At 40.4% G+C, this 72,089-nt stretch overlaps 3 protein-coding genes across 4 annotated transcripts in view; 1 reads left to right on the forward strand and 2 right to left on the reverse strand.

The window, feature by feature from the left end:
- Positions 1-1,271, reverse strand: part of FAM168B (family with sequence similarity 168 member B) — a 28,209-nt gene extending 26,938 nt beyond the window's left edge. The window contains exon 1 of the mRNA XM_049768287.1: positions 1,223-1,271. The gene's annotated coding sequence lies outside the window, so the exon portion shown is untranslated. The remainder of the gene's footprint in view (positions 1-1,222) is intronic.
- A 15,335-nt stretch (positions 1,272-16,606) lies between these two features.
- Positions 16,607-30,515, reverse strand: LOC126001615 (Y-box-binding protein 2-like). The gene is given in 4 exon segments (XM_049768895.1): positions 16,607-16,938; positions 16,941-17,159; positions 30,346-30,362; positions 30,481-30,515. Coding segments are annotated over 4 exon segments (603 nt in total).
- An 83-nt stretch (positions 30,516-30,598) lies between these two features.
- On the forward strand, positions 30,599-58,614 carry PLEKHB2 (pleckstrin homology domain containing B2). Of its 2 annotated transcripts, none has more exons than XM_049769335.1 (8): positions 30,599-30,635; positions 44,294-44,338; positions 49,203-49,355; positions 51,320-51,422; positions 53,213-53,252; positions 55,538-55,627; positions 56,758-56,866; positions 57,892-58,614. In XM_049769335.1, the coding sequence occupies exons 2-8, from the start codon at positions 44,302-44,304 to the stop codon at positions 58,026-58,028; spliced, it is 669 nt and encodes a 222-aa protein (XP_049625292.1). In that variant the 5' UTR covers positions 30,599-30,635; positions 44,294-44,301; the 3' UTR covers positions 58,029-58,614. The 2 variants fall into 2 exon arrangements, with proteins under 2 accessions (XP_049625292.1, XP_049625293.1); XM_049769336.1 differs by having other exon boundaries at positions 56,761-56,866.
- Positions 58,615-72,089: the final 13,475 nt, after the last annotated feature.

Below are 72,089 nucleotides of genomic sequence, written 5' to 3' on the forward strand. Positions count from 1 at the left end.
TCTGAGCAGACAGCCAGGAGTAACCCCTGAGCACCGCCGGGGGTAGCCCAAAAACCAAAAAAAGAAATCTTTTCTCTTAGAAAGCTCAAGTACTTGCACAGCTACAACCATAGTCTTTACCTACAAAGTACTCCAGAAGCTCCTTTAAACTTTAAGAACCAGATTCTGGAAGTTTAATTAGAGACTAGTTAATGTTCCTCATCTGGTAAATCACTCAGCAAAACATTAAATAAAATTTGGAAATAAAGTACAGAATAGGTGTTTGTAAACTCTAGTTTCTGCTTAATTTTATAGTAAAGCTAAACTGCTGTCTAAAAGTCCTTATTATACCCAATGACACTGAGTAAGTGTGACAATGATGTGTTTATACACACACACACACACACACACACACACACAATGGAGTACTATGTAGCTGCAAAAAAGATTAAATCATGAAATTCTCTGTAACTTGGATGGAACTGGAAATCATCACATTGAATGAAGTCAGCCAGAATAAGGACAAACATCAATGACTTCCCTTATCAATGGTATATAGAAGTATCTCGGGAGGAAGGAATACATGGTTGCACAGAAACAAGGGTGGTGGTGGTGAGTTAAGAAGAGAAAAACAAGGGTAGCAAGGGGCTTTAAGCTCATCGGTGTAGACATACTTATGGAATAAGCCTTTACATATACACATCTGGCACATGTATACATATAAATATATAAACTACAAAGCCAACAATAAGGCAAACATGATATTTAAACTGTAACACTGACACTTGCAAATGTGACAGCCAAGAAGACTGACTGGGGGGGTGGTGGTGGAAAGGAAACTTGGGACAATGGTGAAAGAAAGCTGTCACTGGTAGTGGGATTGATGTTGGAACATAGTATTCCTGAAACTCAACTATGAATAACTATGTCAATCACTCAGCTTTAATATTTACAAAAATAAAAATGGCATAGCCTACTTTAAAAATAAAAATTCACTAAAATGTAAAAGATGTTCCTTTTGTGTTCACCTCTTCCACATTACCCCCCAAAAAAGTCATGCCCAGGGGGCTTGGCCCTATTTACTGATGTGCCTTCAGCACCAATACCAAGGTATGGCACAAAACTGTTATAACTGCTGTCTGACTTTAAAAAAACTTGAGCACTTCCAAACATCCTAGGAATCTAATTCTACAACAAAGATAAAATAAACACAGATTTGAACTACTTAAAATTTCCAGCTCACCTGACTATTCACAACCAAATTGTCCAGTAGATATACAGGATTCTGGTCCTTAGCCTCTGTAACAAAACAGAAATTAATTCTTGGGGTTGGGCAGGGCAGATACATCACAGGATACATCAGTGACTGTGACTTTCATTAGCTAAATAATTTCTAATTTTTTAGACTTCTATACCAAAAGGCAAAGCTAAATTTCCATGACATTTAAAGTGACAGCTGAAAAGTAAGTCTACATTGCTCACCTAGCTTTCTAGAATGAGATAAGATATTCCTTACCCACACAAACCAATATGGAAGCTTTAAGTAAAAGTTACCTTATATGTAATACATAAAAAGTGCGGGTGGTAGAGGAGGATATTTTCATTTCATATAACTTCAATTTAAACTTAAATAGCCATTTGTGGCTTGGGTTATAGCACTGGTTAGAGGAAACAGCAAGGTAAGCAGGAAAATAAATTGTCTTTGCCTCACATTTAATAATAAATATGCAACTGCCAATCCCTATAAACCTACACTTTAAATCCATTGTTGATGAGTATACAAACATCTAACTTGAGAGAGCCCCACACTTTTGATCTGGTTCTCTATCAACTCCTGGGAAGTAAGCATTTTCCTATACTTATTTATTCTTTTCCTGCCAGGATCTAATTTTTCTTAACTGAATTCATGATCAGTAAAACAGTTGGTAGAGCCATAGGAAAAAATGGATGAAAAAAGCATGTCAGCATCCCTATTGCGTTGACAGTGGAGGAAAGAATTGTCTAAAAGAACTTTCTGTGAAAATATAATCTACTAAATATCTGAAATGTGACTAGCACAACTAAAAAGCTGAATTTTAGTTTATTTTTAATCAAGCACTACAGCATAAGCACGGATGACTCTTCTACTGGACCTACATGACATATGGTTATTGGTTATAAATGAGTACTTTAGGTTTGATTCATGCACAGAAAGAAAACTCACTAGAATCATGGGGTGTATGGAGAGTGAATAAGAAAAACTTGAGATGATTTTTTCCAATAAACTCTAAAAACAGCAACAAATAGACTCCCAAAGAGCTGTGAATACGAGAAAATGCAAAATGCATCTTAGATGTTAAATATTATCAAATGAGCTTGTCCAAGCTGTATTTGGGCAAAAGTAAAATATAAAGGGATATAAGTTAGAAACATCATGTGGAAATCCTTTTTAAGGATGTTAATTCCAGCAGATGATGTCATCCAGTAGCTAATGAAGCTTATTAATAACAGCTGGTAGTCACAAAAGTTACCATACTGGGCCAGAGAAATAGTTTATCAGACAAGATGCTTGCCTTGAATGTGGCCAACAAAGGTTTGATGCCCAGAATCACAAGAATTCCCTCAAGTACATCCAGGGGTGATTCCCGAGTGCAGAGCCAGGAGTAACCCAAGAATTGCCAGATGTGGTCCCAGAAAAAAATAAATAAAATACCTCCTCCCCTGGAGGAAAAAAAAAAAAAAGGAAAGTTACCACATCAGATGGCTTGGCAATCCTATCCAATTAATATCCATCATATCCATATAAACTTGTATAAAAGTGTTTGTAACAGCCAAGAGGTTTAAAACAACTCAAGCAATACAATATTCTCATTCCAAAATAAACTGGTTTACAATCTAAACCAGTAATAAAATTCTACTCTATATTTGCCACTAAAAATTCTAAAGAATTGCACTCAATTTCTAAATACCATTAAATTCCAAACTACTAGAAGTTACAATTCCCTGAAAACAAATCTATTTCTCCTGAGCCTTATAATGAATCGCTGCTAAACTGAGGCAAGTTTCTATGAACCAAACATTATAGGTAAGAAAATGAAACAGAATGGAATGAATAAAATTGTTATCTCTCCAACTGGACAAAAGTTTTCACTTGCACTGTTCAAATGTGACCAAACATCAAATAATTTCTTAAACTACTAGCTCAATTGATGAGAGTATCCCAGGACTAAGATTCCCTGCATCTACTCACTAGAGTTGGGGACTAGTCTGGTAGCTCAGAAACACCTTCTGAAGATTCTTTTTTTTTTTTGGTTTGTTGGTTTTTTGTTTTGGGACCACACCAGGTCACGCTCAGGGGTTACTCCCAGCAACAATCTCAGAAATCGCTCCAGGCGTGGGGGACCATATGGGATACCGCTAGGGGATTGAACCTTTGTCTGTCCTAGGTCAGCGGCTTGAAAGGCAAACGCCCTACCACTGAGCCACTGCTCTGGCCCCTGAAGATTCTTGAATATTGAACAATTCAGAATTGGGACAGAGCTGAGTGGTACAGTATTTGTCTATAATGTGTGAGGGTCCTGGGTTTGGTCCTAACACTGTCAATAGGTTTACAATAGGTTTACCCACCTCCAAAAAAAAAAACAACAATTAGCCAATAGAAAATATAGGTCTGTTCATGTCAAAAATATTAATTTGAGATAACTGTTTAAGTTGAGACATTTATAAATTAGTAGATATTAACCTTGAACACAATGACGAATGCTGTCACCACTAATATCAAACTATTAAACATTATGCGCATCCTCATGAGATGAGAACAGGAATTACTGTGTACTATCAGCCACAAAATATTATTATCTGAACCTAATGCAGATTCCAGAAAACTACACAACTAATCTGTAGTTTACAGAAAAAGACAAACTGTAGGAACATGCTAAACCCATTTGAAGCAACCAAACAAATTCAACTAGTATGACACGGGACCAGAGAGATAGCATGGTGGTGGGGCATTTGCCTTTCATGCAGAAGGATGGTGGTTCAAATCTGGGCATCCCATATGGTCCACCATGCCTGCCAGGGGCGATTTCTGAGCGTAGAGACAGGAATAACCTCTGAGCACTGCCGGGTATGACCCAAAAACCAAGAAAAAAAAATATTAGGACATGATAGAGGTCAACGGCCCAGTTTTTCAGTAAGTCAACTACATGAAGAGATGTAACTACAGTTCTTGATTTAAATAGAAAGGCCACAGGTTGTTTTTTTAAATCCTGACTAAATAAATTTAAAAATGCAACTGCTTTCTCTAGCTTCAAGAGCAGTTCATAACTTAAAAAAAAATTCTTACACAAAACAACTAAAAAAATTTAAGCCAAAATCATGACCTAGAACAGTCACCGTATCTCCATTTGGCCAGTTCCATAAACTAATCTATTCTTGAAAGCTATGAAAAAATTATGGGTACACCAGACACAGTTGAAAGCTGGCAATCTCAGAACTGCTAAATCCCCCTTTGCTAAGTCTCCACCCTGCTGAAGCCAGACCAGCGGCATCCACCAACCACAACAGCCACTTCATAAATGGCCCAGCTTCACCACTCAACTAGGGGGTCTCTGAAGAGACACCAAACTGTCCAAACTTCAGGTATTTCGGTATTTGAGTTCATATCACCAGGACTTTTTTGGAGTGAACATGGCACCCTACCCTACCCCAGTTTCTCATACTTCATGAAGGTCTGGCATCCAAAAAAACAGACCCCATGAAAGCCAGTTTCTGGAATTCCCTGACCACATGGCCACAGAAGTAGGACTACAACTCCAATTTTTAATACTGTTATCCCAGTAGGAACACAGCAATTTAGAAGCCAATGTGTATTTGAAGCTAACTAATATTCAGAAACATAAGAAAAGAAAGATCAACTAGCAACAAGAGCTTAGTAAATCTTTTACTCTTTTTCTTTTTTCTTTTGTTGTTTTTTTTTTTTTTTTTTTTTTTGGTTTTGGGGGCCACACCCAGCAATGTTTAGAGGTTACTCCTGGCGTGGGCTCAGAAATCACTCCTGGCAGGTTTAGGGGACCATATGGGATGCCAGGAATCAGACCCAGGTCCATCCTGGGTCAGCCGTGGACAAGACTAAAGCCCTACCACTGTGCTATCTCTCTGGGCCCCTATTCTTTTTATTTTTAATAATTTCACTCCCAGTTACCTGAAAATAATGTATTATGATCAACTATGTAGTACATAATCTTTGTTTTTGTTTTTGGATCACACCCTGCGGTGCTCAGGGGTTACTCCAGGCTGTCTGCTCAGATATAGCTCCTGGCAGGCACGGGGGACCACATGGGACACCGGGATTCGAATCAACCACCTTTGGTCCTGGATCGGCTGCTTGCAAGGCAAACACCGCTGTGCCATCTCTCCAGGCCCCTGTAGTACATAATCTTTAAATAAATTTATGTATAAAAAATTTTAAGATTTTGCATGGGTTTCACTGCAATAAAATTAATCTCAAGGAGCACAAATACTTTCAATTTTACCTTTAATACCTCTTGGTTGTATCATGAAAACTCTCCGTAATGGTGGATGTCACCAAAAAATTTAGGAGAAACTATAGTCTCCCATAAAACTACCCTCACTATCATGGTTTCCTATTTTAGGAGGAAAATTCATGTTCAGAAACACTGCAAACTTCAAAAATATAGAAAAATATATTCTGGGGAGAAAAATATGACACTGGTAGACAACCGGTAGTTGTTTTAAAATTGTTCTCAATTTATTCAGAAAAACAAGTTGCTATCTACAAATTTGATTTTAAAAAAAGTCCCTATTAACTATAGAATCTATTAAAAAAAAAACCTGACTTTAGAATACTCTTTAAATTTTGATTTTCAAGTGCAGTTCTCTTACCTGTCTCTGTGACTGACATGCCAACCCAATTCCCCAGCATTTTAAAAATTAAGTAACTTTTGGCATTATATTGGTCTGACTTTATACGAGCCAAAATAACTACAAATCATCAATCATACCTGGTAAGAGGGTAGAGGCAGAAAAGAAACAGAAGTGAGAATAAGGGTTACTGCATCATCTGGCTTCCACGAGTTCGAAGAGCAGGAGGGCAAGAGGGAACAGATCTGTGGGATTTCTAGTAACTGGCACAAGGGACTCTCTCCCAGAATCCAGAGGAAGTCAGTCTCCATCCCCCAATGTCTGCAGAGGCCCTCTAAGCCCATCCCCACCAACAGTCAAATCCCACCCAAATACATGGGGAAAAGCCCCTTCATCAAAAAAACAAAAACTGCCACAACTTGTAGCATCAGCATTGTGTATGGCTGATGCTAATTTTCTCAATGGGTGGCTGTTGAAGAAAAACAAATCACCAGGGATGGACTTAAAAAAAAGTGTTCCCGGCATCGCCCAAAAAAGATAATTATTAAAATGTGTCATCACATTCTGAAAAAAATATCTCAAATTACACAAGAATGACTTGAGAATGTAATGAGTGGGAGCTGGACAAATCATTTTAAAATGTTCTTACAAGGCTTTTTCCTCTCTGCAGAAGCCTTGCTCTCACTCTCTTGAGCACGTGTCTGTCTCTCTTCTCACATCGAATTTCTTTCAAACTAAAACTATTTGCTTTACTAAACAAAATTAAAATGATCTCGCATACCAAATCACTCTCTCCTTTGGTGAGACCTCATGCATCAAATGTGCGAATACCCCGTTTGCGAACACAGGTTGAAAGTTACCCTCTTCTCAGTTGCCCCAGACAGGCTAGGCAACGTTTTTATTTTTGTTTTTTTGTTATTTCTGCAGAAAACTAGTCAACAGTCTAACTTAAATAGCGCCTTTCGGGGCCAGAATGTGACCGTACAGATTCTACCGGACCATTCGAATTGATTTGTGACGGGAACTATGTGATACGTGATCTGTAAATAAAGTAATTGGTGTATTAAAAAAAATTTAAGATGTTTGCATAAGTATTTCACTACAATAAGCTGAATTTCAAGGAGCCTAAGTACTTTCAATAATAGGCAAGAAAACTTGGATTAAAAAAAAAAAAAGAAACCTTTTTGGTAGTATTATGAAAAAAAAAAAATCTCAGTAATGGTGGATGCCACCCAAAAAAAAAATTAGGAGAAACTGGACTCCCCTTAAATCTACCCTCACTATCATGGTCTGCTATTTACTGGTGGTGGGGGGGGAAATTCATGCATAGAAACACTGCAGATTTCAAAAACAAAAATGGTGCATGTCACCCCCCCCAAAAAAAAAATTAGGAGAAACTGGACTGCCCCTAAGTCTACCCTCACCAGCATGGTCTGCTATTCACTGGGGGGGGGGGGATATTCATGCACAGAAACTTCAGATTTCAAAAACAAAAACGGTGCATGTCACCCCCCCCAAAAAAAATTAGGAGAAACTGGACTGCCCCTAAATCTACCCTCACTATCATGGTCTGCTGTTTACTGGGGGGTTGGGGGGGGGAATTCATGCAGAGAAACACTGCAGATTTCAAAGACAAAAATGGTGCATGTCACCCCCCCCCAAAATTAGAGGAGAAACTGGACTGCCCCTAAACCTACCCTCACTATCATGGTGTGCAATTTACTGGGGGTGTGGGGGGAGGAGAATTCATGCCCAGAAACACTGCAGACTTCCAAAAATAAAAAATAAATGTAGCTTCTCGAGCAAAAGGCACTCTGAGCCCCCAGGATTCGACCTCCAAGTTGGGGGAGAAGAGAGTTGGCCCAGGGCGCCTCCAGCCAACCTGCAGAGACAAGACAGCTTCCGGGGCCCAGACGCCGCCGTCCCGCCCTTCGCACCTGAACGCCCCGGCCCCGCCCCCGGGCCCGGCGCCTCCGCCTCCTCCCGCCCGCCCAGAAGGCCCCGCGGGACAAAGCGCAGCCCGGGCCCGGCGCGTCGGCGCAGGCGCCGTTAGGCCGCGCCAGTCCAGTCCCGTCCAGTTCATTCCAGTCCGGTCCGGTCCCCGCCGCCTCGGGCCCGACCTTGGCGCCGCCCCGCTCGGCCGCACAAAGCGCCGCACTTCCGGCCGGGCCTCGCCGAGCGAGCGAGCGAGCGGGCCCCTCACTCACCGCGCCGCCTGGGCCTGGACGACCCGCGCTGCCGGCCCTCCGCGGGCTAGGCGTCGTCGGGGCGAGGCGAGCGCTATGGAGGCCGGTGCCGAAGCCACTTGCAAAGCCGCGCCGCGAGTCCTCGCCGTCCTCCGCCGCTTCCCGACCCGCGCTCCCGCTAGCTCGCTCAGCTCGCCCCGGCCCGCCTCTCAGCAGCCCGCGCTCCGGCCGCCACTGCGCAGCCCCCGGAGCCGCGACGTCACTTCCGGTCGGGCCGCGCCGCGGGAGCGCGCCCGGCGTGAGAGTCGGCGCCCGCGACGGAGGCTGGTGCGTGCGCGCTCCCGCGGGCCCAGGGCCTGACAGCTGGAGTGTGTCTGCGGCGCTCGCTTCTTGGGCTCTGCCTGATTGCTAATGTCACTGAATCCTGCGTTTGGAGCTGGGAGGGCAGAAAGCACCAGAACCCAAGTGGAAGGGTCTCTCTCTCTCTCTTTTTTTTTTTTTAAACTTTTATTGTGCTCAAAGTGAATTGCAAATCCTTCCCAGTAATACTTAAGGCACCTAGTGACAATGAATGAGGGGCATTCCCACCACCAGGGTTGTCCTCCCTCCATCTCTGTTCCTTGCATGCATCCCACATCTCCCTCCTTTGCCCCCCATCCCCGTAATGCTAATGCATCTGTTCCCCTCCCTTGTACAGCTTGTTGTAGATTGGGTATCGATACTGTTGTTGACTTTGGAGTTGGTATTCAAGTCTGATAATTTTTTTTATTTCCACCAAATGAACATACGACTGGCTGGTCTTGGTACCATCCTTTTCCCCCCTCCAATTATGAGGCTGATCAAGGTGATTCCAGGAATGTGGCTCTATTGGAAAGATAAGAAAAGATATGAGAGAAGAAAAGAAAAAAAAAAAGGTTCTCCTTTGATCCTTCCCAATGAATCTTAGTTGATCTTAAACTTTTTCTTTTTACTTTTTTTTAGAGCAATGCAGAATGTAAAGAATGTGTTTTATAAGCATAGAGGAAGAAACATGCATTTGGTTTCATAATCTTTAGACAGCCGCTTCCTTGCAGAAACCATTGTGTAAATGCAGGGTTTTGCAAGGAGTCACTTAGCTTCCTGGCGGCTCAACTTAATGAGTGCAAAAGAGGCAGAGCAGGAGCTTGGTGGTCGCTGCCCTGCTCTGTGCAAAGAAACAGGGCCCACTCCGCATCACTGAGTCCTTATATCACCTCACAATGGTTGGTCTCTGTGGAATCTTTGAGTACACCTAGGGGGAAGACTTTAGAACTAAGGTAGCCCTGCAGCACTGCCAGGCTTGGCGTCCAAAACTAGAAAATGAATCCTCTCAAGTGGGGGTCTATTCAAACAAAGCTGCCAACTCCAAAAGCACACAGAAGATGCTATTCGCAATAAAAGTCTCAAATACAAAATGTCTAACATCGTTGGAATGTCTTAACAACTTTGGGTAGAAAATGCCTTTTCTTTTTTGTTGGTTTTTGGGTCACACCCAGAAGCACTCAGGTTATTGCTCTTAGCTCTGAGCTTAGAAATCATTTCTGGCAAGTTCAGGTATTGAACCGAAGTCTGCTGCATGCAACACAAACACCCTCCCGGCTTCCTGTGCTATTGTTCCTGCCCTAAAAATCTTTATTTCTCATTTAACAGCAAAAATAAAATGTTCATTTTATGAAATATTGGATTTTTTTTGAAGGGAGGATTTTATTTCAGTTTGATCCATTGAATTTTTTTTTTTAGGAAGGTATAAGTGATTAATCATAGCCCACATAAGAGCAGTGAATCGCCACTCCCTGACTCTCTAGCTTGGAAGGACTCAGCCACATCTCACCAGCCTGAGGGCACTAGGACAAAGATGCCTGGTTCCATAATGGTCCTAAGAAGGCCACTCAAACCAGACAAATTTGTAGGCTAAACTCCAGAAATTCTTTTCAGATTTTCTGCCCATTGGCTGTGCAAGTACAGGTTAGGGGTTAGCATAAGCTTGTACATTTGAGGGAGATGAGAAAGGGTATAAAAAGGAAGTTGATTGAAGAGAAACTTTAGTCACCTGCTCATGTGACTCGGGCTAGCTTTGGTCCTGTGGCATTAGAGAAGTTCTTTGAATTGTCTCAGGAAAGTGGTTGCATGAACGGCACATGGTGAAAATATGAAGAAATGAGAGACCATACAAATCTATATGGGAGAACAGTGTTCTGAATTTAATGTGAAGAATAAGGGGTACAAATGAGGGATTTAAGCAGCCACAGTTTTTGCTACGGCAAGAAAAGAATGCTCTTCAGTGTTAAATTACAACATGACTCTCTTGTAAATGGAAAAACAAAACAATTCACATAGTTCCCGATGAGTAGATACATTTCAAGTAAGAATCCATAGTTAAAAAGAGAAGATAATTTTTAACATTGTAAAGCAGTTCCTGTCCTGAATGTCAATACTGATTAGAGGAATTTGCAAGGAGCCAGTTTTTTTCCTATTTTCTGAGGGAACAGGTTTTGTTTTAGGGGCTAATACAAATCACTAGCTTCCTAAGGTCTGACTAAGAAATAGTATTAGGGAAAAACAAACTTATCTGAAAGAGATGCAAATTTGCCTGGTGAAGTTTTCTCAATAACCCAATGCTATTTCTGGACAAAACTTGGGATGTAAGTTCTGAGGCAAGAATTAGTTCGCAGGGACCGTAGTGATAGCATGGAGGTAGGGCGTTTGCCTTCCATGCAGAAGGATGGTGGTTTGAATCCCAGCATCCCATATGGTCCCACGAGCCTGCCTAGAGCGATTTCTGAGTGTAGAGCCAGGAGTAACTCCTGAGCACTCCCCGATGTAACTCCCCCCTCAAAAAAAATTAGTTAGCAAATGTTCAAAGTCTTTTAGAGATGTCCAAAAGGCAAAACATTTCTTTCTGTAAGGAACTGCTAGGGCATATAAAAGGCAAAGAGAAATAAAGTTGTTTTTAGTGCTGAGTTTTCCGGGTAAAGAGAAATTTAATCAAGGCTGGCTATATTTGCCTGTAAAAATCCTTATGTTAGGAAGTTAAAGATTTTACTATATACATACACAGCAGAAGGAAGAGTCATCTATAGGCCAAGTAAATGTTTGTTTAAAGGAAGTAGAATGTCAATACCATAACAAGAATCTCATTGGCCCTCTGCACTGAAGCAAAACATCCCAGTGGGTTTTCTTTTTTTGGTTTGTTTTGTTTGTTTGTTTTTGTTTTGTTTTGTTTTTTGGGTCACACCCGGCAGCGCTCAGGGGTTCCTCCTGGCTCTACGCTCAGAAATAGCTCCTGGCAGGCTCAGGGAACCATATGGGATGCAGGATTTGAACCACTGACCTTCTACATGCAAGGCAAACTCCTTACCTCCATGCTATTTCTCTGGCCCCATCCCAGTGGGTTTTCTAATGAGATATTTCTCAAGAATTTCTTTTTTGTTTGTTTTGGGGCCACGCTTGGTGACGTTCAGGGGTTACTTCTGGCTATGTGATCAGAAATGGGTCCTGGCTTGAGGGACCATATGAGACGTCGGGGGATCAAACCGCAGTCCTTCCCAGGTCAGCTGTGTGCAAGGCAAATCACCCTACCACAGCACCACCACTCTGGCCCCTCTCAGGAATTTCTTAATCAGCTACCCACAGTAATGGGAGTATATCTTAGGGAATCTTCTGGTGATATATTTCTTGGGGGTCTTCAAATCAGCTACCCACACTAAGGAAGAACACCTTAGCAGGTCTTCTGACGAGCCTCCTCTAGAAATATTGAAATGCTTGTTATGGTGCGAAAGCACTGGATACAAACTGGAGAGATGGAGACTGTGAGACTCCAGGTTTTTTGTAAATCTGAAAGAAAATTATCCTGCAGAGCACACAGGTCAGCTGACTCTCCCCTACATAGGAGAAGAGTGAGTAAGGAGGTACCTCTGAAAGGGTGAAGTAAGATAAAAGTTTGGATGCCAGAAGATTATACACCACCCATCCAGACTTCAATCCTGAACCCCAGACATAGAATTGACACAGTTCTTCATAACAGCCACAGGAACCAAAGCCTACCTGGGACATCCTGAATACTACTCGATCTCCAACATGTGCCAGTTCTAATATAAGATCCTGACAACGAGAAAATTTGGAACAAATGGACATAAGAACAGGTTATCCTACCTTACCAACTAATGATAAACCAAATTGGAAGACTTACCACACTATGGACTGTGCAAAAGCCAAGAATGTGATCTACAGATGACTGGCTGATAGAACTATGACCGGGCAGTATGTATTCTGGGACCAACAAGAAAGCCCTAGTCTAGGGTCTGGTCTACGTCCTACATAACAAACATGACCTCCAATGCCAGAGTCCTGATGGAGGCAATTGCAACTGAACGGGTCTTCCGGAATCATAACGAAAGACGATATCCCAGACTCCATCCGAGCCTCAGTGCAAGGGCCAAGACCACTAACCACAGAGACAGATTGAAATGACATGGAGGAAACAGAACTTCTAAAATCACAAAGAAAGTCATCATCATAAGTTCCACTCCTTGACCTTGCACAGATTGAGGCCCCTAGATTTAGAGGTCTGTCTTTACCATCCAGATTGGAGCAGAAGTCTTCCATAGGGCACAAAAACACCAAGGGGAGAGTAAATGAACGCGAAAGGAGTCTATAGATAATCCCATGACAATATATTCCAAGGGTAGGGAAACCCTGTATCTCTTAGGCCAAGGGGATTCCCGTTTCAGATGACCCCAACATTTACTGTGCCTATGCGGGGGTGGGGGGAGAGACAAAAAACACTAAATAATCCTTTTTTTAAAAATTTTTATTATTTTTATTTTTTTATTTTATCTAGTTTTGATCGAATTTTTGTTTTGGGGTAAATATTGAAGTAGTTGTCCATTTTTTTAATTATATATTTACTTTTTCTTTCTTCTTTTCTCTTCCTCCTTGCGCCTTGTCATATTTCCTATCTCAAGACCATGGCAACTATGTGGTGCATATTTTTATGGCTGCAGTGCTCACTGAATATCTTATTTGATTCCTCTTTTTGAACTGCTGTGGTGTTTCATCTTCTTCTTTTCCCCATCGTCTCTCAAACCAAGGACAAGAGCCTCTAGAATGACTCCACTCATAGTCGGTGTAGTCGATTTTTACCCCATTATATTACCTTTCTCTTCCTCAAACAAGTCCACATACCTTGATCTTTCTAGCCCTGCCTCCCAACTAGAGGGGGAAATAATGGAGGCACCAAGACCAAACAGGCATAAGCCCACTAAGTAATTAACTAGACACAGAGGGGACCACGCATTCTAGCAGCCCCTGGGGGGAAGAGTGCAGGATATGGGAGGCAGAATGGGAGCGCTTGTGGGAGGACAATTCGGTGGTGGGAATTCCCCTGATTCAATGTAAATATGTACCTGAAATATTACTGTGAACGATATGTAAGCCACTACAATTAAAATAAAAATTATGTTAAAAAAAAGATAAAAGTTTGGAGAATCCTGAGAGATGAACACCCCAACCAGACTGGTATCTATAAGTTCCTTGTGACCAAAGGACCAATGGTTCTTTTGTGCAGGTCGGAATGGTCCTTTAGTCAGGGCCCAAGGGGAGGATGTACGGTGAGCCTCCAGGAACACCCACCAAAAGTTCTAAAGACAGTCCTTGAAACTAATAAGGTTTCAGAGCCAATTATGTAAAATGCTTGCCTTGCATGTAGCTTAACCAGGTTTGATCCTCAGCATCCCATATGATCCCCTGAGCATATCCTCGAATAGTTTTCGAATGCAAAACAAGGTTTAATCCCTGAATTTAACAGATTGTAGCCCCAAAACAAAGAAACAACAAAAAAGTGAATTTTAAATGTTTCTTTTTCTAGTATTTTTGGGCTACTTTATTTTATTAGCAATGCTTAGGGCTTACTCTGAGCTCTGTGCTGGGAATCTGGCACTCCTGGCAATACTCAGGACCAGAATCAGGTATAAAAACTAGATTGTCTTAAAGCAAAGCAAACAACCTATTGACTGTTACTTTTGCTCTGGTCCTGACACAAACATTTTGTTAAAAACAAAACATCTTGTCACAAATACAATAGGGTATGGTCCTCTCCCCCCAAAAAAATCACCTTTATTAACTTTTGTTTTATTTTCTTTTGGGGCCACATCCACTGATGCTCAAGGCTTAATCCTGGCTCTGTACTCAGGAATTGCTCCTGGGAGTGCTCAGGAAAGCATATGGGATGCTGGGAAATTATTAGAACAGTAGTCAAAGACTATCAGATAAGCTAACATATTATAAATTCTTTTTTTTTTGTTTTGTTTTTCGGGCCACACCCGTTTGATGCTCAGGGGTTACTCCTGGCTAAGGGCTCAGAAATTGCCCCTGGCTTGGGGGGACCATATGGGACGCCGGGGGATCAAATCGCAGTCCTTCCTTGCCTAGCGCTTGCAAAGCAGACTCCTTACCTCTAGCGCCATCACTATATAATCTCCTCAGCACACAACCAGGAATTGTGTGCTGAATACTAGCAGATGTAGACTCAAACCCTCTGCCCCCCAAAAAGATTAAATAGTGACTAATGGGTAATTAGGTGACAAAAAAGAAAATATAAGAAAACTCCTTTTTATCTTGGAATAAAGAAGAGTTTTCTAACTCCCTCTTTACACCAGAATTCATAGAAATACAAAACAAAACAAAATAAAATTTGGTTTGTTAAAAAGCACCATGAGAAAAATCAAAAGGCAAATGAAACCATCACATACCACAGTCAAATGATCCTGAATATTTAAAGATTTTCCAGAAGTCAATGAGAAAGTCCTACAATCCAACAGGAAAGTGAGATGAGTGCACAGGAGAGGAAGTGAACAGCCCTTAATCATGTTAATCTTAAAAATCTAGAGACGAGGAATAAGAGAGATAGTACAATGAGTAGGGCACTTTTGCACAAGACAGACTCAACTTCAATCCCCAGCACCACAAGGGGTCCCACAGTTTATTGAATTGTCAATAAACTGACAAATTTACAAACCATAGAAGCTGAGACAAGACCAGGTGACTATAACAACGTTATCTTGTAAGTGAGGGAGAGAAATCCAGAATTGGTTTCATCTGCTGTGTTCAACTCATCATGGGAAAACTGAGGGGTTTACAATATCACTGGGACTGTATCAACCCAGGTGACAGTGCTTTGAAGGGACATGGCCTGCATGTCCATCTGTTGGGAGTGCTTGAGGGCCCTGGGTAGTTCTTCTGACTATTGACATGGTGGTTGTGCATAGCCACGACACAGTTGCCTAGCTAGTGAGCTAAGCTTTGGAGCTCCAAGAAAAGGCTTTGGAGTGTTTGCTGCAATTGGCACCAGTTTGGATAGGTGGATGGGATGCCTTCCTGAGCAGGTCCTCTCTATAACTAGATTTTGTGTTTTGTGAAGTTCCTGTTCTATCCCAACCTGGGGCCCTTACTTGCTGCCTCTGCTCATGGCCTGGCAGTAGAAACTGAGGCTTTGGGGGAAATTTCTGCTCTTTGAAGTTCTTGGTCTGAACTTCCAAAAGTTCTTGTTTCCCGGACTACAACCTCGGAAAGAATTAAGGCTGATCTGTAAGAAGAAATCCTTCTGTTTGTTTTGCTCTTGGTTTGTTTTGGGGCCAAACCTGGGGGTGCTCAGTGCTTACTTCTAGCTCTGTGATCAGGGATCATTCCTGGTGGTTCTTGGGGGACCATATGTGGTGCAGAGGATTAAACCCAGGTAGGCAGCATGCAAAGGAAATTCATTACTTGCTTTTACTGTTTCTCTGACCCCAGCAATCTTTTAAATATCATTAAAATATCATTTTAAATATCATTTAGAGAACATGAAAAGCTTGCTCCCCTTTTTTCTTCTAGGACACTGAGGAGACTGCTGTCTGACTGTGGTGGCAGAACTAGTTTTCATGCATCTTCCCGTTCGATCCACAACTCACAGAACACTCTCCTCCTGTCTGTAACCCCATGAAAGATTTAAGCTGTTGTAGCTTAAATCTGGTCTGTGATCAGACTAGAGCCTGATCACACAGGCCAGCAATAATCTAAAGTTCCTGAAAAACCTTAACCATGGAACTACCCTGGAGGAGAGTGGGTAGAAATCCCTCCCCCTTCTCAATCCAGACTTTTTTAGAGTGCTTAACTTCCTGGCATTCTCCAACAGCAACACCTCAAGTCTCTGACCAGTGCAGTACTAAAACTCCAGCCATCCAGATATATGTACTCAATATCAGTATAAACAAAGCAGCAGACATACAGTATCCAGGGTAAGAAAACTGGGACTATTCCCTAGATCTAGTAATCTTAGCAGTGAGACCTGTACATTGTATACCAACTCACAGATATTAATATGCGACTTCACATAAATGAAGAAACAGGAACATAAGGTATAAATATATAAATATAAAAATATAAAATATAAATAAATATACAAATTATAAAAAATAGAAACCCATGGGTTGGTGAGACTGACCCCAGATTAAGAGATTAACCTAAGAGAAAGTTACAAGAGGTTCTGAAAGCAACTTCTCCGTTGAGCTTTGGCTGGGCTCTGATCATCCATCTTTTCCATCTTCTGTGGTGGCTGTTGGGGTCTCCTTGATAAGCTGCTGCAGGTCAGGGGACTGTGGTCCTGGCAAAAAGTGCCTCCAATGAAGGAAAGATGGTAGCCTTCGGCATCTATGATGCTTCCCAGAGTCTTCAGCTCTCTTCCCTTCATTGCCTGATTCTGTTCCATCTGAGGGGGCTTCTGCTACCATTGGTGGTGGGGTAACTGAGTGAGGCCCGGGGATGCATCGGCAGAACCTACGTTGATTGGGGGCATATTTGTTACCTTTCACTGGCATTCCGTCAGGTCCAGATACATTAGCACCTTTGGACCCCTCTCTTCTTTCACATCAAACTCCACAGTCTCCCCATCTCCAACACTACACAGAAGCTTCCTGGAATTGTTTCTCTTAATATCTGTCCAATGAACAAAGACATCTTCCTTGGTGTCATTTCTATTGATAAATCCACAACCATTCCAAACATGGAACCATTTGACAGCACCCAGGACTTGGGTTGCCAGCACCAGTTTGTCCACCTGTGCTTGAAGGCCAGGGGTTTCTGTGGCTAAGCCATTTTCAGACTCTCAATCTGCAGAGATGGTAGCTGGTTCATCATCCTTGGTGGGAGATGGGAGTCTCTCTGATTTAATGACAGTATTTAACAATAAATTATCAGCCCTGGAAAGGCCTTTATATCAAGAATTCATCACCACAGGGAAGGCACCCTTCACTACTTGGGGCATATGTGTAGAAAAATCAATAGGGAGCCTGACATGTAAAGTCCAGATGGAGAAATGCAGGTAGATGGACTAGAGAAATATGAAGTCAATCAGAACAGGAGCATGTGCACCGATTTTCCAGTGAAAGGCATAGCACATTCAGTCCAGCTTGAGTGGGCTGTCATGGTGATAATCCACCAGAGAGTCAAGTCATTCGCAATCTTTGCAGACTTCTAGGATCTCTGAGTCCTGTGTCACTAAGAGGGTTGGGGGAGATGGCTAAAATGGTTAGAGGCTATTCTTTGCATTTGGGAGCATAGAGTTTGGTCCCTGATATCACACATTCCCCCAGCACCATCAGGATAAACCTCAAAGTACAGTCAGGAAGAGTAGTTGAGTGTCACTGGCTATAATTCAAAACAACCCTAAAAGGTCATAAGAAGACCCAGAGATAACTCAGTGGTGAAAATGTAAGCATGAAATTGTACATCAGGTGCCATATGCATGAAGCATGGTCCCCAGAAAGTCTGGTGTCTGGGCCCCCTGGTGATACACCATCACTGAGTGAATTGAGTCATGGAGCACCACTTTGAGATGGAATTGAACACTACAATTAAATTCTGTAAGCAACCAGGGGTGAATCCATGCAGAATGTGTGTGTGAACGCACTTGTAATAGCCAGCAAACACTACAAGCAGAACACATGCCATTCTAAGAGAATCCGGCTTCCTGGCAAGCACATGTGAAACATCACAACTAGAGTGTGTGATCCCTGACAAGCATTGCAGTCAAGTGTGTGTCAATCTCATTCAGAGACTCCCAGTTATTACCAAAATTAAACAGGTGAGCATCACAATCAATTTCGTGTTTTACTCGAGTCTTGCAACAATAGCAAAGGGAGGGAAAGAGGAAAAGAAGAATGAGATAGAGATGAATACAGAATACACATTTATTGGCATATATGTATATAAATCCAACAATATGACCTTAGAAATATATAAACAATTATTAATAGACTAGGGAGTGACATTGAGACTGGGGAAGTAGCTCATTGGTAGAGCACAACATGGTTCCCTAAATATTAATGAGTGTAACCCCAAATCAAACAAAACAAGGTGAAAAGAGAAATTAATAGCAATAGTATCATAATTGAGAAGTTTTAATCTCCCTTTCCCCATATACACTTAGACTAACCAGAGAGAGAACAAGATACAGCAGTCTTAATCATAAATTAGAAATTTTCTTCACCTCAAAAAGTTAAATATAAATTCATCAGGTGCATGCGTAACATTCACAAAGACTGTGTACTGATACACAACATAACTTTGAATTGTATTATGATAATTAAAAGCATACCAGGTATTTTTATGACAAAAACATTCTAAAAATAATTCAACCACATGAAGTATGACTGAGCAACATACTACTTAACAACCACTGGGTTAGTAAAGACATCAAAGTATTTAAAAAATAGTGGGGGCCAAAGAAGTAGCACAACAGGTCGGGCACTTGCTTGCATGTATTGGACCTAGATTTGATCATTGATAACACATAAAATATCCTGAAGTCTAAAAAAGTTATCCTTGAGCACAGAGTTAAGAGTCAGCCCTGAGCATTTCAGGTATGGTCCCTACAAAGAACAACCTTTTAAAATCAATCAGTCAATGAATAAACATAGTGGGACCAGAGTGATAGCTCAACAAGTTAAACACATGTTTGCATATAGGAGACTTGGGTTTGATCTCTGTTAACAAGGTCCACTGAGAAATGCCAGGAGTAATTTCCAAACACAGAACCAGGAGCAATTCCTGAGAAATTCTGTGTGGCCTCCAAGCAAACAAATTAATTAAAAAGAAAAAAAACAAAACAAAACAAAAAAAACTTCAGGACTAGATCACTTTATCAGTGAGATTTAGCAAATCTTCAAAGAACTTATTATTTTTTTATTTTTATTTTTAGTTTTGGGTCACACCCGGCAACACTCAGGGATTACTCCTGGCTCTACGCTCAGAAATCGCCCCTGGCAGGCTCGGGAGACCATATAGGATGCCAGGATTCGAACCATCGTCCTTCTGCATGCAAGGCAAACGCCTTACCTCCATGCTATCTCTCCAGCCCCATCTTCAAAGAACTTATACCTATTCTTCTCAAACTCTTTAGAAAAATAAGAAGAGGGCCGGAGAGACTGTAGGAGGTAAGGCGTTTGCCTTGCATGCAGAAGGACAGTGGTTCAAATCCTGGCATCCCATATGGTCCCCTGAGCCTGCCAGGAGCAATTTCTGGGCATAGAGCCAGGAGTAACCCCTGAGTGCTGCCAGGTGTGACCCCCAAAAAAAAGAAAAATAAGAAGAGGGGATTCTTCTAAATATGTTTTATTAGGGCAATATTACCCTGCTACTAAAACCAGACAAAGCTGTTTAAAAAAGGAAAAGAAGGGGCCAGAGAGATAGTGCAGCGGTAGGGCGTTTGCCTTAGACACTGAAGGATGGTGGTTCAAATCCCGGCATCCCATATGGTCCCCTGAGCCTGCCAGGAGCAAATTCTGAGCGTAGAGCCAGGAGTAACCCCTGAGCGGGGCTGGGTGTGATCCAAAAACGAAAGGAAGGAAGGAAGGAAGGGAGGGAGGGAGGGAGGGAGGGAGGGAGGGAGGGAGGGAGGGAGGGAGGGAGGGAGGAAGGGAGGGAGGGAGGGAGGGAGGGAGGAAGGAAGGAAGGGAGGGAGGATGAATAAATGAATGAATTAAAGAAAGAAAATGCCAAATCAATTCTCTACAGAAATAGAAGTGAATGTTCTCAACAGGTTACTAGAAAATTGAATTCAGCAATTTACCAAAGGATTATACATCATATCAAAATGGAGTTTATTCTAGGGATGGTTTAACATAAGCAAATCAATTGATGTAATATGCTACATCAACTAAAAAAAAGGACAAAAATATATTTTCAATAGATACTCATAGAACATTGGCAAGATTCAGCATCCATTTATGATTTTTGCAAAGCTCTTAAGAAAAGAACAGTTGAAGGGCTACCTCATCATAAGAAAAGCTATAGGCAAAAAAAATTAATCCCTGTCCTCAGAGCTCATGATAAAACCTGAAGTGTCGTCAGGCTTTTCCCAAAAACAAAAACAAAACAAATAACTACAGTTGCATTAATTAGTATATGCAAAAATTTAATGATTTAAAAAATTTAATTAAGAAAACAGCATTATTTACCATCATATCAAAAAGAGTAAAATTCTGGGACTAGAGTGATAACATAGCGGGTATGGCATTTACCTCGCACACATCCAACCTGGGTTCAATTTTTGGTATCCCATATGGTTCCCCAAGCCTGCTAGGAATTATTTTTCAGTGCAGAGCCAGGACTAACCCCTGAAAGCAGCTGGGAATGGCCCAAAAATAACAGAGTAAAATATTTAGGATAATGAGTCCAGAGTGATAGTAAAGCAGCAGGTCAAGCATTTGCCTCATATGCAGCTAATGTAAATTTGATCCCAGGCATCTAGTATGGTCCTCTGAACCGCCTCCCCATCAGAAGTTATTTATGCATATAGAACAATGAGCAAGTCCTGAGCACTGTTAGGTGTGACTCTCCCCTCTAAAAAAAGCTTTTGGGACCGAAGAGATAGTACAGCAGGTAGAGTGCTTGTTTTGCACAGGGTCAACCAAGGTTCAATCCCAGGAACCTCAAATCTTCTCTGAGCACAGAGCCAAGAGTAAGCCTTAAGCAGCACTGCATGTACCTACCCCAATCCCAAAACAAAACAAAACAAAAAAATAGAATTTAATAGAAATCCTTATCAAATGCAATATGTTTAATGATATTTTTTGTTTGGGGCCATGTAGAATTAATTAATAGAGGCCCTTTGGATGGACTTGGATGGGGGTGGATGGTGAATGAGGCCTTTCTCCTCCAGCCCAAGAACACGTGGCTCCAACTTCCTCCAGCCATCAGGTCAGCAGGTTTAGGTAGAGGCGAGGAAATCATCCACAAACAGGTTCCAAGAAATATCAGCTTTATTCATGCCCTAGCCACCACATGTGTGGCCTATCATGGGCACCATTTGCTGTTTAAAATATTAAGGAGGCCCTTTGGATGTGCTTGGATGGTGGTGGATAGTGATAGAGTCCTTTCTTCTCCAACTCAGGACCACATGGCTCCAATCCCTCCAGCCGGCGGGTCAGCAGGTTCAGGATAGCGGTGGGTAGAAAAGTCACATGCAGTCAGGCTTCCAGAGAGATCATCTTTATTTATGCCCTAGCCAACATGTGTGGCCTATATCATAACCATTATGCTGGATTTCTATTCAGTCCTGCATTGTACCTGGTCCCTCACAGATCTCCTGCTTCCTCCTCCATCCTGCATCCATGCAAATTCCGCTTTGCCCCTGAGTCCAAACCTTTTGTAACCTCTCCTCCCAGAAATGAGAGGGTCTTTCTTATAGGTAAGCTTATACAAAGAATGAGAGGTGGGGTTATAGGGCCATACATGATATTACTTTGGGCTGTTCCTATCTCAATTCTGGGAGGTTGCTCCATGCAATATTTGGGGTATGAAACAGTGCTGGGGATCAAACTTAGGGTTCTTGTAGGCAAAACATGCACTCTAATTCTTTGAGCTATGACACCAATCCTCCAATGTGGTTTTTAGGACACATCTAGCAGTGAACTGTAATATATCTTTTGTCATTCAATTTGTTTTTGTTTTAATATTATAGTTTATTATTTTAGTTTATATAGGGTCTGTTTGAGCCATTCTATGTTTGAAATTTAAATGTCTATTTCAATTATATTTTTTTAATAAAATAATACAGAAATCCACTAAGGTGAGGCCGGAAAGATAGCACAGCAGTAAGGCATTTGCCTTAGATGCAGAAGGATGGTGGTTCGAATCCCAGCATCCCATGTGGTCCCCTGAGCCTGTCAGGAGCCATTTCTGAGCATAGAGCCAGGAGTAACTCCTGAGCGCTGCTGGGTTTGACCCAAAAACAAACAAAAAAATCCTCTAAGGTATGGGGCTGGAAAAATAGTAGAGATTAAGAAGGCATGCTTGCCTTGCTTATAAATGACCTAGACTCAATTCCCAGAATAGCATATGATTCTCTGAATCTCACCAGTTTTTCTTGAGCACAGAAACCCCTGAGCAACTCCTGATGTGACCCCAAAATAAAAACAAGACATAAAATGATGAAGTTAAAAAAGACCTCAAATAACTAAAGCAACCCTAAGAAGAAGAAAAATGAAGATATATGATTGCCTGACTTCGACCCAAAACCAAAATGACAGTAACTAAAACTGTATGGTATTGGAATAAAATTAAGACACAAGTTAAGGACCCAGAAATGAATCTAGTGCCTAGAAATACAGCCACACATGTAGCAGCACTTAGTCTATGGTAAGCAAGCAATGATTGAGTACTGGCAAAAGAGCAATCTCTGAAAAATATGATGTTTGGAAAACTGAAAAGACACGCAAAAAAAGAACAAACTGGATTTCTCCTTAGCTCCATGCACAATAATAAACTCAAAATGAAATAAATACTTTGATGTAAGATACAAAATTATAAAATACATAGAAGATTGTTGAAAAACATATTAATTATAAAGTCCTAGATGGTGGTAAAATCGAGGGATGGAGAGAGAAGCTTTTCTATGCTGGCAGGGCCATGTGCCTCCAACCTCCTCCAGCTGGCGGTCTCAGGGTGGCGGTGAGGAAATCATTCACAGGCAGTCAGGTTTCAGAAGACATCAACTTTATTCAGACCCTAGCCACCATGTGTGGCTCCCAAGCTTTTAACCTTTTAAGCAGGTTCTTTTCAGCTGCCCTGACAGCTGCCTATTTCTGCCAGTCACTTCTCTTGCTGAATCCTCTCTCTCCCCAACCTCCCTCTCAATCAATTTCCTCCAATCTATCTTCCTGGTGAGCAAAACAGGAAGCCAAAGACCCTTCCCACATGTGGGCAGGTCTGCCTCTCAATATAAGCAAAACAGGAAATTGGGAGAGGGAAGTAACAAAAGATAACATGATAGTGATACATTCCATAATATTAGTATTAGAGATATTTTAACAATATCTTAGCTGAATTTAAAAGCAAAAATAAGCAAATAGGCTATAATTAAAAAGCTTTTAAACAGGATAGGGAGATAGCTCAAAAAAATTGGAGCTCATGGTTTTCAAAACGTGTTTAAACATTTAACTTTATCCTGTGAAATAAAAAAATGCAAGTTAAAAGTTAAGAGAATAAAAATGCACATATATATCATAACTGAAGTACACTCTGTCATTGATTCTATATCAGAGAATACACTGTATTATGGAGAAGTAGGCTCATTACTAGATTGGAGAGGAGATTACTTGATGGACAAATGTTTGGAAAACTTTTGATCCAAGAATTCCACTTCCAGAAGTTTATCTACAGAGACACTTTCATATTTATAAAATAAAATATCTTCCACCTTATTCATTGTTGCATTTTTGAGACTAATAACTTACTGGAAATAACCATGATGTCTGTCCCTATAAAAAAATACTAACCAAATAAACTCTACTCTGATTCATCTATACAGTCAATTACAGTAGTTACCCTTATTTGGTGGTTTCCCTTTCCAAAATTTCACTTACCCTTAGGTCAACCTCAGTCCAAAAACATTATGTACAATGACATGTTTTGAGAAAGAAGGAACATTTACAGAAATTTTTTGTCTCTGTAGGTAAACATAAAGAGGCTAAAATTAGAAAGTGATATTTATTTGCGGAAGGGTTAGCTTCTAAAATTTTGGAGCTCAAACTTAAGTAATCAGCCTTTATTTAAGGAGATTTAAAAGTAGAAAAGACATGTACTTCTAAAATGGGCAAAATCATGCAATTTCCCATGACTAAGATAGAACTAAAAGATGTCATGGTAAGTGAAGTCAATCAGAAGGAAAGGAATCATTACAGATTATTTCTCTCATTTGTGGAATTTAAAGATACATGATAAGGAAGTAAATAAGAACCTAAGGCAACACAATGGGAGACTGAGCCACACAACTGAGATGTACAGAACTGAAAGGATGGGCCTATGGAACTTTGGTGGTGTGAAGTGAGTATGCTGTTGATGCGTGTTATTGGACTGATACACACATTAAACTATCACTAAGAGTTTTGTAAATCACAGTATCTCAAATAAGATAAATATTAATAATAAATAAGTATACTATAAAGCTGTAATAAAAAGTAAAATAAGAAATTGTAGAAAAAGGCTAAAATCATAAAAACCAATATTGGTATTGGGCTTGGATGGTGATGGATGGAGATGGAGGGTGAGAGGTCTTTCTCCTCCAGCCCAGGACACGTGTCTCTGCCCCCTCTCCATCCAGTGGTCTGCAATTTCAATTAGCCACGAGGAAATCATCCACAGACAGGTTCCAAGAGATATCAACTTTAGTCATGTCCTAGCCACCACATGTGTGGCCCATAAACCTTTTACACTGGATCTCTACTCAGCCCTGAATTGTACCTTGTATTTCAGCCATCTCTCCTCCTTCTGCTTCTCTCCTCCATCATCTCCTCCCGTCCTCCATAATCCTCATCCATCTCCACTTGGCCTTCCGGCCAAACCTTTTGTAACCCCTCAAAGACCCTGTCCAGAAATGGGCAGGTCTTTCTTGTAGGTAAGGTTACACAGGAAGAATGGGGGATGGGGTTACAGTTATAAATTACATTTTATTATATTTTGCTATAGCTGACTTGGTCTGGATACATTAGAGAATTTCTCTGAATTCTCTCAGAAAAGTGTGTACACAGGGTTGGCAAATTATGAATGACAGGATCCATAGCAGTTGTGTAGGAGAACAGTACTTTGATTTATTAAACATATTGGGGGTATATGGGGTTTATATGCAGAATTTTTGCCAGTCAGTTTTTTTATGGTCTGTAATAAAGCTCACATTTGTTTCTTTGCAAAGTAAAACATATTTCTCTAGTTAACAGAAGCTTTACTAGTATACACTGATGTTTGATCTTTACAAAGTTCATCAAAAAGACTGTGTTTAGTTGAAATCTAGTACTTGACAGTTGGTAGTTTGTTTGGTTTTGTGTATGTTATTTAAAGTTTACTTTTTCTTTTTTCTTTTTGGGCCAGACCTGTTGCAGATGGCTTCTGTCCTACAGCCATCCGTGGGATTCCAATGAATCCATTTCAGGGAGAGTGGGTTACATGGGCGGCGAAATCTGAAATATGAAAAAAATGAAACTACACACAAGTATGTGGGGCCAACATATCTTCTGGCAGGAGTGTGGCAAGTTTAATTTTTTTCCAAACAGGGCGTTTTCTAGGGGGTAAGCCAGTCACAGGTGCAGAGAAGTATGTTTACAATCACAAAGCAAAGTTTAACAACACTTTAACATATGGGCCTGAGCTGTAACAATTCTGAGTTGCAAAAGAAAAGGTCACAGACAGCTTTTAATAACCAACCTCAAATGCAAAACTAGGGAAACTAAGAAGTAGAAAAAAATCTAGGAACATGATCCCAACCAAGGTGAACTCTATTGTTTTAGAGAGGTCAGGGAGGGGGCCAAATACCCCTAAGTGCAGCTTCCATTTTCTGAGAAGAGTCAATTATCCAGACACTGAGGCTACAAGGACATGAGAGAAAAAAATATTGTCTTTTGATTTTAGTGCTAAGTATTATCCAGAAAAGGGGTTCTCTTAGTAATCTTTGGTGCTGGGATTTTTGAAAAGAATTTGATTGAGGCCATATTTTTGCCTGAGAATTTACAAAGGAAAGATAGTCAAAGAATGACAGAAAATAATACCAAGCATGGACTTATCTTTGGTAAATCCTCAACTATCCATGCAGTGGAAAAGGCGTCCACAGAGGGCCTTTTGAGGAAATCCGTGGGGCCTATTTCAGCTTTCCACACCAGGGAAATCTAGGGATACATTTGGTGTACTGAGTTCTCCTAAAATGGAGATGTTTTTGCATGCCGTGGCACATACCCTGTGACACTCAAGGATTACTACTGGTTAAGCGCTTAGAAATCACTCCTGGCTCAGGGACCATCCAACGTCTCTCCTGGATCAGACGCGTGCAAGGCAAACGTCCTACCATTATGCTATCACTTTAGCCCCTAAAGTTTACTTTTTATTTATTTTTATTTTATTTCAGTTTGGGGGCCACACCTAGTGTATTCAGGATTTACTTGTGGCTTTGTGCTCAAGAATTACACTCCTGGTGGGGTTTGTAGGACCATTTGGAATCAAACCTGTGTCAGCCTCCTGCAAGACAAGTGTCTTATTCACTGGACTATCTCTCTGTTCCCTAAAATTTACTTATTAAAAGTAACATTTGTGAAGCTGCTGGTAATATAGTGTGTAGGGCATTTGATTTGTATGCTAGTATCTCATGTGGTCCTCTGAACCCACTAGGAGTAATCCCTGAGCATTTCCAGGTGTAGTCACAAAACACAAAATTAAATTAGATAAAAATAAACAAAGAGTAACTTTTGTTGAATTTAGTGAGATGGAGTCTTGGACATAAGATAATGTGTTAGTTCAACCAGCCTGAATATCCTGTTTTACATTTTCTTACAGCAGACATAATTGTTCTCTTTTATTACTACTCATTGATTTTAGTGATGAATTTTATCGTAAAAATAACAAAATTCAATCATGTACATTTGAAAAGGATGTATGGATTGGATAGCATGCCATCTGGCTAGCAGAATGATGGTTGAGTGGTTTTACAAAATGGAAGCACTAGGATAGAGCTAATACAATAAATATGGAGATTGTCTTACACACAGCTGACTTGAGTTTGATCCCCAGAATCCTATATGATCCCCTGAATACAGCAGCAGTGATCCTGGAATGCAGTGCCAGGCATATGCTGGGGTTGCCCCTGGGTGTGACAGCAAACTTGGACAGAAAGCCAATTTTACTAAACTGTAAAACTTTCTATCTTTCTTTCCTTTAAAAAAGTAAGGAATAAGAATATGGGAGGTAGGACAAAAATGGAGGTGTAGGGAGGATAAATTGGTGATGGGAACCCCCCTGATTTTATGTAAATATGTACCTAAAATATTATTGTCAACAATATGTAAGCCACTATGATCAAAATAAAAATTATATTAAAAAAAAGTAAGGAATACTCCTTGCTTCCCAGAACATGTTCTAGTTCCCAGAACATCTGTTTAAACCAAACTGGATTAAAACATTTGCCTTTCTCTTTTGCCCTAAATTATTTTTAACGGTTGTAAATTATCAAAGACAATTTGGAAAGCACATAAAAGTTGGAAGAAGAAATGTCACCCATAAAACCATTACAAGAGTACTTTTGACCAGAAAGATATCACAAAGGTTAAGACACTTGCTTAACATGTGGCCATCATGGGCCTGGTTTTAATCCCGGCACTGCATCTGATATCCTGAGCACCACTAGGAATGACCCCTGAAGCACAGATCCAAGAGTAACCTCTCCTGAGCACTGCCAGGTATAGCCCAAATTCTGGCCCCTCAAAACTGAATGGTATGTTTCTGTATTTTTTATGTTCTTAATTAAGCCCAAAGCTGACTCGGAAGGGCACACATAGGCTTAGAGCTGCGAATGGGAGAATAGGAAAGCTTGGTAGTTTACAAAGCTTATCAAGAAGAATGCTAAGAGGCTGCAATCTTTGAGTTTAGTGTGGATCAAGCATAGTTTTCTGCAACAGATTAGCTTGGAAAGCATCAGAGGATTTCCTGCCATGGATTTATCTCCCCAGAGAAAAGCTAGGTCATGACAGTTTTACAAGCAATAAGAATTCTGATTTTTTTTTTTTTTGTCTTTTAGGTTTGGGCCACACCCAGCAGCACTCAGAGGTTAATCTTGGCTCTGTACTCAGAAATCACTCCTGGCAGACTGGAGGACATATGGGATGTCAGGAATCCAACTGGGTCCAACCTAGAATAGCCGGGTGCAGGGCAAATGCCCTTTTGTTATTTGGCCCCAAGATTTCTGAGTTTTAAAGATGATTAGTAACAGGTCTTTCCCAGTCTTTTATTGGTGATTGATTTTTAATCCATAATATGAGGCCATTCCTGAAGCAGTGCTTTGTCACTTAGGCTGCATCCTTGACCCAAATATATCTTTAAATTTTTTGTGTGTTTATGTGTCTGTAATTTAGATATTCAAAGATAAACAAATAATTTTGTTTAGTTTTTCTTTTGAGTCATATGGGAGGTTCTCAGGGATCTATTTCAACCATATTGGTGTTTTTTAGGGGGTGTATCACTTCTGCAATGCTCAGGGGATCATGCAATTCTAGGGAACAAGCCTATATGTAAAGAATGGTTAAGACCACTGAGCTCTTTCTCCAGCTGGAAAAGTGAAGAAATCTTAAGCATTTACACTTGTAGCCACCATTCAAGAAGGTTCCTTAGGCTCTTTCCAGGTTGGTATCCATAGCCTGCCTCTCCAGGTCTCACAAAAGTATATGGGGGACTGTGTGGTGTCAGGGTTGGAACCTAGGGCTCTCATGTGAAATCACATGCTCTAGTGTTTCGAGTTATCTCATGAGCACCTCTTTTCTTGTTTTTGATCGACTAGGATAGTTCTGAGGAGTACTGGTGAGGATTTTATAAAATAAAACTTAAGTAGGAATTAGAATATTTTTCTCATGAGTAGATTGGGTCTATACTGTTTGGGAGAAGACTAAACAAAAAGTATAATTTGTAGTATGTAACCAATGATAATACTATTTACATGATTTATCACTATTGATGACAGCATGGGCCACATGGTTGAATCATGAGTCTTGCACCATAAAATTGTTATCTTCCTTCCCACACTGTTGTCTCTGTGAGGAAGTCACCATCACAGCCCATTTCTTGTATTGGAGGCTGAAGATTAAAACTTCTGGAGGGGATTAACTACCCAGAACTTATCGAGGTGGATTGAAATAGTCACCAATGTAAACAGAAGATTGTTAAACAAATTATTTAAGCCCAAAGGTTTAAACTCAGAGAGACAGTATCATATTATTCTGAGTATACTGATTTCACCTTCTGAAGTTTCTGTCTCCATTATACAGTTTGTGTGAAGTACAAGATTCTTCTAATTGACATTAAAGGAGTTGCCAAGTTATAAGGAAAAGGAAGAACATAATTTATAATATGAAGTGATCTCTTATTCTGTGGTCAGATGTTATCTTTTGTGAGAAAAGAGGAAGAAATGAGAGCACAACGATTTCTGTCCACTGAAGAGAAAGTTTCTGTACACATGAAAATCAGGCTATGATAACTTCTGTTTCCTTTCTCCAGCAACTAGCATGATATCAAAAGGGGTTTGTCCTTAGTTCACAGCATCTACACAGTTAAGTTTTTTCCCCGCTTCATTTGCTGATTTTTAGCTCTGCTTTGCTGACTCAGGATTTTCCCAGTGCAGAAGTATTTCTCACAAGCTGAAGGACAGCAGGGTAGTTCTTTTTTCTTTTTCTTTTGGCATGGGGATCCCCATTGTTGCTGGGTCACAGAACTCACTTGGAAGAGCCTTGGAGGCCAGGTGGTGTTGGGAATCTAACCTGACATGGACTTCTTTTTAGCTATCTTCCTGGCCCACAGAATTTTTCCTGCAAGTCACACCTGTGAGGAAGATTATCTCGTGTTTATTTTTCATTTATTCCCTACTTACATAGAACAGGCAGCGTCCTGATAGTATTTAATTCATATTATTGCTCAAATTGTCCAAGTCTTGACCAGGGATGCATCTTCAAGATAGCTCCTGACCCCCAACTTTTCTGGAATATTTCTGTATATGTCCTTGCTTCTGGCATAGAGCCAGACAGATAGATCCAGCTTGTACTTTTCTGACCCCTGGTTACTTTTATTAGGAATAATAATAAATATCACTAATAATAATACAATGTCAATAATAATAATAATAATACAATACTGGTTACTATTATTAGGGATAATAATAGGAATAAGAATACAATATCACTAATAATAATCCAATAGGAATAAAAATACAATATTATAATACATATATAATAAAACTCATTACTAGAGAAGGCGATCCGCCTAGAACTCAAGGGCAGGGACACATAGAACAATCTCAGTTGTCAACACCCGAAGCGGTCGGCTCCCAACCCCCGCCCTGGGGAGCGACTGAGCGCGCAGGCTCTCCGAAGAGAACTACAACTCCCGGCATGCCTCGCGGCGCTCCGTGCGCATGCGCGTCCGGGGAGGGGGGGTGAGGTCACAGCCTTGGGAGGAGCGAGAGGCTAAGAGAAGGAGCTGGAGAGCTGCTGCGCTCGGTTTTGGAGTGGTTGCAGGCGGCGTCCGGGCGCCCAGGTAACTAAGTGGAACCGTTCCCCTTCAGATGACGTGGCGTCCCAGGCCTCGTCTGGTCCCTTCTAGGCCAGTCGGGAGCGTCGCCTCCGTCTGATCCTCCTGCTTTCCCTCGCCCGTCCAGCCCCCTGCAGGGCCTTCCGTTGCGACGCCCTGGACGCCGCCTCCTGCAGCCGGCCGGGCCCGGGGCGGCTGGCTCCGTCTTGGGCTCTTCGTCACCGGGCTCAGGGTCCCGTCCTCGGGCCTCGATCGGTCGTTTTTGGGCAGTTTAGAGCCGCTTTCTTGCAATCTCGCGAGTTTCGCCTTTCCCCCCCCGATTTATTGGGTCGTTTCGAGGCTCGGATTTTTGTGTTTTGGGGTGTGTTTTGTTTTTTTGTTTTCATTTGGGGGGGGCACACACCTGACGACGCTCAGGGGTTACTCTTTGACTCGGCGAGGGGACTGATAGGGGATGCCGAGGATGGGTTCGAACCCTGGTCCGCCTGGTGCATGGCAAACAGACGCCCTGCCCGCTGTGCTCTTGCCCTAGCCCCAAGACCTCCGATTTTTGTGTCTTAGAAATCGCACTGGGCCGGATCAGTAAAATCAGAAGCAGATCTGAAACCTGTTTTGTGGAAACCTTGCCCCGGAGGGTTCGGGGTGCAAGAAAAGGAGTGAGGCTTGCAGGAAGGTCGGGACCTGGACAGAGGCGGTGGGTGTGGTGGGTACCAGAAAAGCATGGACTCCGGAGTGTCTCATTTATTGACTCGCCTCTGACCTGGCTGGAAGAGGAGGAGGAGGAGGAGGAGCCTGAGTTCTGTGTTTTGTGTTCTTCCCGGAAATCAGTGCAAGCTCACAGTGCACGGGAATCAGAGTCATGAGGTTGATGTGATGTGATGGTTGCAGGGTGATTTTTTTGCAGACCCAGACGTCTGGCGTCCTAGGTGGGTCAGTCAATGCTCCTCGAAGGAAAAACACGGTGGAAAAACAACCAGGACCTGACTGCAGTTCCTTTGGCTTTGTATTTCTAGTGGTATTAGTGCGTCTGTCAGTGAATTGCTCAGTCATCTCAAGGCTAAATTTATGGTGTATTAGACATCTGGTAGTCCTGTTACTCCTTGGGGAGAGGGAAGTTCCTTTCGATTCCTCCAACATCTTTGTGATGTTTCTCAGATGGCCATGCTGTGTTAACACTTGATTTCACTCTTTTTTTTCCCCCATGCCTCTTTTTTACTGATGTCAAAAATTGGATGCTTACTCCATTAGTTTGAATAAACAGAATAAAATGAACTGCTGAAACTGTTAGCCATAAGATCCAGCAATTCTAATTCTGGGACTATATCCAAAGAATATGAAAACACTGGCTTTTGGAAAAGATTTCTGCTGCTCCTGTGTTTTTCGTAGCCAGGGCATGGAAACAACCAGTCCTCTATTGAGGAGGAAAGTGTAAAGAAGCTGTGTGTGTATATACACGCACAAACATATATGCACATAATTGAATGTTATTTATAAGAAATGAGAAAATCCTGCCCCATTTGTAACTGCATGGATGACCATGATGAGGACATTATGAAAGTAAAACAAGTCAGAGGATAACAAAAGCAAAATGAGTGTGACTACACATATGTGGGATCTTATTGAAAAATGTACTGTGGAAAAGAGAACAAATTTTGGTTACCAGAGGTGGGGAATTGGGAACTGGGTTGAGATGAGATGAATTTAGGAAAGTTGTTAAAGTTAGAGACTTCCAGATATAAGGTAAGTAAGTACACTGGAGGTATACTGCACAGTACAAGGAGAATAGTTAACATTTTTGAAAGTTAAGAGTAAATCTTTAAAAAATTCTCATGAAAAGGGGCCGGGAAGGTGACGCTAGAGATAAGGTGTCTGCCTTGTAAGCGCTAGCCAAGGAACGGACCGCAGTTCGATCCCCCGACGTCCCATATGGTCCCCCCAAGCCAGGGGCAATTTCTGAGCACTTAGCCAGGAGTAACCCCTGAGCGTCAAACAGGTGTGGCCCCCCCAAAAAAAAATTCTCATGAAAAGAAAACTTTTTTCTTGTATTTGTCCAAGTTGATGGCTAAAACATTGTGATGTGGTTCACAGTAGATCTAAGGCAAACCTTAGATTCACACTGAGACTTACATAGTACTGTGTCAACAAATCAGGAAAACTGGGAAAACAGTGTTAAATAAGTAGACCCAGTAATACTTTTTCATTTATCTATTTTTAATTTTTTAGTTTATGGGCCATGCGGTGATTAGGGATTGCTCCTGGCTCAGAGTCAGAAATTATTCCTGGCAGGCTCTAGGGACTATATTGGATGCTGGGATCAAACTTGTTGGCCATATGTGCAAGGCCACTGTGCTATCTGCTGTGCTATTGCTCAGATCCCTAGTAATATTTTATTGGTGGCTACTTCTGAGTTTGATCATGAGAAAAGGGAGTTTGGCTCTGTGTTCAGGAATCTGTCAGGACCGATCTGTGAAGCAGGTGACAGTACAACGAGCCTCTCCTAGTGATGCTTGGGGGGGACAATAGGGGATGCCAGAGATCGAAGCTGGATCTGATGAGTGTTTCTGTAGGCTTTTTTTTTTTTATAAGAAGAAATGGCTAGCAGGAATTGGCTAATACCAGCTATGAATTGATCTCTGAAAGATGTTTGGTGGCCCAAGCCTTCTTGCCTTGGTGTATTAGAATATATATGGTGCTTCATGTCACCTAATATCTAAGAAAATTATCATTTATTTAGTTAAAATAAATAATTTTTTTTGTTTTTTGGACCACACCTGGTGACACCCAGAGGTTACTCCTGGCTATGCGCTCAGAAATTGCTCCTGGCTTGGGGGACCATATAGGACTCCAGGGGATCAAATCTTGGTTCATCCTAGGTTATCACGTGCAAGGCAAATGCCCTACTACTTGTACCACCACTCCGGCCCCTAAAATAGTTTTAACTTTTAGAATAAAGTTAAGAGAACCCTAATGAGGAATTAGGTCTTTGTTAATACCCCATATTTTCCAGCGTATAAGAGATCCTTAAATCCCTGAAAAACTTTCTAAAAGTCTTAAAAGTTACTTCTTAAAAGTAAGAGGGAGGTGGATTGCTCATCCCTAAAGCTGGAATAAGTTTCAGCATGCTGTATACCAGCATATAAACGACTCCCGACTTTTAGGAAGTTTTTCATGGGTTGAAGGGTCGTCGTCTTACGGTATGTCCTTTGTTAGACTAAATTGCAGTTCCTGGAACAAAATCCTGTAGTTATAATAGTGCTCATTTTTAGTGCTTCTAGTACAGATCTCTTTGGACATAATTCTCATAACTCTCCTGATGTAATTAGTAATGTCCTGTTGTACAGATAAGGAAAGTGAGGCATAAGAGAGGTTTTCAGGTCCTGCCTGCTTAGTCATAATGACAGCATAGGCATCACATGAGAGTTAAAAGGCAGTATTGTTTATACTTAACTTATTAACTTGGGCCTTGTTGATTTAATGTTTTTAAAATGATATGCGTTCATATTTAAAATAACTTGAAAATATAAAATAATTTGACTGTAGTTTTTTTTACCTAGTTTTCTGCCTTTTTTTTTTTTTTTTTTTTGGCTTTTGGCTTTTGGGTCATACCCGACAATACTCAGGGGTTACTTCTGGCTCCACACTCAGAAATTGCTCCTGGCAATCCTGGGATGCCGGGATTTGAACCAATGACCTTCTGCATAAAAGGCAAACACCTTACTTTCATGCTATCTCTCCGGCCCGTTTTCTGCTTTTTTCTAAAAACTTTGGGAGACAAATAGCAGCACTTAGATTTTATTTGAAGAGTTTTAATTTGTGAATTAGATATGCTGGAGTTTAGAAACAGTGAAATGTTAAGTAGTTATGAAGTGATATGGAATAAACTAAGGTAATAGTAATGCTATTCCTGATACATCATGGACCAAATATGGTTATATATAGTGAGTTTTTTATTTCTTGATTTTTACTTATGACTCCTCCTGGCCCCAGGACAGGTGATTTAATTTTAGTTCTCAAAAACATACTAAGTTGGGGCCGGGAAGGTGGCGCTAGAGGTAAAGTGTCTGCCTTGCAAGCGCTAGCGTAGGACGGACCGCGGTTCGATCCCCCGGTGTCCCATATGGTCCCCCAAGCCAGGGGCGATTTCTGAGCGCATAGCCAGGAGTAACCCCTGAGCGTCAAATAGGTGTGGCCCAAAAACCAAAAAAAAAAAAAACAAAAACAAAAACAAAAAAACATACTAAGTCTTTTTTTTGGGGGGGGGAAAAACTTTATATGAATAGTAAATCACTATGATAATAATAATAATAAATAGTGATAATTGCTACAGGCATTTTAGTAATTATTAGGCATCATGTCCTACTGTGTGTGTGTGTGTGTCTGTGACCATCCCTGGTAGTGCTCAGGGCTTACTCCTGGGTCTGGGCTAGGAAATTACCCCTGGCAGGCTTAGGAGAACTTAGGGGATGCAGAGGAATGAACCTGGGTTGTGAACCTGGACTAGCCATGTGCAAGAGAAACACTCTGCCTACTTTTTCTGTCACTCCAGTCCATGTCCTACATTTACTGAACCCAATTTTCCAGTGATCCTATTAAGTAGGTGTTACTATTTTTGTTTTATAGGTCAAGAAATGAAGGCTTAAAAATATTACAGAACTTATTCATAACACTTTTATCAGTGAATCACATTGAATCAGGATTTGAATGCAGTTTTTTGGACTCTGAAGCCTGCAAACTGTAGTGTTTAAATTTTTTTATTTTTGGTTTTTGGGTCACACCTGGCAGTGCTCAGAAGTTACTCCTGGCTCTTGTGCTCAGAAAATTGCTCCTGGCAGGCTTGGGGGACCATCTGGGATGCTAGGAATCTAATCAAGGTCTGTTGTGGTTGACCGCATGCAAGGCAAAACATCCTACCGCTGTGCTATTGCTCTGGCCCTATAGTGTTTAAATTTAAATAAATAAATAATCAGAATTATACTCTGATTTTTTTGGTTGCTTAAAAATATGCTTGGTTCTCTCAACTTAAAAGTAGTAAGTAGCGGGGCCGGGCGGTGGCGCTGGAGCTAAGGTGCCTGCCTTGCCTGCGCACGGACCGCGGTTCGATCCCCCGGCGTCCCATATGGTCCCCCAAGAAGCCAGGAGCAACTTCTGAGTGCATAGCCAGGAGTAACCCCTGAGCGTCACAGGGTGTGGCCCAAAAACCAAAAAAAAAAAAAAAAAAAAAAAAGTAGTAAGTAGCTTGGGGTCATAATTCAGCAGCCTCGTGTTTTTAAGTTTTATTTCAATTGATTTTTTTTTTTTAGGGAGGAGCACACTTGTTGGTGCCATGGCTTTCTCCTGACTCCGGCTCTGCACTCAGGGGTCACTCTTGGCAGGATGGGGGACCATATATTTTGCAGGGGATTGAATCTGGGACAGCTGCTTGTAAGACAAGTGTACCTGATGTACAATTTCACTGACATAACAATTGAGGTATTATCTTCCTAAATTGACCAGTGTATTTTAGGCTAGTGTTTAAGTCCTGTGAGATTGATCCACCTAATGACTAAAGGTAGACAGGATACTCGTAGATAAGAAGCTACTTGAGACTGCAGAACTGCCCTTTTGAAAAACCTGATTCCGGGGCTGGAGAGATAGCATGGAGGTAAGGCGTTTGCCTTTCATGCAGGAGGTCATCGGTTCGAATCCCGGCGCCCCATATGGTCCCCCGTGCCTGCCAGGAGCTATTTCTGAGCAGAGAGCCAGGAGTAACCCCTGAGCACCGCCGGGTGTGGCCCAAAAACCAAAAAAAAAAAAAAAAAAAAAAAAAAAGAAAAACCTGATTCCAAGCTTCTGTTACTAATTTCAGTTTGAGTTTCTTTCTACCTTATAATCCACAATTTTCTCTTTATGTAATAGTTTAAAACTCTTTTACATAGTAGGCATATTGCATGTTTATGTTTTTCTCTAGATGTACTTTTATTTATTTATTTTTTTCAGTTTTGACTCATGTGGCCTAAAATGGACTTTCAAGACACCTACCTATTTAGATTTCTGTTGACATCTTCTGAACCCTGGCTACCTGAAAAATATGGGAAACCCAGATCTTACATGAAGGAGGCACAACAAAACACAATGTCTAGCAATGACACTGTCATCAGATGCTTATCTGATACAGTCCATTGGTACTAATAAGATGGGAGGAAAGCTTTTAGGCCCTTAATGATTTATTTGTAACTCTTGTGTCTTGGGTAGGGTGTTTGGGTCTCAGACAGGTAATGGGTACTTTTTTGTTTTTCTGCTGTGTGAAGTGCTACTGGGTTAGTATCTTCCTTTGTGGGTGCTCAGAAGACCATATGCTGTAACCTCTATACTGTCTTTCCCCCTCACTGCAACTAACTCTTAACTGTCTTTGTAGGTACAAATGGTGGTGTTAAGCTTAGAGGCACATGACATTTTGAACTCAAATTATTTAAGACCTTGCAATAAATGAAGTTGTTCTGAATTTTATTGCTACATTAGTCTTACTTTTTACTATTTTGAACGCGTACATAGGAAAGTAATAGAATCTAGAAACTTGGAAAAATTATTGTAAAAGTTAAGGAAGCTACTTTCACATTTTTACTCTCTGTACTGAATTCTATAACCATCTACTCATAATTATTTATTATTTTTTTTGTGGGCTGGAAGGGGAGTTGAATTTTTGACCATACCTGGTGTGCTCAGGGGGCTATTTCTGGATCTGTGATTGGCCCATGACATCTGGTGGTGCTTTGGGGACCATATGCTAGCACTGATTGCTTGGGGACAAGCCACATGGAAGGAAAGCATATTACTTCCTGTATTCTTTCCAGTCCAGATTTTTGAGCCTCACTTGGCAGGCCTATATCTAGCCCTGCACTCAGGAATCATGCTGGGTTAGGCTCAGGAGACCACATAGTGCTAGGGATTGAATTGGGTTGGAGCATCCAAAACAAGTATCCTAATCTTTGTACTATCTCTTTTCTCTGTCAGCTTTATATTTGTAATGTAGCATTGTGCTATCTCTCCAGCCCCAGCATTGTATTTGAATACAAATCACTTTGACTTATTCTTAATATATTCTTCTTCATATAAAACAGAAAATTCATGTTATGGTAGGTATTTTTAGTTTAAATGCCCAAGGCATAGAAGAATATATGCTACATGGCCTTCCATTTTAAAAATTTAATTTAAAAACTGTAGTTGATAGGGCTGGGGAGATACCATGGAGGCAAGGCATTAGCCTTGCATGCAGAAGGTCAGTGGTTTGAATCCCGGCATCCCATATGGTCCCCTGAGCCTGCCAGGAGCGATTTCTGAGCATAGAGCCAGGAGTAACTCCTGAGCGCTGCTGGATGTGACCCCCAAACCAAAACAACAACAACAACAAAACTAGTTGCCCCACTTGGTGGTACTCTGTGGGAACAAAAGGTGTCAGTGATTAAACTCAGTCTCACACAGGCTCTGCTTTATGCATAATCTCCCTGATTGAGTGCTTTCAATTTTTATGCTTTGGAGCAGTTACACAAGTGGATAACGGTATTCCCAAATCTCTACCAATGCAGTTGGGCAGTGTTTTCTGTTTGTTTGCCTAAAGAAGCTAGATTTCTTTAGGTGGCTGAGTGAAATCCCCCCCCTCCCTTCTTTAAAGGAAGGAGTTGGCAAGTCAGATTAGTTCATGATAATACTATCTAAAGAAATGTGATAATGCTCTGTATTAGGCCAGCAACATAGACTTACAACTCTCAAAAGAAATGTAAACCAAGCCATGAAAAAATGTGGGTACACTGGCCTTGCAGCTGAAACTGGCAGTTTCAGAGGGACAAATGGGCAGATTCCCTGCCATGCTGAAGTCTTAGGAACTGCACCCACCACACACAATCACCATTTCATGGCTTAGGTTTGTCTCTTAGCCACTGGTCTCTGCAAAGATGACAAAATCGCAGGTATTTAGGTATTTGGGCTGACACCACCAGGACTTTGTTGAAGTGAGTGTGGGCACACTCCATTCCATCTCCTCCTTCCCACATGCATCTTCTTTCTCATACTTATGGAAGGCCTGGCAGTTGAAAACTAGGCCCCGCAAATCCTGAAATAACACCCACAAGAGTTTGTAATTCCTGGATTGCAAGGACGCATGTGCATCCATGTGACAACTTCAAAATTTTTATACTGTCATCTCTGTTGGAGCACACCAGTTTGTATATCAATGTGGAATTGAAGCCATCTAATATTCAGAACACAAATAACATAAAGGTTAACTAGCAATAACTAGCTTTGTAAACCTGACAATGATTTAATGACCTCATTGTGGGATACAATTATTTTCACAAATTTTCTTTTACTGTAATTTTTCTTTTAATTATATTTACACATCTAAATAAGCAAAGTAAAGAAAGTGGAAGAAAGAGGAAGATGAAAGAAACAAACATTGTATTTACATCATTCCATCACCTGTTTCAGTTATAAATGTAGCCTGCCTTCCACTAAAGGGTAAACTGGATGAAAGTGGGCAGGCAGTCATAGTCACTGCTGCCTTCTTCGTGCATCAGACAAGATCGGGCACTTTAATTATATATTCAAAAATATTTGCTCTGGGTCTCCACCGCAGGTTTTTCCTTGAAGCTTTCATCCAGACCCGCAGCTGTCAGTTCTGAGACTTACCCTATCCAGAAGAGTCTACACAGCAACCACATCAATGGAGGTGAGCTGAACCTGCCCACTAATGGTGGAACCAGATGAGCCTTGCTGCTCTGCTTCATGCTGGATACATCTCCAGTCAATAAACCCCAGCACAACACATAGAAAACATCACTCTACAAGTGTGACAATGGGAAAACAATGCAGGTCTCCACCATGCATAGAGAATGAAGATGGCAACTCAGATGTCCTGAAAAGTGCTAACCACCTATTTAGCCTCAGATGAGTTTAGAGAAGCAATATGGAGGATCCTCATAGAATTCAAATAAAGAATGGAACAAGCTGAACGAACCACAAATAAGAATCAAGATGATATGAAAACAGAAATGAGAAACTCCAATCTGAAATAACAGGACTGAAAAACTAGGTAGACTAAATGAAAACCTCACTGGAAAACCTCTCCAATAGAGTAACAGCAGCTGAGGACAGAATCTATGAGCTGGAAGATGAGATGCATAAAAACCTCATACAATAAAAGAGATTGGAAAAGAACCTTAACACAAATGATCAAACAATGAAAAAACTCAAAGAATGTGAACTAAAGAAAATAGAATTATTTGATAAATTCAACAGAAATAACATAAGAATTATTGGAGTCCTAGAGTCCTAAGAAGAATCAATAGTCAAGAACATCATTGCAGAGTATCTGCCAGAACTAAAGAATCTATGCAACCAAATCCTGCATGCCCACAGACTACCAGCTACAAGAGGTGCAAAGAAAAGCACCTAGTCACATGATGACACATCCTAGTCACAATGATGAATCCAACAGGTAGGAATAGAATACTGAAAGCAGCAAAATCAAAAAGGGAAATTACATTCAAAGAAACATATTTAAGATTTACAGCAGAACTGTCACAAGAAACCCTCAAGGCTAGAAGGCAGTGCTGGGATATAGTGACCAAAGCTCAATGAAACAAATGCTTCGCCCAGACTACTTCACCCAGCCAGAATCACATTCAGGTTTGAAAGAAGCATACATAGCTTCAAGGAAAAAATAGCTCAGGGACTTTAGATTCAAACCCAGCCTTTAAAAAAAAACTGAAAGGTCTACTTTAAGACACGACAGACCAAGAGACACACCAACCTCCTACACAAAGATGACACTACATCACATGACAGTTATCTCTCAACATCAATGGACTAAATGTGCCAGTTAAGTGACACAGAGTGGCAAAATGGGTCAAAAAGCTGCATATGAGAAACACATCTGAAAAGTCAGAAAAAAACATAGACTCAAAGGTTGGAGGACAATCATCCAAGCAAACATTGCCTATAAAAACCTGGAGTGGCCATATTCAATGACATAAACTTTCAACTTAAAAAATTATAAGGGACAAAGATGGGCATTTCATACTAATCAATGGATATGTACAACAGGAAGAATCACACTCATCAACATATACACACCCAATGAGGGGCAGCAAAATATCTAACACAATTGTTGACATATCTGAAAGAAGACATCAGTAGCAACACAATAATAGTAGGAGACCTCAATGGTGGGAGACTTCCCTGTCTTCCCTTGATAGGTCAAGCAGGAATTAACCAAACAAGAATATACTAGCTCTAAAGGTAGACATGGAAGAAAGTGTCCTAGTGTGTGTGTGTGTGTGTGCGTGCGTGTGCGTGCGTGTGTGTGTGTGTGTGTCTCCACCCCCAGTAAACTGGATAAACATTTTTCTCTAAGCACTTGGGCCATTCTCCAGAATAGACCACATGTTGTCCCATTAAACATACCTCCATAAAATCAAGAGGATAGAAATTGTATTACCTTCTCAGATCATAATGCACTGAAATTAGACGTGAACTTCAAACAGACACAGAGAAAATCTTTTAACACCTGGAAATTAAACAGGTCACTGCCGAACAACTTGTGGGTCAGAGATGAATCAAAGAGGAAAATAAAAGATACAGAGATTCAAAGGGTAATCAAAGACTACTTTGAGAAAGTATATGCCACAAAATAAGAGAACCTGGAAGAAATGGATAAATTCTCGGACTCTTATAATCTTCCATTGTTAAACCAGGATGATCTAGCATAATCTTAAACAGACTGATCATTCTTGAGGAAATGAGCATGGCTACAGTCCCCAAAGCGTTGTATAGATTTAATGCAGTTTCTCTAAGACAGTGGTCAGCAAGCTGCGGCTCGTGAGCTGCATGTGGCTCTTCACATTTTTTAATGCGGCTCTTCTGTGTGTTTGGCGGCCACTCCAGGAGTCGGGACTCTGCTTCTAGCACTGATAGAGGATAGGAGCAGAGTCCCGACTCTGGAGCGGTCGGCCGGCACACAGAAGAGCCACATTAAAAAGTATAAAGAGCCACATGTGGCTCATGGCTTGTCGACCACTGCTCTAAGATATCTGTGACATTCTTGAAAGAAGTGAATCAAATACTCATGCACTTCTTTTGGAACAATAAATGCCCACAAATAGTTAAAGCAACCCTTAGGAAAGAGAAGATGGGAGGCATCACTTTACTTGACTTTAAATTGTATGACAAAGCAATAGTTATTAAAATGGCATGTTACTGGAATATAGACAGACTCTCAGATCAGTGAAATAGACTTGAGTATTCAGAGAATGTTCCCCAGACATACAATCATTTAATCTTTGATAAAGGGCAAGAAATGCAAATGGACCAAAGAAAGCCTCTTCAACAAGTGGTGTTCGGACAACTGGTCAGCCACATGCAAAGGGTGTACTTAGGACCTCCATCTAACACCATACACAAAGATCAAATCCAAATAAATTAAAGACCTTGATATCAGACCTGGATCCATAAGGCATATAGAAGAACACATAGGTAAAACACTTCATAACATTGAGACAAACAGAATCTTCAAGGTGGAAACATCCCTGTCCAAACAAGTGGAAGCATACTTAAACTAATGGGACTACATTAAACTGAGAAACTTCTGCACCTTAAAGAAAACAGTGACTAGGACACAAAGGCTACTTATGGAATGGAAGAAACTATTCACCCAATACCCAATTAGATAAAGGGCTAATTTCAAAGATATACATGGTACTGACAGACCTTAAAAAGAAAAACATTTAACCCCATCAGAAAATGGGGAGAAGAAATGAATAGACACTTCCCAAAGCAGAAATACAAATGGCCAAAAGGCACATGAAAAATGCTTCACGTCACTAATCATCAGGGAGATGAAAATCAAAACAGCAATGAGGTGTATCGTCTCACTCCCAGAGACTCGCAATCATCACAAAGAACAAGAACAATCTGTGCTGGCAGTGCTGTGGAGAGAAAGGAACTCTTATTCACTGCTTGTCAGAATGCTATCTATTCAAGCCTTTCTGGAAAATAATACGGATATTCTTCGAAAACCTGGAAATTGAGCTCCTATATGATCCAGCAATACCACTTCTAGGGATATGCACTAGGACAGTGATGGCTAACCTTTTTGAGCTTGAGTGCCCAAAGTGCCGCACAATGCCTGGTCCTCCCAATGGCCAGTCCAGCCCTGTTGCCAGGTGAGCTGCAAAGCAGACACTGGCACACTCGCCTCCTACGCTGCATATCTTAATTGTGGACCCCTTCCCGCGTGCCACTGCTGGCACATGTGCCATAGGTTCGGCATTGAGACCCTAGGATCACAAAAACACAATACAAAAAATGTCTTCTGCATACCTATATTCATTGCAGCAATATTTTAATAGCCAGAATCTGTAAACAACCCACATGCCCAACAACAGATAAGTTGCTAAAGAAACTGGTACTTACAGTGGAATACTATGCAGCTGTAAAGAAAATGGAGTCATATAATTTTCCTATACATGTATGGATGTAGAAACTATTGTTTTTTTTTTGAAATAAGTCAGAGGAAGAGAGAGAGACACATACACAGTGATAGTCTCACTCATCTGTGGGATTTAAGAAAAATAAAATAAAGTATTACAATAATACCTAGAGACAATAGAGGTGACGGTTGGAAGGACCAGCTCATTTTATGAAGCTTATCAGAAGTAGTGTGAGTACAGTTAGAGAAATAACTACACTAGCAATGGTCATGACAATGGTATGGGTGAGAGATATAAAATACTTGTCTGGAAGACAGGCAGGCAGCGGAGGAGGAGGGAGATGGCTGTATTGGTGACGGGAGGTTGCAATGGTGAAGGGGGCGTGTACTTTTCACGACTGAAACCCAACTACAAACATGTTTGTAATCATAGTGTTTAAATATATTATAAAAATAAAAATAAGTAAAAAGTTTTTATTTAAAACAAAGACTATTTCCTCAATATAAATTTGTTTTATTTCTCTGTTTATCCTATAGTAACTGTCTATATTTGTTTGTTAGTTGAAGGACCAAATACAACTCATTTTAATAAAATCTATTGTTTTATGTAACAGAGCCAGACATTTGGGTGTGTGTTTTAGTGTGGTTGAGTGGGTGACTCAGCTGCATTGGCTCTGCTGTTTTCTAGTCTACTGTGCTCCTGGGCTGGTCTGTTCATGATCAGCAACATGTTTCTCTGTTTACATTTACTGGGAGAGGGGAAAGATTGATGGATGGATCACATTTATCTGGACTCAGAGGAGGATGAGGACATATGAACACCTTGATTTCTTGCTAGGAAGAATTTTGGGGTGCTCAGACATAGAATGTCTGAGGCACTTTTTTCTAGCAATTTGGAAAAAGGACAGAATTGAACTACCATTTGAGGTGGGAAAAAATGAATGGGGAAGACTCATTTGTTCCTTTGAAATGCTTACCTTTTTTGCTCCATTTTGGTAACTTAAATTTTAGTGTTTTTAAGAGAATAATAGTATGTTATAGTTGGAAAAAAATATAGTCCATAATGTTCCAAGATACCAAATATATAATTAGATATATCTAATCTGGAATGTCAGAAATATTTTGAGTAGAATTAGTTTATACAGTCCATTCTCTTTCTGGTTATAAATTTGAACCTGCCTGTTTTTTTTTTTTTTTTTTGTAGGTTAAAAGATGGCTTTTGTGAAGAGTGGATGGTTGCTGCGACAGAGTAAGTATATATGGTGGGATTGGGGGTTCAAACTTGCAGCTTGTAAAACAGATGTGTTTTTTTTTTTTTTTGTAAAATATTTTTTTTTTTGTTTCGTTTTTTTGTGGTTTTTGGGTCACACCCGGCAGTGCTCAGGGGTAATTCCTGGCTCCAGGCTCAGAAATTGCTCCAGGCAGGCACGGGGGACCATATGGGACGCTGGGATTCGAACAGATGACCTCCTGCATGAAAGGCAAACGCCTTACCTCCATGCTATCTCTCCAGCCCCAAATATTTATTTTTTTAAATTTAAAATAATTTCAAAATTACAAACATGTTTGCAGTTGGACCTCAGTCATAAAAAGAACAGCCCCCTTCACTTGTGCAACACTCCCACCACCAATGCCTCCCATCTCCCTCATCTCCCATCCCCTGCCTGTATTTGAGACAGGTATTGTACTTCTCTCACTCAGTACTATTGTTATCATAATTTTTACTATAGTTATTTCTCTAACTGCACTCACCACCCTTTGTGGTAAGCTTCATATCGTGAGCCGGTTCTTTTCAACCCTCATCTTTGTCTCTGGTATTATTATAATAATGTCTTTTATTTTTCTTAAAACCCATAAATGAATGAGACTATTCTATGTCTATCTCTCTCCCTCTGACTTATATTCTAAGCCTGTAAACAGTTCTCATGATCCCCTTGACAAATTTTAGGATTCTGTAGTCTTGTTTTTCATACACAAATACTCCTTGGTTGCTATGTTAGTAGGAACTAGGGAATTTTCCTCTCTTACAGCTTGTTTTATTATTAAGATTGTGTTGAATATCTGTTTGATTCTAGCCAGTCTACCTAATCTTCTGACACCTGAATTATCCTCTTTATGGGAAATACCTTTCTTATTTGGGGATTGAATTTGCACTGAGAGTCTGAAATTCTTAAGTCATTGGGATGAAGATAGGACTTGAGGGAATGATTGTAGCTTAAACAAAACCTATTGTATCTCTGAAAGGTCTCTGGAGAAAAAGTGCTTTATTTATGGAATTCAGGTCCACTTTCTTAGTTTTATCCCTAGGCTTATCATTTATGTAATGTGCTTATCTCAGGATGCCACATGTTTTTATTTTTGAACCACTCTTGACAATGCTCAGTGGCTACGTCCAGTGCAGTGTTTGGGAGATCATACATTGCCAGAGCTATAGAACCCGAGGTCTTTCATACAGAGCATGTGCTTCAGCCTTTTGGCCCATTTCCCCACCTCCAACATGTATTTTAAAGCAGGAGGAACTGGCTGTTCAAGGAGTAAGAAGATTATTCTGCTGTCCTGGTAAGAGCAGAATGAAAGGAAAAGTTACTGCGTTGTCACTTAGGCTATAGCAAAAATTAGCCATAGCTAGTTTATATACTGTCTGTTATTTAGATAGAAATTTATATTAGAGAGATGTTACTAGAACCTAGCTAAATTTGAGGCTAGCTCTAAAAAATGGTTTGCGTACCCTGGATAGTGTAAATGCTTTTATTTATAAAGCTTGTGTTACTATCACTAATTATTACATATATTAAGCAATTCTCTCACTAGCTTTGTGAGTGAGGTTGTATTGTTCCAGTTTCCAGTTAAAGAAATGGTGGTTCTTTACTGTGATACCAGTGATATCCAATAACTTGCCCTGGTTTTAACTCTGGTGGCCAATATATTCACATTCATGACTTTAACATTGACACTATTCCTGTTAGGAAACTCAAAGCTCCATTCTGCTTCCCAAAGTAAAAAGGAAGTTCTGGTATCTTTGCGTGTAATCATTGTGTAATTTTCCTTTTCTTTGGCTTTTTAAATTCCTCCTCTAGATGGCCAGGAAATGGAGAGAGCCTTACTCAGGCCTTGAGGCTGTGACTCCTAGCTCTTCAGTTGGCCCCTGGTTTTCTTCACTGTACTCTTTTGTTCCTTTTGGGCCACACACAGCTGTACTCAGGGCTTACTCTGGCTCTGAGTTATCCAACAGGAGTTATCCTGTTTTGGCGATGTTATGGGGTACCAGGGATTGAACCTGGGTTGACTGTATATAAGGTAAAGAACTCACTCACTGTGCTATCATTTTAGTACACTCTTGAGTGCAAGTCTTCTTCACTGTAACCCTGTTTTTAACAGTGATGAGTTGCCCTTCCCCGCAGTTTGATGATATACAGAAAATGGATATCCTTTAAATTAAGATATAGAGACTTTTCCAAATGTATTCTTATCTGCAGTTCTTTCTTTCTTTCTTTCTTTCTTTTCTTTTCTTTTTTTTTTTTTTTGGTTTTTGGGTCACATCCGGCGGTGCTCAGGGGTTACTCCTGGCTGTCTGCTCAGAAATAGCTCCTGGCAGGCACGGGGAACCATATGGGACACCGGGATTTGAACCAACCACCTTTGGTCCTGGATCGGCTGCTTGCAAGGCAAACGCTCCTGTGCTATCTCTCCGGGCCCATCTGCAGTTCTTTCAAAAGGGTGTATAAGAATTACTCTGTTTTGTCTCTTGATGCTGGGGTTAACTTTTCTTTTTTTCTCTCTTGCTGAAAGCTGAAAGTGAAGGAAGTAAAATGGAGTGAGGCATATTGTAGTCACTGAGTGGCAGAGCATTAGAAATACACATGGCTTTGTGTGTGCAAAGTTATTTCCATGAATGGCACCTTTGCCTACAACATTTGCATAGATCTGTACCTTGTAGCCCATTAGCATGCTACAGGAAAGCCTCATTTGGTAGACTGTTGGTTAGAATCCCAAATGTGGATTCTAACATTTGGCTGACTGGTGGTGTCTGTATAGGTCAGGATTGCCAATGGAATGGATGCTGAGAGACACTTATTTGCCATATTGGGGTCTCTAATTGAGGAGGTTGTCTAATAGTGGTAAAGAAATTCAAAAGTCAATGTGGCCCGACCCGACCCGCAGCTGACCACCCGCCGCCTCCCTCGCCCGCTCGGCCTCTTGTCTCTCCTCTCTCTCTCCCTCCCTCCCTCTCTCCCTCCCTCCCTCCCTCTCTCTCTCCCTTCCTCTCTTCCTTTCTCTGTCTCTCTTCTCCCCCTCTTCTCTCCTTCCTCTCTCTCCCCTCCTTTCTCTGTCTCTCTTCTCCCCACCTCTATCTCCGTCTCTCTTCTTCCTCTCCCCTCCTTTCTCTGTCTCTCTTCTCCCCATCTCTATCTCCGTCTCTCTTCTTCCTCTCCTCCCCCTCTCTCCTGTCTCTTTCCTTTCTCTGGCTCTGTCTCTTTTCCCCTCCATGTCTGTCTCTCTTCCTCTCCTCCCCCTCTCTCTGTTTCTCTCCTTTCTCTGTCTCTCTTCTCCCCCTCTCTCTGTCTCCCTCTTTGTCCTCTCCTCCCCTCTTTTTCTCTCTGTCTCTTGTCTCTCTTCTCCCCCTCTATCTCTCTGTCTCTTCCTCTTCTCCCCCACTTTCCTCTCTCCTTTCTCTGTCTCTCTTCTCTTTCTCCTTTCCCTCTAACTTCTCTCTCCTTCCCCTCTTTCCTCCTCCTTTCTGTCTCTATCTCTGTCTCTTTCTCTTCTTCCTCTCCTCCCTCTCTCCTCTCCTTTCCTTTCTCTGTCTCTCTATCTCTCTATCTTCATCTCTCTGCCTCTCTTCTTCCTCTCCTCCCCCCTCTCCTCTCTCTCCTCTCTCTTTCTCTCTCTCCCCCTCCCCCTCTATCCCCTTTCCCGTTACCCCCTCCCAAGAAGTGCCCTAGACTGAAAAAAAAAAAAAGTCAATGTGTTGCTCATTTGGTTGATACTAGTATCACACTTGAAAAATAAAGAGAGGTATGTGGGTTGAAACCTGTGTGCATTCACCAAGAGTATTGAGGGACCTATAGGAATGAAAGATGCAGTGTGGTCTGTCTATGGATATGAGGAAGGGAAAGATATGACTTGGAGCTAAAATCAGGCATTTACTTTTCCTAAATGAATTCTTGAAACTATTAGAGACTTCTGGACAGTAAGATGGATACATACAGAGTAGGGTCTGGTAAGTGGCTTTTGTGTATCAGAATATGAATATTTAGGGAGTATGAGCATTAGGAAGGTATATGTGAGAACTGTTAAAGATTAAGGAAGTTTTTCCACATACGATGGAATTTGCATTTAGAGATTCTAAAGGTCTAATATTTGGCTGCAAGACTAGCAAGCTGCTATTACTAGAAAATTTAGATGTATTTTCTTCTTGGAAGATTAAATGTTAGATGTGTTTCATTAGTCAAAATTCAGGTTTCATTGCACTTTAAAATTTTTTGGTTTCAGATATTTTAAGTTAATAGTGTTATTGCTATTCCTGTATGCAGCTCTAGTCAGCTTTATTTTTTTCTCTTAATTTTTCATTTAAGCACCATGATTATAGTTGGGTTACAGTCACAAACAGAACACCTCCCCTTCACCAGTGCAACATTCCCACTCCCAATGCCCCCCCCCCCCCATCCCATGCCTGCATTCAAGACAGGCATTCTACTAAAGTCAATTTTTTAAGTTCCCGCTCCCAATGACCCCCTCCTTCCCATCCCATGCCTGCATTCGAGACAGCCATTCTACTAAAGTCATTTTTAAAGTTCAGTAAGCTGTTTTTTTTTTTTCCTTTCTAAAGGATGTGTTAAAAAATACAGTAGTAAAGGTGTGATAGTGGCAACCGCTATAGTTTGCATAGACCCAGCAAAACATGGGAAAAATGGAAAAAAATCCTTGGTCTGATTACAAGAAGGCTTCACCCCAGTCTAGTCAGCTTTTTTGTTCACACCTTGGAGGTTTGTGTTCACATCTGTTTTGTTGGATGGGGAGTCATCATTTTAGGTTAGTACTTACCTGTGGTTTAGAAGGCAGAATTTCTTGGTCTTTGAGCTCATGCCACTCTTTCCCATTTTATTTTTCAGGTACTATTTTGAAACGTTGGAAGAAAAATTGGTTTGACCTGTGGTCAGATGGTCACCTGATATATTACGATGACCAGAGTCGGCAGAGTGTTGAAGATAAGGTCCACATGCCAGTGGATTGCATTAACATTCGCACAGGACATGAATGTCGGGGTAAGTGGATTAGCTTTCATCTTCTATGCTTTCCAGTTATGTCAAGTAAATTGAGTCCTTTTTTTTTCTTTTCCTTTTTTAGGGGAGGGGGGTACACATGGAGGTATTCAGGGGTAACCTTTGGCTCTGTGATTAGAAATCGCTCCTGGCAGGCTCAGGGGACCATATGGGATGCCAGGAATTGAACCTGGGCCCGTCCTGGGTTGGCCACATGCAAGGCAAACATCCTTCCTTCTGCCCCCTCCTTTTTTTTTGGGTTTGGTCCACACCCGGTGATGCTCAGGGGTTACATAACTCCAAGCTCATAAATCATTCCTGGCTTGGGGGATGATATGGGATGGATGCCGGAGATCAAACCCAGATCAAACCACAGACCCAGGTCTGTCCTAGGTCAGCTGTGTTCAAGGCAAAAATGCCCTACCACTGTGCTATAGCTCCGGCTTCTCCTGCTTTTATTAAGACCAATATAGGGTTTTATCTGGGAAGAGATAATTACATTTAGGAAGGCAGATACTTGGACCACAACCATATGGTTGATTAGTGCAAATTAATTTTCTTATCTGCGTTAGAACCATCAGTCCATATTCTTTTCTCTGGTGGAGAACTAAGGAGCTAAGAGTTTTAGTAAAATCCGGAAAGATAGAATCATCTAGATAGTTTTTATTTTGCATCTCAGAAACTGCTGATAGTAAAAACACTGTGGTCTTCCGTTGTAATCTTTACAAAAAAAATTGTGATGTGAGGATTGAACCCAGGGTTTTATCTGTCCAGTGCAAGTGTTCTTACACTGAACTTTATCTAACTCTCTCCAGTCAGTTTCATAAAATCTATGATGTTTTGGTTTCCTTGGTTCCCTCTTAGTTTCCCTTAAATTCATTTCAAAGGTGGGTTGGAAAGATGGCTTAAAGGGATTAAATACATACTTTGTATGTAGGAGCCTCAGGTTTGATCTGGGCACCTCTTGGTCCTCAAGCACCACTAGGAGTGGTCTTACTATTCCCAAGTATAATCTACCTCCCAACCCCCAAATTCATTTGAAAGGTATTTTGGGGGCTGGAGAGATAGTGCTTTGCTTGTGGCTGACAGTGGTTTGATATTTGGCATCCCATTTGGTCCCCCAAGTACTGTCAGGAAGTATTCCTGAGTACAGAACCAGGAATGTAAACCCTGAACATCAATTGGTGTGGACCCCCCTCAAAAATAAGCATAGGTGTTAGGCATTTAATTTTCTTAAATGAATTCTTGAAATTGTTAGAGACTTCTGGACAGTAAAATGGATTCATGCAGAGTAGAGCCTGGTATCAGTGGCTTTTGTATATCTTCAGTCTGTGGGTCTTTAGGGAGGATGAGCATATTGAATCTAAATATGCCTCCATAAGGCATCTATAGAGCTCTTTGTTTTATTAGTACTGTTACTTGGAGTAGAGATTATACTATATGCAGATGTAGTTGTAATTATTAACTCTGTATGTTGTATCTTAAGAGGGCTTGTGGTAGCAATGTTACTCTGCCTCTATTATTATTAGTTCTTCAAATCTAATTCTCCACAGGCCAGCAGTTGAGGTTCTTACTAAACCAGGCTCAGTTATCAGAGGTCTTGCTTGTAGGACAGGAGAATTAAAAAATCCATTTTAATGTTTTATAAGTCATTGTTGATGTTTTCTGTGAATAAAATATGTAAGTATTCTATTAGCTAATATTTTGTATGGTTTTCCATTGTGTGGGCTTCTGGGCTACTCTGTATTGCTCTGTTCGGATTGCCCTCCAGGAGACATGTGTTTTTCTTGCAAGGCGTTCAATTGCAATAGAGTAGTGACTCATATATTTGGTTCTGTATAGCAGAACAAAGGTGTTTTGTGATGGGAATGTTTTGAAATACTCATGGCTTACTTAGCTGAGCTTTTAGATAAGAACTTTTTTAAACGCACTATACAAATATCTTTTATTTTACTTACTTTTCATAGATGTTCAGCCTCCAGATGGGAAGTCAAAAGATTGTATGCTGCAGATTGTTTGCCGCGATGGGAAAACCATCAGTCTTTGTGCAGAAAGCACAGATGATTGTTTGTAAGTTTGTGTTTATATTCTTTGGTTTCTTTCACTGTACTCTTTCTGACCTTCTAGAACCCAGAGTTTTAAAATAATTTACCTAAGTGTCATAAGACATTTTCTTCTCTCCCACTCCTATTCTCGCAGATTGCAGAAAATGAACTACGGTATGTATGCTTTGCATGCAGAGTCCCCAGTTTGATCACCAGACACTGCACAGACTCTGAGCATTATGCTAGGTTTTGTTCCTGAGCACTGCTGTTTAGATTCGAATTACAAGCAAAAAACAGATAAAAGAAAAGTGAAGTTAACACCTTGGCATTAAACTGTTGTTGGAATTGAATGGGGCGAATGTGTGTATACACACAGAGGAAATAATGCCAACATGAATCGGCACTAGGGCATGATGCTCAGTGAAATACATTCGAGAGAATTAAAATATTTATGTTCCTGTTGAATTTAAACTAGCTAAACTCATTGAGACTATAATGATGTCTGGGGTATGTGGAAGTTTTACTCAAAGGACACAAATTCTTAGATGAACTAAGTTCTTTTTTGGTTTTTGGGTCACACCTCGCAGTGCTCAGGGGTTACTCCTGGCTCTGCACTCAGAAATTGCTCCTGGCAGGCTTTGGTGACCTTATGGGATGCTGGGATTTGAACCGTCGTACATCCTGAATCAGCTGCGTGCAAGGCAAACACCCTACTACTGTGCTATCTCTGGCCCCCAATCATGTTCTTTTTTTTAAAGCACCTTAAGAGAAGTAGCTTGATGGGGCTGGAGAGATAGCATGAAGGTAAGGTGTTTGCCTTGTATGTAGAAGGTTGGTGGCTCAAATTACGGCATCCCATATGGTCCCCTTAGCCAGAGCAATTTCTGAGCATAGAGCCAGGAGTAACCCCTGAGCACAGCTGGGTGTGACCCAAAAACCAAAAAAAAAAAAAAAAAAAAAAAAAAAAAAGAAGTAGCTTGAGGGACTGGATAGGTAACTCTGGCCAGGTACACATGCCAGGACTCGTGTTTGTTTTAGACAATTTTTTTTCCTGTTACCATCTAGAGGTTTATTATATACATATATATTTTTTTGAACTCCTTAATCTTTTCCTTAGCTAGTGTTATTCTGCTGCTCAGCTTCTATTGATTTTTTTAATATAACTATTATTCTCATGTCATTTCTACTTGTATTTCTTCATTTTGACTCTTTCTTGTGACTTTACTGACTCTTTGTGCTACTGTTTCTTTGAGGTCATTAAAAATACATGGTGTCTCTAAACTCATTCTCTGAATATTTACAGAGTTGATAGGTGCTGGTTGAATCTTCTATGTTACTGTTTTCACTCCTTGAACGAACTTGGTGTGCTTCTGCTTTTCCCATTGGGTTTCCTGTGCCTTTGCTGTACTGAGGGTGATTCTGTAGTTAAGTGCTATGGGATTCTCTGAGGCATTAGGCTGGGAGTTGCTCTTTGCTTTCCCTGCTGTTCTTCACCCACTGACGGAAAGTATACTCGGCACAGTGTGTTGAGTAGAGCTGTTGAGACCATGTACTTCAGGAGTTGTGGAGCTGGCCCTGTTGATATGATTGATATTGAGTGTGGAGGCTCTGGAATCTATAGTTGAAATGAGAATCTGCCTTATTTCCAACATGGCCCCCTGAGAGATTAATTTTACCTGGGAGGAAGCAAAGGTTCCTGAAGACCTGCTCTGAAACAAGTATTTTCAGAAATTCTGATGCCAGTACCAGTTTTCGAATTGTGTTAGATAGATGTTTGATTGTTTCAAATAAAATACTTTTTTCTTTTGCCTTTAGGGCCTGGAAATTTACACTTCAGGATTCCAGGACTAACACAGTAAGTTGTTAGTGATTGCCCTCAGTATTGTTTTCATGTAGTTGCCTTCTTCAAATAAAGAAGCGGAAAGGTGAAATAGGGAAGATGAGTTTTGGCCAACCATGCAGCCAAGTAAACAGATGGGTAGGTGCCAGGCAAAAATGGGTACTTTTTGGTTTTTCAAATATCAGGGCAGGAGGAAGCCTTCTTCCATAGGCTCACAAGATTCAGAATATTTTAGAAATATTTTAGAAATATTTAGTGTCTCATGAAGACTTTGAATTCTCATAAGAATTTGTAAGTCGGTAAGACTCAGAAATGGTCTTTTCATGCACAGCACCTCAACTTATGCAACAGGCATTTTGGGAATTGTGCTGAAGTTCTGCTTCTATCCACTTAAGGTCACTGATCTATAGTGGAGGCTTGCGATGACAATTTTTTCTGTTAGATTACTAGATAAAAATGTTTCTACATTCAGAATTTTTGTCTAGAGTTACTACTTTTCCTTGAAATTCTTTAGGGAAAAAGAGGAAAGTAGATGAAGCTTATAAAATAATTTGTATCGGTGGGAAAAGAAAGGTTAAAGATATAATATCCAAATGCCATTGTTTGTTCCTCGTTATCCCAACACAGTTCTTGCCCTTAGCCTCACTTTCCATTTAACTTCTATGAAAATTCTCTTTAGGAGTAGAGAAATAAGAGAGAATTAGTTTAATAGGCTAGACAGGGGTCCTCAAACTATGGCCCACAGTCCACATACAGCCCACAGAGGACATCTATCTGGCCTATTTACCAGGCCCTCTGGATGTTTTTTGCCATTGCTGCCTGTCCTGCTTAGAAGCCAACTTGTCCCAGGTCCACAGTGAGGATGTGTGGAATGTCTTGACTTTTCCTCTCAGTCTCAGGCAGGTGGGTCACTATTGTTCGTAGTTTCTTTTTTTTTTTTTTTTAAACTATTGGCTTTCCAGTGGTCTGAAGGATAGTTAACTTAAAATGTTGAAGGACTTCTTGGCTAGAGTGTATGCTTTGCCCATGGGACACCTGGTTCAGTCTTGAGTACAGAGGACAGACTAAGGAGTAGCTTGCCCCCCTTCCCCAAAGTAAAGTCTTCTTTATGAATGAAGTTAATATTAGTAGTTCATATAGTTAGGAGAAAGATCCTTAGACTATTCTTTTTATGACTTTGTGTTTTGTTTGCTTCTTTGTTATTTTTTTTGTTTTTGGTTTACTGGCGCCCCCAATAAAACAAAACAAAACACTAGATATACGCATCATTATAAAAGCTTTTGATTACCATATTTTCTGGTGTATACGACAACTTTTTAACTCATGAAAATCTTCTTAAAAGTCGGGGTGGTCTTATACGCCGGTATACAGCATGCTAAAAGTTACTCCAGCTTCAGGGCCCATCTCTTACGCCACATCCCATCCAGGTGACAGGCATCATCACTCAGTCCTCTATTTGTCCTGAATAATATTTCAGGGCACACAGAGGAGCTGAGTTACTGAGCTCTGCATCCCATCCAGCTGCTGGGTGTCATCACTGGTATGCGGCTTTTCGGTGCTCCTCTGCTTGACCTGATTCATCTTTCAGGGCACACAAGAGTTGAGTTACTGAGCGCCACCAGATATGTGGCTTTCCAGTACTCAGTCCTCTGTTCAGCTTTTATGGGACACAGAGAAGGCGCTCTGCCTCCCTCTAGCTATTCTTTTAATCACTGCACCTCAGCCAGTTGCTCTTGGAGGAGCCCCTCTCCCTGTTTTCAATGTTCTCAAGTTCACAATTAAAAAATCAGACACTCACTACAAATGACAAATGTAAAATGATTGTTGGCACTCCAAAGTCTAGCTTTTGTTTTTTGTTGTTTTTTTGTTTTTTTTTTTTTGGTTTTTTGAGCCACACACATTTGATGCTCAGGGGTTACTCTTGGCTAAGGCTCAGAAATTGTCCCTGGCTTGGGGGGACCATATGGGACGCTGGGGGATCGAACTGCAGTCCTGATCCTTGGCTAGTGCTTGCAAGGCAGACACCTTACCTCTAGCGCCACCTCGCCGGCCCCCAACGTCTAGCTTTATTAAACATACACAGTTAACCTTTGAGGGTTCTATTCTTTTTCTCTTATGTTTTTTAATTTCCATTTGGTGTGCATTAAAAGAGAGGTAGTATTATATATTGAATATAGCCCAAACCCTGTATTTTAACAGGAAAAGTAGGGGTCGTCTTATATGCCCAATTGTCTGATATGCCAGAAAATACAGTACTTTGTGACCACTTTTTTTTTTTTTTGATAACTTTTCTCTCCTAGACTTATGTTGGCTCAGAAGTGATGTATGATGAGACAATTGTGGCTGCTTCGCCACCTCCTTACACAGCTTATGCCACACCAACCCCTGAGGTAGGTAGCAAATCTTTGTGTGATTTTTGTCATGTAAGTAGATGAAAGCTGGGATTCAGTACTATGGCCTGTTTTATTTATGTTTTTCCTTAAACTTAAAGCCAATATTGGAAAATAGACATAGTCTCAACCCTTTTATTATTTTTGCTTAGTTTAATAAAATAGAGCAAAATTGCTTCACATTTTTCATGTTTACAGAGTGTTTTGGAAGTAGATTAATAGGAATCATTAATTCTAGTTGCTTCAGTGATCAGTAATTTATAGTTATATCTTAATAATTACTTGAAAATTTTTAAATTGAAATAACTGTAATTTTGAAAAGCAAAAACAAAAACAAAAAAAAAACAATAAAAAAACAAGCCTAAAGAAATAAAAGCCAAATACTGTTGGTGTGCTCCCAGTCATAGATACCCAGTGTTTTGTGTTAATTACAGATGTTTCTGTTTTTTAACTTTAAAATATAAAGTAATTATAGATTTGTAAGAAATTGCAAACACAATATAAAAAAATGTTTCTTATTTTTAGATGTTGTTAAAAATTGTTGAATTTTAAAGTGTTCATAAAATACACACACAGAAACCAAATAAAAGATAGTGACATGCCACAGATCACATATCTAACTAACTAACTAACTAACTAACTATATATATATATATATTTTTTTTTTTTTTTTTTTTTTTTTAATTTTTGGTTGGTTTGTTTTGGGGTCATACCCTCGGGATCACTTCTTTTTTTTTTTTTTTTTTTTTTTTTTGGTTTTTGGGCCACACCTGTTTGACGCTCAGGGGTTACTCCTGGCTATGAGCTCAGAAATCGCCCCTGGCTTGGGGAGACCATATGGGATGCCGGGGGATCAAACCGCAGTCCGTCCTACGCTAGCGCTTGTAAGGCGGACACCTTACCTCTAGCGCCACCTTCCCGGCCCCTCGGGATCACTTCTAACTATGCTATTTCTAGTGTGGTGCTTAGGAGTTGCTCTTGGCAACTGTGTGGTAACTAGGGATAGAATTCAGGTCTTCCACATGCTAAATTTGTGGTCCATCCCTATGAGCTATCTCGCTGGCCTGTGGGGCTATTAATTTATTACTAATGTTTCAAGATTTAAATGGGCTTATTTATTTTTTTTCCAGCAGGCATATGGCTACAGTCCATATGGTGGTGCATATCCAACAGGAACTCAAGTCGTCTATGCTGCAAATGGGCAGGCTTATGCTGTACCCTACCAGTACCCATATGCAGGTAACTCATGCCAGCCTTACATTTCTATTTCCCTTCATGTAGTACAGAGATCAGTGAAGCCTAAAGTACTGAAGAACAGGTGATAACCAATAGTGGCATGTTGAAGTAGGCAAGTGGACATGTAAGAGAATGAATTGGGGGCCCAGAACTTGGTTGCCATACAAATATTTGCCTTTTTCACATTTATATTTTGTCCATTTAAATCTTACTTAGATACAACCTGGAAACATGTCTTGCTGACATTGATAAGGACTTAATTCTCTGAGAAGAGCAGAGGAAAGCAGAGTTTCAAAATAGTGCCTGGGTTAGGAGGTGGAAGCACCTTGGATCTGTTTTACAGAGGGAATGCAAATTTCAGTTCTTCATTAAACTCATTAGTTATATCTGTTGACAAGTTTCTATTATATTACATTTCAGTCTTTTGGAGTTAACCTAATTGAAAAAAAAATTAAATTGCAAGGATGTGCAAGTAAATATCACAGTATGTTGATTTTTGTTGTTCTGTTTCTGGACCACATTCCTGGCAGGACTTGGGAGTCCATTTAAGTTCTGGGGACTGAACCTGGGTTGGCTACATTCAAGGCAAGCACCCTACCCTCTGTGCTATTGCTTTTGCTCCCACCCTTCACTCCATGTTCAGTCTTTCAAGCAAGTACTATATGATGCTGGAAGCTTTACTTTGTAGCTTTTTTTGCCGTGTTGGCAATTCTGAACTAGGGAACTTTGAACTGTCTTGGCAAACCTGAAAAATCTTGATTTTTGTTTTGCTTTTGTTCCTTATTGTGATCTTAGAAATGCAGGTTTCCTTTTTAGCAGAGAAGGACCCTGTAGTGAAGAGATGAGGAGAGCTCTCTGTACTCACTTGCCAACCTTTAGAGAGAGAGAAGCTATCATAATAGATAGACAAATGCACAGCATCACCTCAGCTACTCTCCAGAAGATCCCAAGCTAAATGCACTGTCTTCTTGAGGGAATTTTAGAGTTAACTGCTGCTCCTCACAGATTTGTTTTTCCTTCTGTTTCAGGACTTTATGCCCAGCAGCCTGCCAATCAAGTCATCATTCGTGAGCGGTATCGAGACAATGACAGTGATCTGGCCCTGGGCATGCTTGCGGGAGCGGCCACGGGAATGGCATTAGGGTCTCTGTTCTGGGTCTTCTAAATTTCTTGACATCTTTAGATGTGCATAGCTTCTGAGAGACTGTGTGCAATAATGTGTTCTGCAGGGCATTTGTTTGTGATACATGTTTTCAAAAATAGTTTAACAGTTCTGAAAACTGACATTATAATTGTAACTAATCCATGCAATTACCACAGAGTGCTGTTTAGCTAAAATATGGAGGGCATCCTGAGAGTACTGACTAACTAGTTCCAAGAATTTTTTGTGGATCTCTTATAATATCCTATCGGAACATCCCTGCTTTGAAAGTCATGCTCTCTTTTAGAGTTAGACATAGTGTTGAAGGGATACCTTAAGTGTTATGAAAGTCATTTGGTAACAAGAGCAAGTGATTCTAGCAAGAAAACCCAGTTTCTTTCAGTTTAACAACATACTTTTCAAACTTGGGATCAGAACTGGCTGTGTTGCTTCAGGGTGTTGTATGCTGGAGAGTTCCCAGGATAGGTTACCACAGCCTCTGGGATTCTGTTGGCTTCTAACAAGTCTGCTGCTCAGGGTGAAGTCAGGGGAGAGGGGAAATCTCTGTCCTTTACAGGGATGCTTCTTAGTTTCTTTTTGATTTCTTTTGGTAACAGTCCTTTGGGAAAAAAAATCCCTAAATTAGGAATTTATTTGAGCCTCAAATTAGGATATTATCCTTTAAAACTTGAAAAAGGAAACCAGTTGCAAGTATGTAGAGACTTGCTTTGTTCACTGACTGGTGTCTGTTTTAATAATTTATTTTTACTGTCTTCTAAGCGTACTTAGAGCTTATTTTTCTATTTGCTATGAAATGATGAAAATAAATGGTGAGGAAAGTAGAATGAGAGCCATAGTCACAGCTTTACTGTTTCAGGCCTGCCAAAAATTGTATGGTACAGAACCTGCTTTTTCTCATCTTTCTGAAAGCAGTATAAAGGCAGATGCCCTGGTAGGCACTGAGGTTTTTCTATGGAGTATGGAGCGTACAGCATTGGGTGACCAGTGAAGGGTGTCAAGCCCCTGGCTATAGAAGAGAATTAGTTCATAGGTGGGAGATGTTGTTTAAGGACAGGAGTGACATACTTTAGATACCACTCAGTCTTTTTGTTCCTTACGGAAATGCCACAGATGCCATTTCATGTTGAGCCCTAATTGACACTCTGAAAAGCCCACAGTTCAGTTGTGTTTGCTATTTTAATCTGTGAATTGTTAAAGCCTCTTAATTGTTCCAGTTTACAGTCCTGCACATTTCAAAAAATAGTTTTTCACAGTGGCAATTTAGCACAGTGAAGGTTTCTGTCCCACACTCCACGTGGCCCTGTTAGGAGAGATTCTATTTTTATTGTGTCAGTTACTGGTGCACCAGCTCCATTTCTGGCAGACTTAAATAGGTTTTGAAATGAAGCTTGATGCTAAATGAACAGTCCTATTTTCTGGTCAATTTTGGGGGTTTTGATGCTTCAGAGTTTTTCCAGTAAAAGGAAGTATCCTTAACTGTCATCTGTTTGGATATTTCACATGGTAGAAAAGTACTAGATGTAATAAAGTAAACATGGGTTTGCATAATTAGAAATGTTGCCATTAGCCTTTAGAATTTCACATCTTCTATAATGTGAGTGGCTTTGTAATCATCTGTATGCTTTACTCAAATATTTATTACTGTCACATTAGGGCATTCATTTTGACCATGGATTCAAGGAACTACTAGATACTAAGTTCTGTCACTGAGAAGCTCTTGAAGCAAAGCCTCATATCTGCTGACTGCTACCCTCTGACTGAGGGTCTTATGTGCTCCTGGAGCAAGTTCTGTTGGGCAACTGTAATTGAGTTGGGAAATTTACTGTCACTAGGATGATATGATATGAAGTAGATATAAAGATGGACTGACATTAGATGGATAGATTGGATGGATTAGATTAGTAAGATTGGTTTTGGTTTTTTTTTGTGGCCCTAACTGCCATAGACTTCAACCTTCTGATAACCCCACTGAGATCATTTTAAAGTAAAATGGGAGAGATGAAAGGAACTTATTTAGGCTTGAATAAGTATTTCACCTGTATGTGTGCTTTTAAGTAGTGCCACTGAGAAGTTGACTGTTGATATTGTACACATGCTGATATGATTGTTTTTTAGATCTGTTCTTTTAAGCCCTGGAACTACTAAAGGATTTAAGGATTCAAGGGAGTGGGGAGATCAGTAGACACGTACTCTTTCATTTGTGAAACAGCTAGGGCGTAAGATCTGTAGCATAAGACATTTTTGCCATTTGTCACCTGGACAGTCTGATCTATCTTTTCTATATCAGCTGGTTAATCCTGTATAATCGCTCCTCTCTGAATTTATGTAGAAATCAGTCATGGAATGTATTTTCTTATTTTTTTTTTTTGTTAAAGTTGAGGTAACATGGTGACAATAGTGTTAACTTTTGGTGTATAAAATTACTACACCATATCACCTCCAGGGGTAAAAACAAAAAACAAAATACCCTCAAGAATTGACCATTTTACTGATTGCTTTTATTTTTCTCTCTAATGTTTTCTCTTGTCCATAGAACTTATTTTTCCCTGTATATGCAAATTGTAATTTATAAGTGAAAATATTAATACAATAAATGATTGTTAACCTGAGAGCATGTCATGTAGTGACTTCTTTCTTTTTTTTAATAAAATAATCACTTTTTATTTGCAGGAATAAGTCATAGTAGCAAAGAAATGCTTCTGAAGTGATTAGAAGTGATTTTTCCTTTATAATATTCAAGCTGAAGTTCAGAGGCAAAAAAATGATCAGTGGTCATGATACAATGCTTTTATAGCAACAGTACTGAGAAAATATATTGCTTTTTTCTGTAGATCATGTTCCATTTGTCTTATGAGTTTAATTTCCTAATTTTTTTCTTTATTTAAACATCTTGATTACAAATACGATTGTGATTAGGTTTCAGTCATGTAAAGAACACCCCCCTTCACCAGTGCAACATTCACACCACCAATGTCCCAAATCTCCCTCCTTTCCACCCCCCCCCACCTGTACTCTAGACAGGCTTTCCAGTTCCCTCATTCATTCACATGGTTATGATAGTTCTCACTGTAGTTATTTCTCTAACTGCACTCACCACTCTTTGTGGTGAGTTTCATGAAGTGAGCTGGAAACTCCAGCTCTCCTCTCTTTGTCTCTGAGGATTGTTGCAAAAATGTCTTTTATTCTTAAAACCCATAGATGAGTGAGACTATTCTGTGTCTGTCTCTCTCCCTCTGACTTATTTCACTCAGCATGATAGATTCCATGTACATCCATGTATAGGAAAATTTCATGACTTCGTCTCTCCTGACGGCTGCATAATATTCCATTGTGTATATGTACCACAGTTTTTTTAGCCATTCGTCTGTTGAAGGGCATCTTGGTTGTTTCCAGAGCCTGGCTATTGTGAATAGTGCTGCAATAAATATAGTTGTGAGGAAGGGGTTTTTGTATTGTATTCTTGTGTCCCTAGGGTATATCCCTAGGAGTGAAATAGCTGGGTCGAATGGGAGCTCAATTTCCAGTTTTTGGAGGAATCTCCATATCACTTTCCGTAGAGGTTGAACTAGACGGCATTCCCACCAGCAGTGGATAAGAGTTCCTTTCTCTCCACATCCCCTCCAGCACTGATTGTTCTCATTCTTTGTGATGTGTGCCAATCTCTGTGGTGTGAGATGGTATCTCATCGTTGTTTTGATTTGCATCTCCCTGATGATCAGTGATGAGCATTTTTCATGTGCCTTTTGGCCAAGTTGAATTTTAGGTACTTGGTATTTTGGACACTGTTTTGAATGGAGTATACTCTTTGGTCTTCTAATTCATTTTTTACTAGACTATATACTAATATACTATATATACATATTCAATATATACATAACATACATATACTATATTTATGTACTGGTAAGATTTTTTTGTGTGTTGATTTTGTAGCCAGATACTCTGCATATTGGTTTAATGTTTCTAGGATCTTTTTAGTATTCTTTAAAATTGTCTAGGTATATAATGTCCCCATCAAAAAATAGGGAGAAGAAATGAACAATTAAAGAAGAAATACAAATGGCCAAAGGCACATGAAAAAATGCTCCACAACACTAATCATCAGGAAGATGAAATTCAAAACAGCTATGAGGTACCATTTCATGCCACAAAGACTAGCACACATTACAAAGAATAAGAACAGTCGGTGCTGGTGGGGATGTAGAAAGAAAAGGAACTCTCATACACTGCTGGTGAGAAAGCTGTCTAGTTCAGCCCTTATGGAAAACAATATAGAGCTTCCTCAAGTAACTGGAAATTGAGCTCTTATATAATCCAGCTATGCCACTCCTAGGGATATACCCTAGGAACACAAAAATACAATACAAAAATCTCTTCCTCACATCTATGTTCATTGCAGCGCTATTTACAATAGCTAGACTGGAAGCAAGCACGAGTGAGTTAAACTGGTACATATACACAATGGAATATTATGCAGCCATCAGGAGAGATGAAGTCATGAAATTTTCCTATGCATCGATGTACTTGGAATCCATTATGCCGAGTAAAATAAGAGGAAGAGAGATAGACACAGAATAGTCTAACTCATCTATGGGTTTTAAGAAAAATAAAAGGACATTATTGTAATGCCCAGAGACAGTAGAGATGAGGGCTAGAAGAACTGGTTCATAATGAAGCTCACCACAGAGTGGTGTGTGCAGTTAGAGAAATAACTACACTGACAACTATGGTGCTAATGTCAATGAGAGAGAAGTAGAATACCTATCTCGAAACAGGTGTGGGGGGTGAGGAGGGAAATTGGGGACATGGGTGATGGGAAGGTTGCACTGGTGAATGGGGGGCTGTTCTTTTTATGATTGAAATCCAACTACAATTATGTTTGTAATCAAAGTGCTTAAATAAAAAATAAATAACTTTTAAATTTTTTTTTCAATAACTTTGCTTTCATTTATCTGAAAATGTGTTATGGTCAACTATATGATGCATTTTCTTTAAGTAAAGTAAGAAAATAGTATCCAGAAGCATCAATCATCTAGAAATCAGTTTAAAAATCATGAAAGATAAATACCATGGTGTTTAACTTTTAAGTCACTTGAGAAAGAAAACCATAGGAAATGGAAAAATTCCATGCTCATGGATGGGAAGAATCAATATGCTTCAAGTGACTATCTTTCTTAGTCTATCATGTAGATTCTATGCAATCTCCAAATTCAGACAATATTTTTCAAGGACCTTTAAAAGTCAATAGTAAAATTTGTGTGAAATCATAAGACACTGAATAGTCAAAGCCATACTGGAAAATTGGAAATGTGGATGTATCTCCTGACCTAATTTGTAACTGTAGTATAAACCTTTCATGATTAAAACTGCCTGGTAGTGGGATCATTGATTCAGAATCTAATATCTAGTGACAAACCTACAGATAGATATACAGTTAAGTTTTCACATAGGAGCCTATGAATACCCAAGGAAGCCTGATTATAAAGGACTGCTGCCCTGCTCTCTTGCTCTGCTCTATGCCTTCTTTCTTCGAGAGCCAGCCCAGGAACACCAAGGATTATAATCTCTCCAGGACCCACACCTTAGGAGCATGGCTGCTCCGCCTTGCTCTGCAGCAGCGTTTATCTTTTAATCCCTAAACCCCACTTCTCCACATTGTAAAAAGCAATCTACAACCTAACAATGGGGAAATTTTGTAGTAGAACCCCATGTTTTAAGAGTCAAGATGGCTGCTCTGATAATTCACAAAGTACCAAACAGTTAGGTATCCTCTCAAATAAGATGTTTAGAGGAGAATTATGGAAGATGTTCAAGGAACTCATAAAAAGCATCAATAGACTTGAATGGAGCTCAAATAATCATCACAAAGATTTGACGATTGAAACTATAAATTTTCACACTGAAATAACAGGATTGAAAAAGTTGACTTATGAATTGAATACCTCAATGGAAAACCTCTCCACTGGAGTAAAGGCAGCTGCAAATGGGGTCAGTGAGCCAGAGGATAAAATGCAAAACAACTCTATACAACAGAAGAGATTGGAAGAGAACTTTAAAGCAAATGATCAGACAATGTCTAAACTACTCAAAGAATGTGAACCAATGAAAATAGAAGTCTTTGAGAAACTCAACAGAAACAACATAGGAATCAATGAAGTCCCAGAAATGAGTTGGAGGAAGAGTGAGAACAGAATGAGGAGGAAGAATTTTAAGAAGAAGAGGAAGAATAAGAAAAATAAGGCAAAGAAGAGGAAGAATAAGGCGAAGAGGAGTAAGAAGATTATGGTAAAAAATAGTAAGAAGAAGAGGGGGAAGATGAAAAGGATTCATCCTTTTCTTCAGAAAAAGAAGAAGATGAAGGAGAGTAAGAGGGCAAAGCCCGGCCTCCAGGCCTTCCCTAGGAGCCAGCTCAGGTGGCCAGAAAAGGTAGGTGCTGGGTGGTCCCTCCTGAAGGGGATCCCAAGCTTCCCCCGCCCTTCCCCCAGTGGAGGAAGGCCTCCCTAGCTTGGGGGTGCTGGGAGCCTTCATAGACCCCCAGCCATCCCCTTTCCTGCCACCGGCCTCCAGGCCTTTTCTGGGAGCCAGCATTCCTTCAAACAGGTTTTGCCGGTTTCCTTGAGTTACTTTTAGATGGTTTTCTGTTTTGTTTAATAAGAAGAGGTTTTTCTGTCCAGGACACAGAAGTATTTTGGTGCAGTGAGATGTTGGTGATTTGATTTCCCGGTGTAGAGGCAGCCATGGAGGATTCTCATGAACCAATTCCAAGAAGTCACAGAGCCATTCAGGCAGGAAAGGGCAGGTAGAGGGTGCATTGTGAGTGCCCACAGATTTGGGCACAAGGATGACTCACAGCATAGCTACCTCACTGATAAAGTTGGGTATGATCTGTTAGTATTACACAGCAGGAGTACTGCTGGCTCTCCACTCCACTTTGCTCTTCAGAGTGTGGGCCAGAATCTTAATCCAATAGAAACACACACTGATCCTATCTAAAAGGTCTGAATTAGCAACTTCTGTCTTAAGTTGAACCACTGGAGGACAGACATTCTTCAAAATCCCTTCAATTTCCCTTCAGTTGTCCTGTACTCCTTTTTTTTTTTTTTTTTCTTTTTAGGATATAGAGCTAGATTTTTTTTTTCAGGCCACACCTGTTTGATGCTCAGGGGTTACTCCTGGCTAAGCGCTCAGAAATCGCTCCTGGCTTGGGGTGACCATATGGGATGCTGGGGGATAGAACCGTGGTCCTTCCTTGGCTAGTGCTTGCAAGGCAGACACCTTATCTCTAGCGCCACCTTGCCGGCCCCAGAGCTAGATTTTTTTAATCATATAAGTGTAGGTATTTGTGAGTTACAATACTGTTAATGCATAAAGCACTCCAAAAAAGTATCCTTTTCAGCCTCTACTACTATAGTCCCAGTAATACCTCTCCATCCTCCCTTCTCATCATTCTATTCCTTTCTGTGCTAAGTCAATTTCTGTAGAGGAGTTCACAGATTCTATTGTTTTTAGATGTTTATTTCTTTACCATGCCTCTTTATAATCCACACGTAGAGTGATCATTCTGTTCTTCCCTGTTGGGAATAGCTGTGTTTCAAGTAGCAACTAGTTCTAAGAGCCACCACTGGGGGTCAGAGCAGCCCGAGGAATATGCCCACTGGCATCTCAGCTTATGTCATTCAGGGTTGTCCAGAAGAGGAAGTATATGACTTAACGCCTTGGTTCTGAACATGGAGTTCGACAGCTCACACTGATCTATGCTGGTGCATTATCCTTGATGACCCTAGTCTGTCCTGGGGCTTCTGGGCTAAGGAGCCCTTCTTAAAGCATGAGTGGGACTCCCTGAATCTGTCAGGGCACAGCATATTGTCCTGCACTTCTCTAACTGCCTATATTGAGTCAAGAAAGCCAAGGTGCAGTACACAGGCAGACTAGGGCAGCTCCTTATATTGCCCAGGCTGTCATGAGAGGTATCATTTTAGACTGGGCAGATAAATCATTATCAGACATTAATAGGAAAAGAAAAAGCCAAAGTTTAATAGTAACATATAAACCCAATAAACTGAGTAACTTCTCCGAAATGATTCAAATTACCTTCAATTATTTTAACTGAAGATAAAGAATATGGAGAAGACATTTAGTTATGGGAAACCATAAGGAAAGCCTGAGTAAGTTGGGATATTGACTGTAAAACAGGCAAATTACAGTCTTAAAATATGTAGTTTTTTAAATTGAGGCACCATGATTTCTAGAATTATTCATAATTGAATTTTAGGCATACAATTTTTTTCTAACATCAATCCCATTTCAATATCAAGCAACCTCCACCAGTGTCCTCAGGTTCCCTCCTCCTCCTGAGCCTGCCTTGTTGACAGGCACATTTAAAAGTTTGGTATAGTTTGAATCTCATGTTTTCACTTTTGTTGGTTTTGAGATTCAGATATATAGATATACCATACCTCTATATTGCCATGTCCAATGTTCTACCCTATACCACTGTTGCCTTGCACATGCTTCTTACTTGCCCTTCTTAATTTCTGCTCTGTCCTTTTCAGTTCTCTGATATAGGGACCAGAGTAGTCTAGCTAACCCTCCTTTTAAACCTTGCATTTCCCTGTTACTCTGTATATCACAGATAACTGCTGCTTGGAGGCATGATTGTTAAAAGGTTTAAAATCACCGTGGCAGTATTTTTTTAGGGTGAGCCCCAATTCAGCTGTGCTCAGGAGTTACTCCTGGCTTTGCACTTAGGAATCACTCCTGGCAGGCTTGGGAACATAAGGTATGTTGGGGATTAAACTCAGATATGCCACATGCAGGGCAAACACACTACCCATTATACTATTTCTTGGGCACCCAGTTGGCTGTCTTTGTGCTGAAAACTTTGGAATTGAAAACTTTCTCCAAGTGGGGCAAATAGCTTCCCTCTGCCCCATCCCCATACTTCAAGAAGTCATAGTAGCCACCCACACATCTCAGAACCTTTGCGATATAAATAACTCAGCCTCACAGCTTCATGACTAATCTCTCAGAGATGTCAAGCTGATGAAACTCCAAGGTACACATGTCTCAGGGATAAAAATTTTGGGGTCTCTTTAGGAGTTGGTACTGGCTGAGAATTGTTCCAGTTTTGCAGATGCTGTAGCTCCTGGTGTGCACTGCCCCATACATGACTGCATGACACCTCCAGTTTCACAATTCTGACAGCCCAGTAGGAATACAGCAACTTAGGTGGGAAACTAGCATAGAAGCTCACTTAGCTCAATAATTGGACACAGTAACATGAAAAGCTCAACTAGCAAAAAACAGTTTAATAAGTCCTTGAACAGGGGCTGAAGAGATAGCTTGGAGGTAAGGCCTTTGCCTTGTGCCCAGAAGGATGGTGGTTCGAATCTCAGCATCCCATATGGTCCCTGTGCCTGCCAGGGGTGATTTCTGAGCATAGAGCCAGGAGTGACCCCTGAGCGCTGCCGGGTGTGACAAAAAAAAAGTCCTTGAACAATGACAACATTGTGATATATAATAATTTCACAAATTTTCTCTTACTGAACTATATTTTTATAATTCAAATTGTCATTTTGTTTTAATAAGCATTATAAAGTAAATTATTTTGTGCTTGCTAAAGCTTAGTTGGTATGTGGGAAATTGGAATATTGGTGGAGGGAAGGTCACTGGTTGAGTTGGTGTTTTTATCTTTGAATACCTGGAACAACTGTATCATGAACAACTTTGTAAAAACTACAGTGTTTAAATAAAGCTAGAAAGAAAAAAACCTTTTGGCTGGTAGGACTGTAGTCATGTAGGAGAGGAGTAGGGGTCCTGTTTGACATGTCACATTACCCTCAGAAAGCTGCACATTTGATTGCTATTTGGGCACATGCAGGTGTGTGCATGCCAGGTCAGAATCTTTTGGGTGTGGTTAAATGTAATCTAGTGGTAGTTATCATCATCATTATCAGTGCTGCAAATTCTGACCCTGACATACAAGCTCTGAGAGCTGGGACCTGCCTGAGTCTATCAGTTAAGCCTGATTCTTATACAGGGAATTAAGCATAGGGGTGTTAAAAAGGAGAGAGAAGGGCTCAGCTCTCTTCCCTTCCCATTCTTCTAATTTCTGCAGCTTCATTTGTCAAATAGCACTCTGTGAGCTTCCAGGACCCAAGGTACTTGAGTGTAGAATTTACTACTAACAGGCACCCTTGATTGCCAGCATATTGAGTTGCAGGTGCTTTCTGGTTGTTTTATAGATGGGTCCTACAGCAATAGCAGCTCTGGCTTCATGTAGTGTGGTGCTCAGCCACAGCAATGGACTAAGAACATTGAATGCACAGGCTTGGAAAGTGACATATGACTGAGATTCAATCTGTCACTTGTCACTGGCACTGGGACCATCTATGATGAATGTCCTCAGCTTATGCTGAAAGAGAACGTTTCAGTTTCTCATTGCTAGCTGCTGAAAGCAGTTTCATTTTAGATGAACCCATCCCGTGTTTTAATATTCCTATAAATTTCTGGGGTCTTTTTGAGAATAGAAAAGGGTACAATTTCCTAAGATCATAAATTCTGTCCCAGATTGTTGTCTCTCAGGAAACTAAGAGGCAAAGGAGGGCAATTCTTGGGCATAAAATGAAATATATAACCTAAAAGTTCTTATATAAATAATTCCCATCAGCCTAAGTGAAAATTTGAGCTGTTAATATTATCAGAGCATCAAAAATAAACCCTAACTAATAGCACCTCTCTAGGAAACAAATACAAATATTCTGAAACTCTGATAAATATAAAAAACCCATAAAGACCCAATTTTCCAGTAAAAACCATACAAAAAAATCCGTGCTTAACTTAGTCCTATACTAAGATCTTTCTTCGATGGGGACTCTTTTACTTTCCAATAAACATTTTTTATTTTCTAAGTTTGAGTCTGTTCCTTCCCTGTTATTCATCCTACTTCAACTCTGCACTCATTCTCTAGACATTCTGAATAATAAACTTGGTTAATGTGATAAATTTGGTTCTCTCATCGAGGATCACTGAGTTTTTCTTGTTGAGTGAGGGCAAAATTCTGTATTTTATTTATTTATTTTGATAATTCATTTATTTAAGCATCATAGTTAAAAATGTTTTTAGTTGGGAGTTAGTCATCTAATGTACATCACCCTTAACCAGTGTAACTTTCTTGCCACCAATGTTCCCCATTTCTCTCCTCCCTACCACCTGCCTGTGTTTGGGACAGGCATTCTATTTCTCTTACCTCACTATCATTATCACTTTAGTTGTTAGTGCAGTTATTTCTTTAATTCTGTTCACCACTTTATATTATATCATATCATATATCATGGGCTGGTTCCTCTGGCCTGCAGCTCTGTTATCTCTGGGTATTATTACCATACATTTTTATTTTTCTCATATACCGCAGATAAGTGAGAATATTCTGTGTTTATTTCTCTCCTTCTGACTCATTTTGTTCAGCATAATAGTATTCATGACTATGCATGTACAGGCAAATTTCATGATATCATTTTTCCAAACAGCTGGTAGTATTTCATTGTGTAGAATAACACAGCTTTTTAAGCCACCACCTGTTGTCAAGCACCTGGGTTGTATCCAGATTCTGGCTATTACTTAATAGTGCTGCAATGAATATAGGTATGCAGAGAGCATTTTTTTGTTTTGGGGTCACACCCGGCAGCACTCAGGGGTTACTCCTGGCTCTGTCCTCAGAAATTGCTCCTGGCAGGCTTGGGGGGACCACATGGAACGCGGGGATTTGAACCACCGACCTTCTGCACACAAGGCAAATGCCTTACCTCTATGCTATCTCTCCGGCCCCGTAGAGAGCATTTTTTCTTGTGTTTTTGTTATCTTTGGGTATATCCCTAGGAGTGGTATTGTTGGAATATATGGAAGCTCAATTTCCAGTTTTTTGAAGAATATCCATATTGTTTTCCAGAAAGGCTGGACTAGACGACATTCCCATAAGCAATGGATGAGAGTTCTTTTCTCCCACATCCCTGAAAGCAGTGATTATTTTTGTTTTTTTGTGATGTTTGCTAGTCTCTGTAGCAGGAGATGATACCTCATTGTTGTTTTGATTTTCATCTTCCTGATTATTAGTGGTGTGGAGCATTTTTCATATGCCTTTTAGCCATTTGTATTTCTCTTTAGAAGAAAAGTCTGTTTATTTCTTATTATTTTTTGATAGGGTTAGATTTTTTTTCTGGTAATGTTTGTCAAAAATATGTATATATTAGATATTAGCCCCTTATCTGATGGGTTTTGGATGAATAGTTTCTCCCATTCTATGGATGGCCTTTGTATCCTAGTGACTGTTTCCTTGGAGGTACAGAAGGTTCCAAGCTTAATGTAGTCCCATTGTCTATCTCTGCTTCCACTTGTTTAAACAGTAGTGTTTCCTCCTTGAAGATGCCTTTAGTGTCAATGTCATAGGATGTTTTTTCTATATTATCTTCTCTATGCCTTATAGTTTCAGGACTGATATCAAGGTCTTTAATCCATTTTGGTATGTGTTAGAGAGAAGTCTGGGTTCACTGTTAGTTTTTTTTTTTTTTTTTCATAATCTGACCAGTTGTCCCATCACTACTTGTTGAAGAGGCTTTCTTTGCTCCATTTTTTTTTTGCCCCTTTATCAAAGATTAATTTATTGTATGTCTATGTATATATACATATATACATATATGTTATAGTATGGAACATTTTCTGAATACTCAAGTCTATTCTATTTATCGAAAGGTCTGTCTTTAGTTTAATACCATGATGTTGTAATGACTATTGCTTTGTAGTGCATTTTAAAGTTGGGGAAAGTGATGCCACCCATCTTCTTTTTCCTAAGGATTGCCTTAGGTATTTACTGGCATTTACTGTTCCAAATGAATTTCAGAGGTGTTTAATATACTTCTTTGAAGAAAGCCATGGGTGGGGCAAGAGAGACAGCATGGAGGTAAGGCATTTGTCTTGCATACAGAAGGACGGTGGTTCGAATCCCAGATCCCATATGCTCCCCCGGGCCTGCCAGGAGCAATTTCTGAGTGTAGAGCCAGGAGTAACCCCTGAGTGCTGCCGGGTGTGACCCAAAAAACAAAACAAAAATAAAAGAAAGAAAGCCATTGGTATGATTAGAGGAATTGCATTAAATCTGCACAATGCTTGCAGGGGTCTCAAACTCCAGGCCCAGGGGTCGCAAACGGCCCTCCTTATAACATTTTGTGGCCCTGCCCTAGAGGAATCTTTTTGTTGTTGTTTTAGTTGTTTGGGTCATACCCCCCAATGTTCAAGGCTTACTACTGACTTTGTTCAGGGATCACCCCGACTTTGCCTCCTGTGGCCCCCAGGTAAATTGAGTTTGCGACCCCTGCAGGGAGTATTGTCATTTTAATGATGTTAATCCTCAATCCATGAACAGAGTATGTGTCTCCATTTTTTTTGTCTCTTATTTCTTTAGCAGTGTTTTGTAGTGTTTTTCTAAATAGGTTTTTCAATTCTGTAGTTGACTACAAGGTATTTGAGTTTCTGTGATACAATTGTGAATGGGATTACTATTTTAATACCTATTTCTTTTCTGTGAGGAAGGCAACTGGGTTGCCTTCTGGGTAAGGTTCTGGGTAAGGTCTAGGACTGACTTTGCTTTTTTTGCCAGAGCAAGGCCCACAGTTCTAGATACGTATTCACTTCCCTGGGTGGCAGAGAGAGAAAGTAGCAGATTCCCTTAATCTCTTTTAGTGAACACCACCTCCCCTCTATCACATAAGTCCCCTGGGGATCATCACTACATCATTACTATTAAATTTGTTATTTTATAATTGCAGCACATTACGTCAATTCTCCACCAGTAATTTCAGGTCCTTCCATCATTGTACCATTGCCCCAGGCCACTCTTCTCTACCCATTCAGTTTCATGTTCTTTGATCAATCATGCCTCAGCATTTGTTTCATTGAGGGTTGTTTAATCCCTTTCTTTGTTTCTTTATACTTAAAATATGTATGATTTCATCTGGTACTTATTTTTTTACCTTCTGACTTATTTCACTTAACATTAGACTCTAATTCCAT

The sequence above is a fragment of the Suncus etruscus genome, chromosome 2 (genome assembly GCF_024139225.1).
Source record: "Suncus etruscus isolate mSunEtr1 chromosome 2, mSunEtr1.pri.cur, whole genome shotgun sequence".
Lineage (NCBI taxonomy): Eukaryota > Metazoa > Chordata > Mammalia > Eulipotyphla > Soricidae > Suncus > Suncus etruscus.

Bases quoted from the DNA above. Each gene is read 5' to 3' on its own strand.
- PLEKHB2 (XM_049769335.1), top strand. From the start codon at position 44,302: ATGGCTTTTGTGAAGAGTGGATGGTTGCTGCGACAGA. The intron at 49,356-51,319 runs GTAAGTGGATTA...TACTTTTCATAG, and splicing joins CACAGGACATGAATGTCGGG to ATGTTCAGCCTCCAGATGGG. The intron at 56,867-57,891 runs GTAACTCATGCC...CTTCTGTTTCAG, and splicing joins CTACCAGTACCCATATGCAG to GACTTTATGCCCAGCAGCCT.